This window comes from Helianthus annuus, chromosome 6 (assembly GCF_002127325.2).
Source record: "Helianthus annuus cultivar XRQ/B chromosome 6, HanXRQr2.0-SUNRISE, whole genome shotgun sequence".
Classification (NCBI taxonomy): domain Eukaryota; kingdom Viridiplantae; phylum Streptophyta; class Magnoliopsida; order Asterales; family Asteraceae; genus Helianthus; species Helianthus annuus.
The window spans coordinates 48,576,840-48,648,928 of record NC_035438.2 but is presented as its reverse complement, the minus strand read 5'-3'; the positions used below and the strand labels follow the sequence as shown (position 1 = coordinate 48,648,928).

Here is a 72,089-nt window from a genome sequence, read left to right as displayed (position 1 = left end):
TCTACGAGATAAAACAGCACAATGAAAATTCAGTTTGTATAGGTGCTACTGAAGAATAAAAACTTGTAAGCCCTTGGTCAATTTGATGTCTGGTGCGAACTCCTGATTGAAGCTCTCCTATGATCAACTCCTCTGGATGATATGAAAGAGTTCTGGGCATTACTTCACTCGGAACATCTACATTGCCTTCCAGATTAGTGACATTTTGATTTGCACCTTGTTCACTGATAGGATTTGTTTGATCTAAAATCTGGATCTGCTCCCCCTCAGAATCTGAATAACCATGATCAAATGTTGGACCGATATCAGATGTTGTATCATCATTTGTTGCCGTCTGGTTATCCTGAGTTTATGGAGAATCATCTTGTTCACCAGCATTACTAGGACCTGCTTCATTGTCATTTGAAGTTTGCTGTGATCGCCTAGAATACTTGGATGGAAATCTTTCTTCTGATGACTCATAATCTCTAAGAATATCCAACTCATCAAAGAAGTCTTCTTCATCTTCAGGTTCTTCCATCACATCAAACGAATCCCACAGAGTATCGTAGTGATAACGCCATGATTTTCCGGGGTTCTGTGGCGGCATCGTATGACCTTGACATTCAACATTTGCAGCTTCAATAATCCGCTTTTCACTTGGAACGAAGACACGTCGCAAAGGACTTGCATATCCAACGAATATACCCTCAATGCACTTCGGACCAAACTTTCCAAAAGGTTCTATCACCGTACAGGGTGACCCAAACGGTTCAAGATACTTCAAATTAGGCTTACGGTTATTGATCAATTCAAAGCACGTTCTGTTGAATTTCTTGACAGTGAGAACTCTGTTGAGCGTATAGCATGCGGCAGAAACAACTTCTGCCCAAAAATTTATTGGAAGTTTTGAATCTGCGAGCATTGTACTGGCTGTCTCGATTATTGTCCGGTTCTTGCGTTCAGCGACTCCATTCTACTGCGGAGTGTACGAAGCACTAAACTCATGCAATATACCTCGTTCTTCACAAAATTATTCCATCTTGTTGTTCTTGAATTCAGTACCATTATCACTTCTAATTCTTCGGATACGCCTCTGGTACAGATTCTCAATCTTTTTGAACAACGCCATCAAACTGTCAAAAGTTTCATCCTTTGACTTCAGGAAAGATACCCAAGAAAATATGGAATAATCATCAGTAACGACCAAACAGTAGTAATCTCCTGTAATGCTTTTGACATTCACAGGACCAAATAAATCCATGTGAAGTCTTTCCAAAGGTCTTGAAACTGAATTGACTTTCTTTTTGAGGTGTGACTTTTTCTTCTGTTTGCCTTTAACACAGCTAATGCACTCCCCTTCCAGATGAAAACCTTTGATGTGAACTCATGTAACCAAATCATTGTGCACCAAGTGATTCATTTTTCTTAGATGTATATGCCCCATCTTCCGGTGCCACAATCTTGACTCTTTCTCAGTTGCTCTCGACACAAAACAATGAGCTTCACCCCTGGTTGTCGTTGCTATACTCATATCTAACACATACAGATCGTTGACTCTTGGTGCCCTCATGATGACCCATTCCTCAGGGACAACAAATCCTGGTTTTAAAATCAAACATTCTTTGTCGGTGAGGTGAGTGGTATACATCCTGTCACAAATCTGAGAGATACTTAGTAGATTATTCTCCAGCTCAGCAATGTAGTTAACTCTTTCAAACGTCATAATCCCATTGGATAACGTTCCTTCACCAACGATCCTACCACCTTGATTACCCGCAAATCCAACATAATCTCCATTTTTATTCTTTACATCATACAAAATGCAGTCTTCCCTGTCAAATGTTTGGAAGCTCCACTATCCATGATCCATCTCGAAACAAGCTTTGGAAGATTCTGCACATAATCCAAATTGATTTAAGAATTTTAATAATGATGCTGATTCATGCTTCGCGATCAAGGAAGCTCCGGCAAATCATACACACTTAAACAGATTTTGATGCTACCCAAGCCTCTTTGGACTTAGGTAACTCAAGTTTGATGTGAGATTTTGCTGTGTAAAGTGGCGGAAAATTTTTATCATTTATTTTCAAGCTTTTTTTAGACTTAACCTCAACCTCTTTGTATATGAAAAATTCATCTTTTTGAGGTTTACCAGATGGTTGGTCTTTCTTCGCCACTCAGAAATTGATTTTTCTTTTTCAAGCTTTTCATAAAAATCCAAAGGAACACTCATCTTTACCGATGTGGTAGAAGATGATTGTTTTTCCATCTCAGAAACCTTTGGTTTTGAACCACTTGCTCTAATTTCAGCAACTTTCGGCTTCCATGTTTATTGAGTTGTTGCAACCCGTTTGTAAAATTTGTCATTTTTAGTTACCACTTTCTTTACGGGTTCAGTTTTGAATTTGATGTTGTCATTTTTCAAATTCTTTTTCTCAACAATCAATGGAGCTTTTCCCTTCACATCATCTTTCATCTTTTGAGCCTTCACGATTTCAGTCTTAGGCTTCAAGTTGGTACACTTTCATGCAATATGCCCAACTTGATTGCATCTAAAGCATGTTCGGGTGTCAGCTACCCGACTTGTGCCTTCAGACTGAGATTGTGAAGCTCTCTTCTCGAAAAATTCTTCATTTGATTTTGAAAAAAATCCTTTTCTCTTCATCAGACAATGAACTCGAACTGTTCACAAACATTTTCTTTTCAACAGACTTCTTGTTTTGAACATTCTTCTTCTGATAAGACTTACCCCCCTGATAACCACCCGGCCAATTGTTTCGTTTGTTATTAAAAAACCCAGTGGAACAACAGGTTTCTTGTAGTAAGCTTTATCTTTCTCAAAATTCTTTTGTCTCTTTGTATGACTCAGATTGTTCACTTCTGACCACTCGATTTCAACCAATTTGAAAACATTTGTCAATTTGTTCACATTTACATTCTCAATGGGAAACTCAGAATCCGAAAACAACTTACCTGAACCCAACATCTTGTACATGAGAAGATTTAGTTCTTCATTTAAGTTGTTGTTGGACTTTTGTTTCGGAATGTATTTATCCAAGAAACATCCATCATCTTCATTTGAATCAGACTCCAAAACACTTTCTGCCATGCTTTTAACAATATCAGTCTGAACACTATCATCAGATGATGATGACGAAAATGTGACATCAATCGACTCTGGAAGTTGTTAGGATCTGAGACTCTCATGATTGAGTTTGTTTGCATAAAAATGAAGCATTCAGAACATATGTAATGATGTAAGTGCAGCGAAAATGAGTAGCAAACTTTGTAAACACAATCAAAGGAGAATATAGTTTGATAAACAATTGCTTCACATTAAGTCAAATGATTAAAATACAAAGCAAATGATTACAGCATGTTTACAGAACTAAACTCCCCCTCAGCCAGATACTCCAGGGTTGGTTGCACAAGATGAAAGGATGAATTAAGGAGAAGAACTCACTCAAAACGATCAAATGTAACAGTACAGAGTACTGCTCCATTTATAGGCAAACCAAACTACTGAAGCATCTTAGCTGACGTCACCATGATAGTGACATCTAACGACCTAACAAACTATAAACACTGATCTATACAAAACTACTGATGTCTAACAACTGATTAATAATACAATACAAAACTCTAACACTGTTCACGTTCCACTGTTGTAGCCTAAGCACTAATTACTTGAACATCAGTGCTTTCTTCAAAAGGTGATCAGTCTTTGAATAAGCAGTGCTTGGATCCTCAGCAGTACTTGAGAGACAGCAGTAGATAGAGCTCAGTGTTTGTCTTCAGCAGTCTTTAAGAGTATCATCAGTGTTTAGTTCATCCGTTGTTGTAGTGAGCAGCACTTAAGATTTATCAGCTGTTAGAATACCACTGTCAAGGGGAAAGCAAAGTGTAAACTGCTGCTTATTGATAGTCCACTGATGAGATCTGGTTTTGGCTTTACATTATCTGTTCCTCTGTTAGGGTTCAATCCCAACAATCTCCCCCTGGAACAGATAATGCCAAAACCCTTCCTTATTCAGGACCTTTATTACCCATCAAGAGTACCTTAGCTTGATTCTTAAATTCAGCTTCAAATTCCTTGGCACTCTGGTCATCTTCATCCCTACACAATGAAAGTTCAAGGAGATCCTGCAGATCTTCAACACTGAGGCCAAGTGCTTCTTTCTTTGATATATACTTCATTTCACCATTGGATCTGACCAAAGTCAATACGTGGGTCTTTTGATCAGACATCCACTTTAGTATTTTAAATCCTAATGGGTTTCTTAGGAGAGATTTATTCTTTGATGGGTTGAGGGATGATGGCCTTGAGAACACATGCAGACTTTCAGACATTCTTTTGAAAGCTTCTTCAATGACTTTGTTTGCTGCTGTCACACCCCCAAAATCCATGTGCGGAGTATCACCGCTTGGGAGCGTGACTGACCAGGATCAAGCCACCAATCATATAGAACAATGTATATAGTTAAAGTAATAGCAATTAAACCAAACCAAATCCATATGAAAGGTGTTTCCAAAACATAAGTAAGTTATCATTGTTTAGCGGAAGCGTATAATCAAAACCCAACATAATTAAGTACGAAATGTCATAAGTGTTTAATAAGATAATCACGATCCAAGCCCACAACGACCCGCTCCTCCCTGTGCAAGCTCCATGTGTCTAACGACCTGCAAGGCATGTAACAGAGGATCAACAACTAGTTGAGCGAGTTCACAGAAAGTAAATGCGTAATAGTAAGTTCGTATGTAACATGTGGCTCTACTGGGCTGATAGTACGTTCTATTGGTGGGGGCTTCCCATGTTGTATAACCACTAGACTATTCGTAACCATAAGTATCCTTCACAACCGAGGATAGTAGTAAGTATAAATACACGTAGGTTTTACGTGAGTATCCTTCACAACCGAGGATAGTAGTAAGTATAAATACACGTAGGTTTTACGTGAGTATCCTTCACAACCGAGGATAGTAGTAAGTATAAGTACACGTAGGTTTTACGTGAGTATCCTTCACAACCGAGGATAGTAGTAAGTATAAATACACGTAGGTTTTACGTGAGTATCCTTCACAACCGAGGATAGTAGTAAGTATAAGTCTACGTAGATTGTAAGTATGTGTCCTGCACAACCGAGGACAGTGAATAGCATAAGTATGTGTCCTGCACAACCGAGGAAAGTGAGTAGCATAAGTATGTGTCCTGCACAACCGAGGACAATGGTATGGTAGTCTAGTATTTGTGTCATTACAAATATATTCAACCTTATTCCTTCAATCCCATTCCCAAGCCCTTGGGAATCCCATGCCTTAGTAAGGGTGTGAACTCACCTTGGTTTGCTCGGTATGCTATGCTCTAGGGTTTAACAATTGTCTAAGTCCGTTACACACGACCTAGGATACATTGCACATACTTGACGTAAGTATATAAATTCAATTAGGGTTTGAAACTCTTTGGTGATCAAACAATCACATACGATATCGTATCATACTGTAACAAGCAGTATCATTCAGTAACATGCAGTATCTTATAATCACATACTGGTAGGGTATAGTAGTGTGTTGTTTCTCATACAGATTTCTGAACTTACACCACAATCACAGTCTTTTCAAGTATAAACAGAAGTTAGAATATGTATCATTACAAACATTCTGGGTCATGTAATCAACTTACAACTTAGACAGTTCATCTACAACGTCAGATCATTCATTAAGTATAATGTTCAAGCTATGCATCAAGCATGAAACTCAGTTTAGGTTATCATGTAATAATTCGGACAAGATATAACACACATAAAGGTCGGACACCTTGTTTCATTCCAAAAGGTCGTACTTCAAGTATAACCATAAGAAGTCGGACCATGAGCTCCCACGCAAAACTCGGACCAGATCACATTCATAAAGGTCGGACGGAACATGGGGGGGGGGTTTAAACATCGGACATGGTGTTGGGGGGTCACAAGGTCGGACAAGGGAGGCCCTATCAAAACTCGGACCATGAGAGGGGTTACAAAAACTCGGACAGCAACTCTTTAACAAACTCGGACCCTTAATCATGGAAGAACTCGGACATACATTTGCTTATCAAAAATTCGGACAACTACCTACAATATTCAAAAAGTTCGGACAAGCATAGTCTTACATATTCGGACACATCATTATTCTTAGAAATTCGGACCCCATGGCTACTTACAACAAACTCGGACTCTTTGTTTTCATACAACGTTCGGACATATAAGTGATGAATACTCGGATCCTTTTATTTAAATGAAAGTCGGACAAGATCCTTTTATACATAAACATCGGACCATTTACTTCTTTTAAAACTCAGACAATGCACATTCACTAAAACTCTGTCTACAAGTAATACGATTATAGCAGTTACGTTTCACATCAACAGTTACGTTTCAAAGACCATTCTAAACCCTAGTTCATGATTTTTCACAGTGCAAGATCATATCAATCCACCAATACTTAACAATAACAATCATCATATGAACAATCTATCAAACGTACAACTAATCCTCATCACCAATAATTCAGGATCAAATCAAAATCACAGAAGTATCATATGAGAGCTAGGGTTTTCATGAACACACAATCAAGAATTGAAAATGATCAAACAATCAATTAGGTTTACAAGTATTACAATAATCGATAAACAATTACCTTGAATGATTCTAGAGAAAAAGAGGAATCGAAAGTGATGAATGCCTTGTGCCAATGATGGTGGTGATGATGATTTCTAGGGGATTAGGGAATTGCAAGTACGTGTTTTGTTTTGTGTGCAAATGATTAGTGAAAAGGGATTAGGGTTAAGTATCTCTAGGATTTCACTAATTACCCTCTACCTCCCTAAGTATCATATTTTACACATGCACACCATCTCATAACCATTTCATAGTTTCACCACCAAGTTCATATATTTACCAAGTCTTTCACAATTAACAAACAACCATGCACAATCACACAATACGATTCATTGCATCAAAACGTATATAATTCCATAGCAATTAATTGTGCAATTAATCAACTAAGCAATACAAGAACGTGCAATAAATGCGAAATGGAAATCTTGGAAATTCGAGTTGTCACATTATCCCCAACTTAAAAGAAATTTCGTCCCGAAATTTGGTACTCAGTCACTGAGGAAACTAGGTAAGCTGTATTGTTCACTGGTTTTCCTGGGGTGTCACATCATCCCCCCGTTGATTTGGAATTTCGTCCCGAAATTCCGCAGTAGCAGCTTCAGCCTCAGTAGTGGATGCATTGGTTCCGAATAACTGTGGGTACTTTTCTTTCATTTGGTCTTCGCGTTCCCAGGTGTACTCTGTGCCACGTCGGGAGTTCCAACGAACTCGAACAAGAGGGATTCTCTTGCTTTTGAGGACCTTAACATCCCGGTCCGTAATTTCAACTGGCTCCTCGACGAACTGCAACCGCTCGTCGATGGTGAATTCCTTAAAAGGAACTATGAGGGTCTCATCTGACAGGCACTTCTTCAGATTCGACACGTGAAATACGTTGTGAACTGCACCGAGTTCAGCTGGTAGGTTTAGCTTGTAGGCCACTTTGCCTATTCTTTCTATGATCTCGAACGGTCCAACATACCGCGGATTGAGCTTGCCTCGTTTACCAAATCGAACCACACCCTTCCAGGGTGAGACTTTTAATAAAACCCGGTCCCCGACCTGAAATTCCAAAGGCTTCGTACGCTTGTCCGCGTAGGCTTTCTGACGGTCGCGTGCTGCCGCCATGCGTTGTCGAATCTGTGCAATCTTTTCCGTGGCGTCCACAACAATCTCTGGACCTGTGATCTGACTATCTCCCACCTCTGCCCAACAGAGAGGTGACCGGCATTTACGCCCGTACAATGCCTCGAATGGAGCGGCTTGTATGCTCGTGTGATAACTGTTATTATACGAAAACTCCACCAAAGGGAGATGCTTCTCCCAACCGTTGCCGAAATCGATAACACGTGCCCGAAGCATGTCTTCAAGAGTCTGGATCGTTCGCTCAGACTGCCCATCCGTCTGAGGATGGTATGCTGTGCTCATGTCTAACCGTGAGCCGAAAGATTTGTGCATCGCTTGCCATAGTTCTGAGGTGAATCGTGCATCCCGATCCGAAATGATGGAGGTGGGCACCCCGTGCCTTGAAACAACTTCTTTGAAGTAGATGTCTGCGAGAGTGGAGAACTTATCCATTTCCTTTATAGCCAGGAAGTGTGCAGACTTGGTGAGTCGATCCACGATCACCCATATGGTATCATTCCCACGCTGAGATCTAGGTAGGCCTGTAACAAAATCCATGGAAATCTCTTCCCATTTCCACTGTGGTATCCTGGGTGGTTGAAGTAGGCCCGCTGGTTTCTGATACTCCACTTTGACCTTTGCACATGTCAAACACTTGCCGACGTAAGTAGCGATTTGGGCTTTCATGCTAGGCCACCAATATGTTGTTTTGAGATCGTGATACATCTTATCCGAACCTGGATGTATCGAGTAGCGAGACTTATGAGCTTCATCCATCACAAGCTCTCGCAAACCGCCATATAGTGGGACCCAAATGCGTCCCGTTACATAGTAGGCGCCGTCTTCCTTTTGTTCTAATCATTGCCTCGAACCACGTAAAGCTTCTGCCTTTACGTTTTCTGGTTTCAATGCTTCCACCTGAGCATCTCGTATCTGTGCAGGAAGATCAGACTGAATGGTGAGCTGCAAAGCTCGTACGCGTCTAGGTAGAGTGTCTTTCCGGCTAAGAGCGTCAGCCACAACATTGGCCTTGCCTGGATGGTACTTGATGGCGCATTCGTAATCATTAAGTAACTCGACCCATCGTCGTTGACGCATATTCAGTTCCTTCTGCTTGAAGATATGCTCGAGACTCCTGTGATCGGTGTAAATAGTGCACTTGGTACCGTACAGGTAGTGTCGCCATATCTTAAGCGCGAAAACAACAGCTCCCAGCTCTAAATCTTGCGTCGTGTAATTCCGTTCATGAACCTTGAGTTGACGAGAGGCGTAGGCAATAACTTTATCCTGCTGCATCAATACACAACCAAGCCCCTGTATCGATGCGTCACAATAAACCACGAAGTCATCCGTGCCCTCGGGCAGTGAGAGAATAGGTGCGCTGCATAGTCTATCCTTCAGGTACTGAAAGGCCGTTTCTTGTGTATTACCCCAACGAATAGGTAACACCTTTCTGTGTCAACATAGTAAGCGGCTGTGCGATCTTGGTGAAGTCTTTAATAAATCGTCTGTAATACCCCGCCAAACCCAAGAATTGGCGAATTTCCGTTGGTGTACGCGGTGCAGGCCAGTTCCTGATTGAATCTACCTTGGATGGATCGACATGAATCCCATCCCTGTTCACCACATGGCCTAGAAAGTGGACTTCACGAAGCCAGAAGTCGCATTTTGAAAACTTTGCGTACAGTTGCTCCTTTAAAAGAAGTTCCAAGATAAGACGTAGGTGCTGCTCGTGTTCCTCCTGACTCTTGGAGTAGATCAGAATGTCGTCGATGAAGACAATGACGAACTTGTCAAGATAAGGTTTGCACACCCTGTTCATAAGATCCATGAAAACTGCAGGCGCGTTGGTAAGCCCGAATGGCATGACAAGAAACTCGTAATGACCGTAGCGAGTTCTGAATGCTGTTTTGGAGACGTCCTCATCCCGGACTCTCAGCTGATGGTAACCAGATCTCAAGTCTATCTTGGAGTAGTAACTCGACCCTTGCAACTGGTCGAATAAGTCATCGATACGAGGAAGAGGATAGCGGTTCTTCACTGTGACCTTGTTCAGTTCGCGGTAATCGATGCACATCCTGAAAGTGCCATCCTTCTTTTTCACGAATAGTACTGGAGCTCCCCAAGGCGAAGAGCTTGGACGAATGAAGCCCTTATCCAAGAGCTCTTGTAGTTGCTTAGACAGTTCCTCTAGTTCAGTTGGAGCCAAACGGTACGGTGCGCGGGCTATAGGTGCTGCTCCTGGAGCTAGCTCGACTTGAAATTCGACCTGACGATGAGGCGGTAGACCAGGTAAATCTTCAGGAAACACTTGAGGAAATTCGCGTACAACTGGAATATCCTCTATTCTTTTCTCTTTCGTCGATGCATCAGTAACAAGTGCCAGGATGGCCGTATGCCCCTTTCTTAAACATTTCTGAGCCTTCAAGAAAGAGATGATGCCAACCACAGCACCACTCTTGTCGCCTTGAACTTCGAGAGGTTCCTTACCCGTACGAGGAATACGAATGATCTTCTCTTTACATAGAATCTCTGCCTGTTGCTTGGATAACCAATCCATGCCGATGACGATGTCGAAACTACCCAGAACTATAGGAATAAGGTCGATGGAGAAAGTCTGACCAGCTAAGACGATGCTACAACCCTTAACTATCTGTGTGGCCTCTACACTTTTACCGTTTGCTAGTTCTACGACATGTTTTGTGTTTAGGGGTGTTGGTGTACGTTTTAGCAATTTACTCATTTTCAAAGACATATAACTCGTATCCGCACCCGAATCAAACAAAACAGTAACATAAATATCGTCGAGAAGAAACTTACCCATAACGACGTTGGGATCATTTCTGGCATCACCCTGCCCCAACACAAACGCACGATCCCTTGCTTCATTGCCGTTGTTGTTCCCACCATTGTTGTTGTTGTTGCCATTACCCTGATTGTTGTTATGGTTGTTGTTGTTCTGGTTCCTGTTTAGCTGAGGGCAGTGCCTTTTGAAGTGACCCTCTGCATCGCAATGAAAACACCCTTTGTTGCCCTGCTGCTAATTCTGCTGTGCTGGTGGCTGCTGCTGGTTCTGATTCGCAGGTCGAGGGCTTCTACAATCTTTGGCCTCATGACCCATCTTGAGGCATCTTTGACAGCGACCCTTGTTACACTGGCCACTGTGGTGTCTGTTGCAGGTGTTACACTTTGGAAGGTTCCCTCGATATCCGCCCTGCCTGTGGCTACCTGAAGAGTGCTGACTGGGACTCTGGTAACTGTCTGTCTTTCGTTGCTGAACTTGTGACTGCACTGAAGCTGATCCCTTGCTAGAATCCCCATCCCATTTTCTCTTGTTTTCACTGGGAGTAGCAAGTGTAGTAGAAGCAGTAGCGGTAGCAGTAGGGCTGATACGTTTAGGCAGTCTGTTCTGATCCACTGCCTGATCTGTGATGCGATGAGCGAGGCGCTGAATAGCCTGAATGTTGTAAAGATTAGCCGATGTCACATGGCTCTGAATCTCTGGTGCTAATCCCTTGAGGTACAACTCGATGCGCTTGTATGGAGAGTCCACCATAGTTAGACATAGCACGGCCAACTCGTTCGACCTCTTGGTATAAGCCTCGTTTTCTGACCCAGTCATTTTCAAATGATAAAACTCATCCTCCAGCTTGTGGATGTCTTCCCGAGTGCAGTATTCACGTTTAATCAATTCCTTGAATTCATTCCAAGGGGTGGCGTTAGCAGCTGCCAACCCTAAGATCTGCACTTGCGCGTTCCACCAAGTGAGCGCAATCCCTTCAAGTGTACCAATGGCGTATTTCACCCTGCGAGCCTCAGGGAATTCACACATCTCGAACACAGACTCGAGCTTTTCAAACCAGTGGAGGAGTCCAACCGCTCCTTCAGTGCCACTAAATGTGCTAGGACGACAATCCATAAAGTTCTTGAAAGTGCAGACGGGCTGCTGAGCGTGTTGACCTATTGTGTACGAATAGGACACGGTTAAACACAAGAGTTAATGTAGGATCTAAAGATCCTAGTGTGAGTCTAAACTGTAGGGTATACTACCTGCTTGAGCAGCTGCAAGTGCCGCAGCAACTTGTTCATTAACGAAAGCCGTCAACTGGGCTTGTGTCATGTTGATACGTCCAGCCATTGATCTTCACATCAAAGGCAGCATAAGTGAGAAAGGTTCGTGAATAGTGCGATGACAGAAGAGTGTAAGCACACAAATGTTCTCAAGCAATAACAAGTAGTGAGCAATGTAATCTAAGCATACTACGAGAAAAGTTCTATGCAATTCTAGCATGTAGGCAATAAACATAAACCTTATTACCTAGGATGTTGAGTCTTGCACGTGGAGCGAAGCGTCGTTGTGGATCGTTGAGAGCACTGTTCTGGTTATAGTCTGGTTTTAATAAAAACGTTTTCCCATATTAAAACAAAGTTCTCTATAACCAATGGCTCTGATACCAATCTGTCACACCCCCAAAATCCACGTGCGGAGTATCACCGCTTGGGAGCGTGACTGACCAGGATCAAGCCACCAATCATATAGAACAATGTATATAGTTAAAGTAATAGCAATTAAACCAAACCAAATCCATATGAAAGGTGTTTCCAAAACATAAGTAAGTTATCATTGATTAGCGGAAGCGTATAATCAAAACCCTACATAATTAAGTACAAAATGTCATAAGTGTTTAATAAGATAATCACGATCCAAGCCCACAACGACCCGCTCCTCCCTGTGCAAGCTCCATGTGTCTAACGACCTGCAAGGCATGTAATAGAGGATCAACAACTAGTTGAGAGAGTTCACAGAAAGTAAATGCGTAATAGTAAGTTTGTATGTAACATGTGGCTCTACTGGGCCGATAGTACGTTCAATTGGTGGGGGCTTCCCATGTTGTATAACCACTAGACTATTCGTAACCATAAGTATCCTTCACAACCGAGGATAGTAGTAAGTATAAATACACGTAGGTTTTACGTGAGTATCCTTCACAACCGAGGATAGTAGTAAGTATAAATACACGTAGGTTTTACGTGAGTATCCTTCACAACCGAGGATAGTAGTAAGTATAAGTACACGTAGGTTTTACGTGAGTATCCTTCACAACCGAGGATAGTAGTAAGTATAAATACACGTAGGTTTTACGTGAGTATCCTTCACAACCGAGGATAGTAGTAAGTATAAGTCTACGTAGATTGTAAGTATGTGTCCTGCACACCCGAGGACAGTGGATAGCATAAGTATGTGTCCTGCACAACCGAGGACAGTGAGTAGCATAAGTATGTGTCCTGCACAACCGAGGACAATGGTATGGTAGTCTAGTATTTGTGTCATTACAAATCTATTCAACCTTATTCCTTCAATCCCATTCCCAAGCCCTTGGGAATCCCATGCCTTAGTAAGGGTGTGAACTCACCTTGGTTTGCTCGGTATGCTATGCTCTAGGGTTTAACAATTGTCTAAGTCCGTTACACACGACCTAGGATACATTGCACATACTTGACGTAAGTATATAAATTCAATTAGGGTTTGAAACTCTTTGGTGATCAAACAATCACATACGATATCGTATCATACTGTAACAAGCAGTATCATTCAGTAACATGCAGTATCTTATAATCACATACTGGTAGGGTATAGTAGTGTGTTGTTTCTCATACAGATTTCTGAACTTACACCACAATCACAGTCTTTTCAAGTATAAACAGAAGTTAGAATATGTATCATTACAAACATTCTGGGTCATGTAATCAACTTACAACTTAGACAGTTCATCTACAACGTCAGATCATTCATTAAGTATAATGTTCAAGCTATGCATCAAGCATGAAACTCAGTTTAGGTTATCATGTAATAATTCGGACAAGATATAACACACATAAAGGTCGGACACCTTGTTTCATTCCAAAAGGTCGTACTTCAAGTATAACCATAAGAAGTCGGACCATGAGCTCCCACGCAAAACTCGGACCAGATCACATTCATAAAGGTCGGACGGAACATGGGGGGGGGTTTAAACATCGGACATGGTGTTGGGGGGTCACAAGGTCGGACAAGGGAGGCCCTATCAAAACTCGGACCATGAGAGGGGTTACAAAAACTCGGACAGCAACTCTTTAACAAACTCGGACCCTTAATCATGGAAGAACTCGGACATACATTTGCTTATCAAAAATTCGGACAACTACCTACAATATTCAAAAAGTTCGGACAAGCATAGTCTTACATATTCGGACACATCATTATTCTTAGAAATTCGGACCCCATGGCTACTTACAACAAACTCGGACTCTTTGTTTTCATACAACGTTCGGACATATAAGTGATGAATACTCGGATCCTTTTATTTAAATGAAAGTCGGACAAGATCCTTTTATACATAAACATCAGACCATTTACTTCTTTTAAAACTCAGACAATGCACATTCACTAAAACTCTATCTACAAGTAATACGATTATAGCAGTTACGTTTCACATCAACAGTTACGTTTCAAAGACCATTCTAAACCCTAGTTCATGATTTTTCACAGTGCAAGATCATATCAATCCACCAATACTTAACAATAACAATCATCATATGAACAATCTATCAAACGTACAACTAATCCTCATCATCAATAATTCAGGATCAAATCAAAATCACAGAAGTATCATATGAGAGCTAGGGTTTTCATGAACACACAATCAAGAATTGAAAATGATCAAACAATCAATTAGGTTTACAAGTATTACAATAATCGATAAACAATTACCTTGAATGATTCTAGGGAAAAAGAGGAATCGATAGTGATGAATGCCTTGTGCCAATGATGGTGGTGATGATGATTGCTAGGGGATTAGGGAATTGCAAGTACGTGTTTTGTTTTGTGTGCAAATGATTAGTGAAAAGGGATTAGGGTTAAGTATCTCTAGGATTTCACTAATTACCCTCTACCTCCCTAAGTATCATATTTTACACATGCACACCATCTCATAACCATTTCATAGTTTCACCACCAAGTTCATATATTTACCAAGTCTTTCACAATTAACAAACAACCATGCACAATCACACAATACGATTCATTGCATCAAAACGTATATAATTCCATAGCAATTAATTGTGCAATTAATCAACTAAGCAATACAAGAACGTGCAATAAATGCGAAATGGAAATCTTGGAAATTCGAGTTGTCACAGCTGCAGCTATGTCTTCTGCAGTTTCTTGTCCAATAAGCTCTTGTCTTTCATTTTCTGTCATGTCTGTTGCAGTGTTTGGTGATGCAGGACTGTTTAATACCTTCTTAAAAAGGTTTTGAACTCTTGTTGAGCTATCTTCTTTTAGACCCATTTTCATGACGGTGTCCTTGAGATACTCTGCTTCCTTTTCTTTGACCTCTTTTTCAGACAGCTGTTTACTTTCTTCTTGGTTTGACACAAGAGTAAGATTGTCTGCTGATTTTAACAATGTTTTGAGGTTTTCAATTTGCTGTTCCAGCTTCATCATTTGTTCTTGTTTCTTTGAAGCATCTGAAGCAGTTATCTTTCTTTTCTTTAGCCTCTCATAGGCTTCATCAGTCTGCTGCCTAGACCATTTTGATATGGTTTCAGCAGTGTCCATCTTAGCATCCACCAGCTCCTTTTTCTTTCCTTTGTATTCAGCAGTGAGGTCAGCAATGAGCTTTTTGTATTTACTCCAGTTTGGAGCATTTTTCTTCTTTGAAGGATCATTCTTTATTTTTTGAATCCTTTCTGCCTCATGCTTTAAAGCAACTAATGACCATTCTTTAAACAGTTGTTCTTCGGCAGGATAGAATTTTTCTTTCATTATGTAGGCTAGATATTGTTCTTTTAACCTTTTCTTTTGATCAGCCTTTTCCTTGTCTAGCTCTTGGGCAAATTCTTCTATTTGCTTTACCTTTGTGAGGTAGAACTCCAGTCTTTTAGCAATGCCTTCTTCGCTTAGACTTTCATTTTCACTGTCAATCTTAGCTTTTACTTTAGCTTGCCTTGCCTTTATTTTGAGATAATCATTTATATCTTCTGGTGCCATGTAGCCTATGAGTGAGGAGAATTTTCTTTTTGAGGGATCTTCTTCTGTATAAAATTGCCTCATCTCATTTTTTATGGCTTCAGTTCCAGTGGATACTTTGCAGCATTTGGATCATGTATCCCTTCATTGGCAGTGATTGGCTTTCTTTTTCTGCTAAAGAGCTTAGGTTGTGATATAGGAAAGGATAGAGCAGTGGTGGATGGCTGACTAACAGCTGCTGAAACAACTGGTGTTTCAACTACTGTTGTCATTACAACTACTGATGTATCAGCAGATGTCTTCTGCTTTTGAGCAGGGGTTATTGTGGCAGTTGTCTGAGTGGTGATCAGTGATTGACTTACAGTAGTTGAAGCAACTGGTGATTCATCCACTGTTGTCATTACAACAGATGTTGTGACACGTGTTGTCTTCTACTTTTTGGCAGGGGGTGATGATGGTTTGGTAGTTTTTGGTTTTGATGGTGGTTTTTGTGCTGTAGACACAAATGGTGGTGGAACAGTAGTTGTGATGGTTTCTGGTAGAGTGGTGTGTGTTGAAGGTGTGTGTGTTGTTGTCATGGCAGCTGTTTGGCTACTGTCAGCAGTTTTTGTAACTACTGATGTATCAGCTATTTGAGTTGAAGTTTTTGAGGTTTTGGGTTCTTCTGGTTCAATATACAACCCATCTTCTATTCCTTTCTTTCTCAACTTGATTTTCTCCCCCTTTTTGGCATTATCTGCCAGGGGTGTATCCATGAAGAAGATGGTAGATGGAACTTTTTCACTATGGGCAGTCTTTTGTATGCTAGCCTTTATAGCCTTGATATCTGCTTGAGTGTCTTTGAACCTTGATTCCACCATGTTGGTCAGCATTTTTACTTGAATGGCATGTTTTTGATCAGCCCTTTGTTGCTGTTTTTCAAGCATGGGTTGAAAGATATTCCAAACCTCATTTGCAGCAAATGCTTGTGGAGCTGATTGGGCTTTCTGAGCTTTTAACAGCTGCTGCACCATATCTTTTATCTCGGCAACAGAAGATTCCAGGTTTTCAACTCTGGTCGTCAATTCATTATACTTTGAATCATCACCTGAATTAACAGGATCATCTGAATCCCCACCGGCAGTGGTTATACCAATGTGTGACTTAGGAACAGAGTCCCCAAAATCATCCATTGATGCCCCTTGTTCTTGGTACTGGGACTTCTTTCTTCAGCACTCGATACACCTTTGATGGAACCGGTGGTTAAAATTACTGGTGGTTACCGATGTTGCCATGGAAGAAATTGCCTTCAAGGGAGTCTTATTAATGTAACAACTGTCCAACTGAAGATCTGTTGATCCATCAGTTGTAGTTGCTGCTCCACTTGAACTACCACCAAGAGTTACTTCTAACTCAGGGGGTGTAACCTCCTCAGATGTTGCTGGGATAGCAGAGGTATGAGCATCAGACCCAGTCACTTGTGGAGGTATACTCTCAGTAATGGGTGATAGAGAGGAACTGGTTTGTGTCTGTGCCATAACAACTGCATGCAACAGGGGTATTATTGATTGTGGCAATATGATTGGTGAGGGTATGGGTGTTGAAAGAGACATGTCCTTGGGATCAGGACTGTGGAAGATGGATCTGACTGGGTCCAGAGCTTCATATTGTGGGGTCCCTATGCTTACAACCTGATCCTTTTGTGAGGATGCAGGAGGAGTTTTAGGCTGGGGTTGAGATCTTTCTTCCAACTGCTGTGAGGAAGTAGCAGCAGTGAATGATTTCTTGTGACTTTTGTGTTGTCACTAGCATTGACTCTGGGATCTCATCTTCCAGAGTTGCCTTTGGTGTGGGTTTGGTGGGTTTTCTGGATATTTTCTTTTTGATCTTTTTAGTGGTGGCAGGTGTGGGTTTCAAAACAGTGGGTGTGCTGCTTTGACCACCTGGAGCAGTGGGCTCAGCAGAGGTTGCCTTTGGATCAGTGGCAGTTTCTAAAACCTGCCCAGGCACCTTTGCTTTTAATTTTATTGGTGCCATCATTCTTGAAAATGTTTCAATTGTTAAACAGTTTATTTTGAAAGAGACACCTTGTTTGGGCAAATCTGCATCTTTCTCTACAAATTTTTGTTCAAAATAGTGGCTTAGAAATCTTGGAAAGAGCAGAAATGCCTTATTATCAACGTTTCTTACCAAATCATCAAATATTTCCTGGGAGTAGTTAAAGTTTTCATTGTTTAAGATTGCATACCCCAGGCATTGAATTTTAGTTGGTATTTCATTAAAAGACGTTGTTTTATTAGAAACACACATTAGTAGTGTGTGAAATAAAAATCTGGGTGCAGAAGGGAAATAACCCTTTTGTAGGGTATCCCTATTCGGTTGTTCTGCATAGCCCCTGTTCATGAAATCCTTTTTCAACTCGTCTTTAGAAAATGAGGTTTTTCCTTTCAAATCATCGAGTTTAAAGATTTCAGAAATGGATTTTGGAGAGATTTGAACCTTCTTACCCTGTATCGAGGAGTTGATGGCGGTGATGATGTCTCCTTGTTTTTCAAGGGTGGCATTTTTCCAGAACTCTCTCTGGGTATCAAGGTAAATGGGAGCGTCTGCTGTTATCAAGTTTTGTACTTTGTCGCAGATAAGGTGTCAATGATGGAGTCGAAGGTGTGATTATCGGTAGGTTTTGTGAGTATACCCACATAGTTGTGTGGAGCTTTGTAGCGAATCTCTGTTGTCACACCCCGACCACGTGTAACAACAAAACGTGGCGGAAACGTCGGGGAGTGTTGTAACAGAATCATTGTTTCATAACACATGGAAATTTAAATATTGTTTTATTGATTAAATGAAATCGTTGTTCTATTACAATCACATAAGTACAACTATGATCTTCCAAGTTTTAAAGTTGCTAAGGCACGAGTCCATCCTAAATGTAGCATGTATCAACAATCATCTCAAGACAGCACCTAAAACATGTGTAAAAATAGGCACGTCAGCATAAAAATGCTTGTGAGATACATAGGTTTTGTGAAAATGGGATTCATGACTTGCGTTTGAAGAAACGTTTAATAACAGTCAGTCATGAACCTTGTAAATCTGCTTTGTCTTGTAAATCATTTGAAAAACGATAAGATCAGATGATATGTATAAATAAGAGAATAATGTATGGTTAAATGAATAACCATGTAAAATGAGTTTGTATAAGTTAAGTTGTTTGAAAAACAATGTTTTGATAAAAAGTTTATGGTATATATAAAATATACTTTGGTTTTAAGAAAGTTGAATAAGTAATATATTAAAATATATTTCAGTTCCAATATTGTTAACCCAAGTGTACTAAATAACGCCACGGTATGTAATGCAATGAAAACACTTATATATAAGAAGTACCAGCGGCGTATCTACCATGTTTTCATCATATTACACTCGTTCCGTTATCTAAACACTAACCAAAACCAAATCGTTTGATAGATAGTATATTAAATATACTTTAGTTGTTCAAAATAATAGTTTTCAGTAGTATATTACAAGTATACCTTGGATTTATAAATAACACATTAAACTATGTTTTAGTTTTATAAGTAACATATCAGAATATGCTTTGGATGTGATAAATAACATATTAAACTATGTTTTAGTTTTGTAAGTAACATATCAGAATATGCTTTGGATGTGATAAATAACATATTAAACTATGTTTTAGTTTTGTAAGTAACATATCAGAATATGCTTTGGATGTGATAAGTAACATATTAAACTATGTTTTAGTTTTGTAAGTAACATATCAGAATATGCTTTGGATGTGATAAATAACATATTAAACTATGTTTTAGTTTTGTAAGTAACATATCAGAATATGCTTTGGATGTGATAAATAACATATTAAACTATGTTTTAGTTTTGTAAGTAACATATCAGAATATGCATTGGATGTGATAAATAACATATTAAACTATGTTTTAGTTTTGTAAGTAACATATCAGAATATGCTTTGGATGTGATAAATAACATATTAAACTATGTTTTAGTTTTGTAAGTAACATATCAGAATATGCTTTGGATGTGATAAATAACATATTAAACTATGTCTTGGTTTGTAAATAACATATCAAAATATGCTTTGGATGATTACAAAATATATATTGGTTCTGTACAATACCACACATGAGAGTATATCAAACTATACTTTTTGGGAGTATATCAAAATATACTTTAAAGGTGCGATTTAAGAATTCATTCAGACCTGGTGCATCAAACTACACCTTTGAGACTATAGGGATACCACAAAGGAAATCCCTATTTGGATGGAGAAACAAAATGGTTTCAGACATTCAATGACAACAGGAATGGGGTGTCTAGTCCTATAGCGCTATATCATACTACCAATCGGTCTGGTGAACAAAATAAGTACTATTCCAACAATTACTTTTGTAATCTTTGAGAAATCAGTGTTTAAACCATAGATAGTCATTTAGTTTGTCAAAAGATAAATACTAAAATGTATAATCAATTATACTTTGAAATCATGAAAATAACAGATAGGTACACATGCTTCACCCCAAAACAGTTTGGAAAACAGTAAAAGAGGGGTTCAATGTACTCACCTGAGGTTGCTTTGGAGTTCTTGTATAATAACCAGATAATGCTAAAGATCACGGGATATCAAATGGCACCTAATAGGTAGCTATGTTAATACACCGGACCAAATCGGAAGGATCGGATAGTACACGGGTTCGTAAACCAAACGAGTATGGAGACTCGTGTAATATGGTTTAACAAAGCCTGCATACTAAAATGAAACTTAACCTTAGTGCTTACGGTCCATCACGACCCGTTTAGGAAGCTTATGCTACCCTAACGCGTCGTCCGCGTCGAACGCGTTCGGAACGCCTAACATCGCGACCACAAGGTATAACCTCGGAAGGTTATAGCTATGGTCACCTAATGTGTTTGGTCGGATCCTAATGATCGACCAAATGGGTTGGGTTCGAAAGTATAAGCGATGGTTTAGATCGCTTACCTTACGACCCTATATAAGCACTAAACTAAAAGTGACGAGCTAAGCATGTTAGAACATGCTTAACTAAGTTTAGAAAAACAGGTTTGGCATCAAAACAAACGGTTTTGATGCTCACGAGTAGTTTGGTTACAAAATACGCAAGATTGCGCATTTTGGCCGAAACTACGACTCGTCACTGAGCCTAGATAACGTGGAAATCAGTAGGTATAGTCACTACGGACTATAACCATCGTGATCACGCTCACGTTATGAAGTTCCATGAACTTCGCATCGACCATAAGCTGGTCAATGCAGAAAGTAACCAAAACGTTGACTTTCGGACTCGAAAAGCGATAAAACAACGAAAGAATACTTACGGAGGGTCCCCGAATGCTAATCTAGATCAGAGAAACTCAGGTATGAAGCAATACTTCAACTTAGAGCTTTTAGATCTGATTCTTGTGATTTTTACACAAAAAGGGGGGGTATTTATAGGAAAAGTGGAACCGTTAGGATCGTTTATCGAATATCGTGTCGCGATCTCGTGCGTACACTTGTAAAAAATGTGGTGGTTACTGAAAATGGCCTTTGGCCTTTGATTGGGTGAAAGGGCATTGCCCCTTGATCGAACGAAAGGCCAACTGCATTGATTAGAAACATTGAATCTGGTCTGATAGTCTGACGCGGCCCGCGTGAAAGTGCAGGCAGATCTTACGCGGGCCGCCTGGCCTGTCACACCCCCAAAATCCTCCTGCGGAGTATCACCGCTTGGGAGCGTGACTGACCAGGATCAAGCCACCAATCATATCGAACATGTAATTAATATCAAGTATAATAAATGTTAACCAATCATTCAATACGATAGGTGTTCAAAACATAATCATAGTTTCAAAATATAGCGGAAGCATAAGTATGAAAGCCCAAGGTGTAACATAAGTTCAAATGTTTAAATGTCTTAACATGGCATCCACGATCCATGCTCCACAACGACCTGCTCCTCCATGTGCAAGCTCCATGTATCTAACGACCTGCAAGGCATGTAACAGAGGATCAACAACTAGTTGAGCGAGTTCACAGTTAACAGTTCAGTAATAGTGTAGTGTGAGTAGTAGTATGTTCGTTCGTTATGTCATGTATCGTATTAGTTTCCATCGCGGCCTCCCAGGCAGGTATGCGAAGATATTAGGGGATGTTCATACCGAGTATTCTAGACTAGGTTTATCTGTATCGCGGCCTACCAGGCAGGTGTGCGAATATTAGTAAATTCCAGTTCGCGGCCTTCCAAAGGCAGGTGTGCGAAGTCAGTCATAATATCGCGGCCAACCCTTGGCAGGTGTGCGAAGAACAGTTCAATAAGTGTTACTAGTCTAGTCGTAGTTCTATCAGCGAAGTATATACAATAGTTCATCAAATCCCATTCCCACCCGGGAACCCCATGCCTTGGCTGTGTGAACTCACCTTGGTTTGCTCGGTATGCTTAACTATGTGCTTGCAATTAATCAATCGAGTCCTATAGTATGCATGTATATTAAATTAGTTCATGTTCGTAACGATGTGCAGGTAATCTATGTCGCAAGGCGTTTGACAGTTGTCATCAAGTATCACATAAACAGCTAATCACATTTATGCAGCTTAAGCTTTACAATCAGGGTTGTTCTCAGTCGTTTTACTCAGTTATTCATCAACAGTCTTAGTAATTTTAATCGTGTTATATCGTTGCTCAGAATTACAAAACTAGCAAGCATAAGAGAGTTTACATAAGTAACAGTGTTATCACATCGCCAGTATTAACATACAAACAGATAACGAAACTCGGCTTAGGTTAACAAGCATGTGACTTATCATATCAGACATCACTTAATCTACCAAGGTCGGATCATGCACATTATGTATAAAAGTCGGACCAATGTATTGGGGGTTTAAAGGTCGGACTATGTGGCAAGGTTAACAAAACTCGGACTAGGGGTGTGGGGATCAAAACTCGGATCATGCAAGGGTGTCATGAAACTCGGACATAATAGCTTCAAGAAACTCGGACCTCATGTGCTTGAAAGGTCGGACATCCCCTTGTGGTAAAGAACTCGGACCCCCTTTTAGCTTTGTTTGAAACTCGGACATTATGTCCTTCAACAAACTCGGACCATGCTTTATGAATGAAACTCGGGCAGCACTTTATCAATCAAACTCGGATATATATCATCTATTAACAAGAATTCGGACTCTATGTGTTTATTAAAGAGTTTGGACCAGCCATATGTAAAGGAAACTCGGACATAGTGTTGTATGCATATAAGTCGGACATGCTTGGTTCATTAAAAGCTCGGATTATATGTTTTATGTATAAAGCTCGGACTAGATGTCTATCTTTAAAACTCAGACAATTACAAGTTCATTCACAAAACTCAGACGACTAAACAACATACGAATGTTCAAGTTCGACAGAATTGTATCAGTTACACTTTACACATTCATCGGTTACGTACTCTAGTTCATACGATCTAAACCCTAATCCATACTTTCACAACATCGAATCAAGTCAATCATGAATATTTTTGACAATACAATCATATAAATCATCAAACAGTGATTACACAATAATCAACATCTATTGGAAACACAGAACTATCATATGATGAACTAGGGTTTACACATACTACAAGAATCAAAAATAGATGACAATCAAACAATCAATAAACAATGATTAAGCAATTACCTTGATTCGATTCTAGATGGATTGGCAATCAAACTTGATGCAAAAGACTTGTGAAACCAAGAAGGATGAGGAAATGGTTGTAGAGAGGATTAGAGGAGGTGAAAGTACGTGTTTTGATTCTTTGTGAATGATTAGTGAATGATTAGGGAAGGGGATTAGGGTTATGAGTTGTTAAAGTTTCACTATCATCCCTAAGCACCCTTAAGTATTATTTATTACAGTTTCAACACCACATTCCATTATTTGTCAAATCTTTCACAAGTAACACATAACCATGCACAACCACAAAACACTATATTATATCAAAACGTATACAGTTTCATAGCAAACCAATTGTGCAAGCAAACAATTAAACAATCAATAAACGTGCAATAAATGCGTAATAGAAATCTTGGAAATTCGAGTTGTCACATTATCCCCAACTTAAAAGAAATTTCGTCCCGAAATTTGGTACGCACTCACTGAGGAAGCTAGGTAAGCTGTATCGTTCACTGGTTTTCCTGGGGTGTCACATTATCCCCCCGTTGATTTGGAATTTCGTCCCGAAATTCAGCAGTAGTAGCTTCAGCCTTAGTAGTGGTTGCATTGGTTCCGAATAACTGGGGGTACTTTTCTTTCATTTGGTCTTCGCGTTCCCAGGTGTACTCTGGGCCACGTCGGGAGTTCCAACGAACTCGAACAAGAGGGATTCTCTTGTGTTTGAGGACCTTAACATCCCGGTCCGTGATTTCAACTGGTTCCTCGACGAACTGCAACCGCTCATCGATAGTGAGTTCCTTAAAAGGAACTATGAGGGTCTCATCTGACAGGCACTTCTTCAGATTCGACACATGAAATACATTGTGAACTGCACCGAGTTCAGCTGGTAGGTTCAGTCTGTAGGCTACTGGGCCTATTCTTTCAGTGATTTCGAACGGTCCAACATACCGTGGATTGAGTTTGCCTCGTTTACCAAATCGGACCACACCCTTCCAGGGTGAGACTTTAAGTAAAACCCGGTCCCCGACCTGAAATTCCAATGGCCTCTTACGCTTATCCGCGTAGGCTTTCTGACGGTCGCGTGTTGCCGCCATGCGTTGTTGTATCTGAGCAATCTTTTCTGTGGCGTCCACAACAATCTCTGGACCCGTAATCTGACTATCCCCCACCTCTGCCCAACAGAGAGGTGACCGGCATTTACGCCCGTACAATGCCTCGAATGGAGCGGCTTGTATGCTGGTATGATAACTGTTATTGTAAGAGAACTCCACCAAAGGGAGATGCTTTTCCCAGCCGTTGCCGAAATCGATAACACATGCCCGAAGCATGTCTTCAAGAGTTTGAATCGTTCGCTCGGACTGCCCATCCGTCTGAGGGTGACACGCTGTGCTCATGTCTAACCGTGAGCCGAAAGATTTATGCATCGCTTGCCATAGCTCTGACGTGAATCGTGCATCCCGATCCGAAATGATGGAGGTGGGCACCCCGTGCCTCGAAACAACTTCCTTAAGATAGATGTCTGCAAGAGTGGAGAACTTATCCGTTTCCTTTATAGCCAGAAAGTGTGCAGACTTGGTGAGTTGGTCCACGATCACCCATATGGTATCATTCCCACGCTGGGATCTGGGTAGGCCTGTAACAAAATCCATGGAAATCTCTTCCCATTTCCACTGCGGTATCCTAGGTTGCTGAAGTAGGCCCGCTGGTTTCTGATACTCCACTTTGACTTTTGCACATGTCAAACACTTGCCAACGTAAGTAGCGATGTGGGCCTTCATACTAGGCCACCAATATGTCGTTTTGAGGTCGTGGTACATTTTATCCGACCCTGGATGTACCGAGTAGCGTGACTTGTGAGCTTCGTCCATTACAAGCTCTCGTAAGCCGCCATAAAGTGGGACCCAAATACGCCCCGTTACATAGTATGCACCGTCTTCCTTTTGTTCCATTCGTTGCCTTGAGCCGCGTAAGGCTTCAGCCTTGACGTTTTCGGGTTTCAATGCTTCTAACTGAGCAGTTCGTATCTGTGCAGGAAGACTGGACTAGATAGTGAGTTGCAAAGCTCGTACGCGCCTAGGTAGAGTGTCTTTCCGACTGAGGGCGTCAGCCACAACATTGGCCTTGCCTGGATGATACTTGATGGCGCATTCGTAGTCGTTCAGTAGTTCAACCCATCTCCGTTGACGCATGTTCAGATCCTTTTGCTTAAGAATATGCTCGAGACTCCTGTGATCGGTGTAAATCGTGCACCTGGTACCGTACAGGTAGTGCCGCCATATCTTAAGCGCGAAAACAACAGCTCCCAGCTCTAAATCGTGCGTCGTGTAGTTCCGTTCATGAATCTTGAGTTGCCGCGAAGCGTAAGCAATAACCTTATCCCGTTGCATCAATACGCAACCAAGACCCTGTATCGATGCGTCACAATAAACCACGAAGTCATCGGTGCCCTCCGACAATGAGAGAATAGGTGCACTGCAAAGCCTATCCTTTAGGTACTGAAAAGCGGTCTCTTGTGAATCTCCCCAACGGTAGGTGACACCTATCTGTGTCAGCATAGTAAGCGGCTGCGCAATCTTCGAAAAGTCTTTAATGAATCGTCTGTAGTAACCCGCCAAACCCAAGAATTGGCGTATTTCTGTCGGTGTACGCGGTGCAGGCCAGTTCCTGATCGAATCTACCTTGGATGGATCGACATGGATCCCATCCCTGTTCACCACATGGCCTAGAAAGTGGACTTCACGAAGCCAGAAGTCGCATTTAGAAAACTTTGCGTACAGTTGTTCCTTTCGTAGCGATTCCAAGATAAGACGTAAGTGCTGCTCGTGCTCCTCCTGACTCTTGGAGTAGATCAGAATGTCGTCGATGAAGACAATGACGAACTTGTCAAGGTAGGGTTTGCACGCCCTGTTCATAAGATCCATGAAGACTGCAGGCGCGTTCGTAAGCCCGAAAGGCATGACTAGAAACTCGTAATGGCCGTAGCGAGTTCTGAATGCTGTCTTGGAGACGTCCTCATCCCGGACTCTCAATTGATGATAACCAGACCTTAGATCAATCTTGGAGTAGTAGCTCGACCCTTGCAACTGATCGAATAAGTCGTCAATACGAGGAAGAGGATAGCGGTTCTTCACTGTGACCTTGTTCAGTTCACGGTAGTCGATGCACATTCTGAACGTACCGTCTTTCTTCTTCACAAATAACACTGGAGCTCCCCAAGGCGAAGAGCTTGGACGAATAAAGCCCTTTTCCAAGAGCTCCTGTAGCTGCTTAGACAGTTCTTCCAGTTCGGTTGTGTCACACCCCGACCACGTAGAACATACAAAACGTGGCGGAAACGTCGGGGAGTGTTGTAACAGAATCAATTGTTTCAAATCCATGGCGAATGAAGTTTCGTTTTATAAATCAAACATGAAGGTTTACATTGTCTAAACAAGAATCAAAGTGTACATAACATAAATTAACTAGTTCTTGTCTCGTTTTAAGTCACTAAGGCACAGGTCCGCCTAAGTATGTCTTGATAAGTCCTATGCATCATCTCCTGAAAACACATGTGAAAATAGGTACGTCAGCATAAAAATGCCTGTGAGATACATTGGTTTTGTGAAAACGGAATTCATGACTTGAGTTTGAGAAAATGTTTAGTCATGAACCTCGTATTTTGCTCTGTTTTGTAAATCATTTGAAAAACGGTAAGATCAAATGATATGTATAAATAAGAGAACAATGCATGGTTAACTGAATAACCATGTAAAAAGAGTTTGTATAAGATTTGTTGTTTGTAAATCAATGTCTTGTGAAAAGCGTGTTATTTGTATAAAATGTTCTATGTTTCAAATTGAAATGATTCAAATAACGCTACGATATGTACTACCATACAAACACTTATATATAGGAAGTACCAGCGGCGTATCCACCATGCTTGTATCATATTACACATGCCTCATTACTTAAATCACTTACTCAAACCAAACCATCAAGATGAAATGTTTAACAACGGTAGAAATGTTCATGTATAGTCAAATGTCTATTGTCAAATGTAATCCATGTCAACGGATACAACTGGTTTACACGGTTCAATGGTTACAGACGGTTCATGAAATTGAAGGGTTAAGACGGTTCACATAGTCAAATGGTTACAACGGTTCAAAATGTAGTGTAATGTGTTCATATGCTGGATGAGCATATGCAACAGTAATGCAATGTGAAACAATGTACTACGTATGCACACAATGGGCGTACGTAGCATGAAATGTATTGTAGAGTACAACGGTTCAAAATGTAGTGTGATGTGTTCATATACTGGATGAGCATATGCAACAGTAATGCAATGTGAAACAATGTACTACGTATGCACACAATGGGCGTACGTAGCATGAAATGTATTGTAGAGTACAACGGTTCAAAATGTAGTGTAATGTGTTCATATGCTGGATGAGCATATGCAACAGAAATGCAATGTGAAACAATGTACTACGTATGCACACAATGGGCGTACGTAGCATGAAATGTATTGTAGAGTACAACGGTTCAAAATGTAGTATACTGTGTTCATATGCTGGATGAGCATATGCAACAGATATGCAATGTGAAACAATGTAGTACGTATGCACACAATGGGCGTACGTAGCATGAAATGTATTGTAAAGCAATGTACTAAGTACGCACACAATGGGCATACATAGCATAAACACAATGAAATCATGTACTATATATGTACTATCGAACATAGTAGTATATGATGTGAAAACCGGAAAGCATGAAAGTAGCAAGTAGGCACATGTGTTTCACCCCAAAACAGTTTGGAAAACAGTAAAAGAGGGGTTCAATGTACTCACCTGAGATTGCTTTGGAGTTCTTGTATAATAACCAGATAATGCTAAAGATCACGGGATATCAAACGGCACCTAATAGGTAGCTATGTTAATATACCGGACCAAATCGGAAGGATCGGACAGTACGCAGGTTCGAAAACGAAACGAGTATGGAGACTCGTGTAATATGGTTTAACAAAGCCTACATACTAAAATGAAACTTAACCTAAGTGCTTACGGTCCATCACGACCCGTTTAGGTAGCTTATGCTACCTTACGCGTCGTTCGCGTAGAACGCGTCTGGAACGCCTAACATCGTGACCACAAGGTATAACCTCGGAAGGTTATAGCTATGGTCACCTAATGTGTTTGGTCAGGTCCTAATGACCGACCAAATGGGTCGGGTTCGAAAGTATAAGCGATGGTTTAGATCGCTTACCTTACGACCCTATATAAGCACTAAACTAAAAGTGACGAGCTAAGCATGTTAGAACATGCTTAACTAAGTTTGAAAACAGGTTTGACATCAAAACAAACGGCTTTGATGCTCACGAGTAGTTTGGTTACAAAATATGCAAGAATGCACATTCTGGCCGAAACTACGACTCGTCACTGAGCCTAGATAACGGGGAAATCAGTAGGTATGGTCACTACGGACCATAACCATCGTGATCACGCTCACGTTATGAAGTTCCATGAACTTCGCATCGACCGTAAGCTGGTCAATGCAGAAAGTCAACAAAACGTTGACTTTCGGACTCGAAAAGCGAATAAAAGAGCGAAAGAAGACTTACGGAGGGTCCCCGAGTGCAAATCAAGATCAAACAGCTCAGGTATGAAACAACGGTTTCAACTTAGAGCTTTAGGATCTGATTTTGTGATTTTTACACTAAAGGGGGGGGGGGTATTTATAGGAAAAGTGGAACCGTTAGGATCGTTTTATCGAATATCGTGCCTTGATCTCGTGCGTACATGTGTCCAGGTGTTAAATACACTGAACTTGGCCCTTGGCCCTTCATTTGGGTGAAAAGGCATCGCCCTTTGATCGAACGAAAGGCAAGATTCTGCATTAAATGCAAAATCTTTCTGTCAGACATCCCCACGCGGCCCGCCTCACATTTGGGCAAAACTCACGCGGGCCGCCTGGCCCTCTCTGATCTGCACCACTTGCAGAATTTACACATTTGGTCCCTGTTGCGTGTTTAAGCTATTTCCAGCCCTTCTAAGACCTGTAAAGCCATCTTTAAGGCCCTAAAATGATGCCTAAACATTGGGGACATGAAACATGCCCAAAAATATGTCGGATGTCGGTTCATTTGGCCGTACGATCGCGATGTTCGCTTAATTACGACGAAATGCGCATAAGCGTGAAAGACGATCCAAATGACGCGACGAATGGATTTTTCTCATGCCAAACACTAAGGCATAATATAAGGATGCTTACATAAATTTTTGGATGTCCGGATGTATTCAGAACGTAAGTTATGCGCGAAAGTGCAAACTTGTGCACTTTTTGACACTTTTAGTCCCTGAATGACCCAGAAGTTTATTTTAGCATACCAAACCCCTCAAAGCCTATTTCTAAGCCATGTAAAGGATATTTATGGTATGTTTAACTTATGGACATGTTCCGGAATGTTCGTTATAGTTCAGATTGGCATACTTTCGCAGTTTGTCAAGTTTAGTCCCTGTAAGCGAATTAACTTGTTTTTGCTATACCAAAGCCTTCAAAACTTATTTCTAAGTTATGTAAAGGTTATTCAAGGTACGTTGAGTGTATGTTGATGTTCCGGAGTATTTGTCGCAATAAACTGAGTACGTTTACGCACCAGTTTGCGTATAATGCTCCAGAAAGCGATGTAGAGTTTGAATTTGAACAATAATTGATATGTGCAAAACATACACATATTTATACAAGATCCCAAGTATGAAATACAATATTTCATCGGCTTGGTATTTGTTTGATGGTCGCGGTGACACAGGTGTCACAGGTTGGAGCTAAACGATACGGTGCGCGGGCTATAGGTGCTGCTCCAGGAGCTAACTCAATCTGGAATTCGACTTGGCGGTGAGGCGGTAAACAGGGTAAATCTTCAGGAAACACCTGAGGGAAGTCACGTACAACTGAAATATCCTCCAGCGTCTTTTCCTTTGCTGATGCGTCAGTGACAAGTGCCAGAATTGCAGTGTGCCCCTTTCGTAAACATTTCTGAGCCTTTAAGAAAGAGATGATGCCAACCACAGCACCACTCTTGTCGCCTTGAACTTCGAGCGGTTCCTGAGTAGAGCGAGGAATACGAATGATCTTTTCCTTGCACAAAATCTCTGCGTGATGTTGGGATAACCAATCCATACCGATGACGACGTCGAAACTACCCAAAACTATGGGTATAAGATTAATCGAGAAGGTCTGACCAGCTAATACAATGCTACAACCCTTGATTACGTGCGCGGCTTCTACACTCTTACCATTTGCTAGTTCTACGACATGTTTGGTGTTTAGGGGTGTTGGTGTTCGTTTTAACAATTTACTCATTTTTAAGGACATATAACTTGTATCAGCACCCGAATCAAATAAGACAGTAACATAGATATCGTCGAGAAGGAACTTACCCATAACCACGTTGGGATCATTCATGGCGTCACCCCGACCCAGCACAAAAACACGACCCCGAGCTTCGTTGCCATTGTTGTTGTTTCCCCCGTTGTTGTTGTTGTTGTTCCCGTTGCCCTGGTTGTTGTTGTTGCGATTCTTATTCTGGTTCAGTTGAGGGCAATCACGTTTGTAGTGGCCTTCAGCCCCACACTTGAAACATCCCCGGTTTCCACGCTGTCGCTGCTGGTGCTGGTTCTGTGGAGCTGGCGGTGGGAGTTGCTGGTTCTGATTTGCTGGCCGAGAGCTTCTACAATCCTTAGCCTCATGACCCATCTTGAGGCATCTTTGACAACGTTCCCTGTGACATCTTCCGCTGTGGTGTCTGTTGCACTTATTACACAGTGGGTGAATTCCCCGATATCCACCCTGCCCCTGACTACCAGATGATTGCTGACTCGAATTCTGGTAGTCATTTGTCTTGCGCTGCTGAGACTGAACAGAAACTGATCCCTTGCTGGAACCCCCCTCCCATTTTCTCTTGTTGTCACTGGGAGTAGCAGAAGTAGTGACAGCAGCAGTGGTAGCCTTGACACGTTTTGGCAGCCTGTTCTGATCCACTGCCTTATCTGTAATACGATGAGCAAGGCGCTGAATAGCCTGGATATTATAAAGATTAGCCGATGTCACATGGCTCTGGATCTCTGGCGCCAAACCCTTGAGATATAACTCAATACGTTTCACTGGAGGGTCCACCATAGTTGGGCATAGCACGGCCAGTTCATTCGACCGTTTGGTATAGGCTTCGATCTCTGACCCAACCATTTTCAAGTGATACAGTTCATCTTCCAACTTGTGAATGTCTTCACGAGTGCAGTATTCCCTTTTGATCAATTCCTTGAAATCATTCCAAGGGGTGGCGTTAGCAGCTGCCAACCCTAGGATCTGTACTTGCGCGTTCCACCAAGTCAACGCGATTCCTTCCAAAGTGCCAGTGGCGTACTTAACCCTGCGAGCCTCAGGGCATTCACACATTTCGAACACAGATTCTAGCTTCTCGAACCAATGGAGGAGTCCCACTGCCCCCTCGGTGCCACTGAAAGTACTTGGACGACAGTCCATGAAGTTCTTGAAAGTGCAGACGGGCTGCTGCGCGTGTTGACCTATTGTGTACGAATAGGACAAGGTTAAATACGAGAGTTAATGTAGGATCTAAAGATCCTAGTGTGAGTCTAAACTGCAGGGTATACTACCTGCTTGAGCAGCTGCAAGTGCCGCAGCAACTTGAGCTTGAACGAGAGCCTCTAGCTGGGCTTGAGTCATGTTAATTCGTCCGGCCATTGATCTTCACATCAAAAGCAACATAGGTGAGAGAGGTTCGTGAATAGTGCGATAACAGAAGAGTGTAAGCACATAGGTGTTCTTAAGCAATAACAAGTAGTGAGCAAAGTAATGTAAGCATACTACGAGCAAAGTTCTATACAATTCTAGCATGTAGGCAATAAACATAAACCTTATTACCTAGGATGTTGAGTCTTACACGTGGAGCGAAGCGTCGTTGTGGATCGTTGAGAGCACTGTTCTGGTTATAGTCTGGTTTTAATAAAAACGTTTTCCCATATTAAAACCAAGTTCTCTATAACCAATGGCTCTGATACCAATCTGTCACACCCCCAAAATCCACCTGCGGAGTATCACCGCTTGGGAGCGTGACTGACCAGGATCAAGCCACCAATCATATCGAACATGTAATTAATATCAAGTATAATAAATGTAAACCAATCATTCAATACGATAGGTGTTCAAAACATAATCATAGTTTCAAAATATAGCGGAAGCATAAGTATGAAAGCCCAAGGTGTAACATAAGTTCAAATGTTTAAATGTCTTAACATGGCATCCACGATCCATGCTCCACAACGACCTGCTCCTCCATGTGCAAGCTCCATGTATCTAACGACCTGCAAGGCATGTAACAGAGGATCAACAACTAGTTGAGCGAGTTCACAGTTAACAGTTCAGTAATAGTGTAGTGTGAGTAGTAGTATGTTCGTTCGTTATGTCATGTATCGTATTAGTTTCCATCGCGGCCTCCCAGGCAGGTATGCGAAGATATTAGGGGATGTTCATCCCGAGTATTCTAGACTAGGTTTATCTGTATCGCGGCCTACCAGGCAGGTGTGCGAAGATTAGTAAATTCCAGTTCGCGGCCTTCCAAAGGCAGGTGTGCGAAGTCAGTCATAATATCGCGGCCAACCCTTGGCAGGTGTGCGAAGATCAGTTCAATAAGTGTTACTAGTCTAGTCGTAGTTCTATCAGCGAAGTATATACAATAGTTCATCAAATCCCATTCCCACCCGGGAACCCCATGCCTTGGCTGTGTGAACTCACCTTGGTTTGCTCGGTATGCTTAACTATGTGCTTGCAATTAATCAATCGAGTCCTATAGTATGCATGTATATTAAATCAGATCATGTTCGTAACGATGTGCAGGTAATCTATGTCGCAAGGCGTTTGACAGTTGTCATCAAGTATCACATAAACAGCTAATCACATTTATGCAGCTTAAGCTTTACAATCAGGGTTGTTCTCAGTCGTTTTACTCAGTTATTCATCAACAGTCTTAGTAATTTTAATCGTGTTATATCGTTGCTCAGAATTACAAAACTAGCAAGCATAAGAGAGTTTACATAAGTAACAGTGTTATCACATCGCTAGTATTAACATACAAACAGATAACGAAACTCGGCTTAGGTTAACAAGCATGTGACTTATCATATCAGACATCACTTAATCTACCAAGGTCGGATCATGCACATTATGTATAAAAGTCGGACCAATGTATTGGGGGTTTAAAGGTCGGACTATGTGGCAAGGTTAACAAAACTCGGACTAGGGGTGTGGGGATCAAAACTCGGATCATGCAAGGGTGTCATGAAACTCGGACATAATAGCTTCAAGAAACTCGGACCTCATGTGCTTGAAAGGTCGGACATCCCCTTGTGGTAAAGAACTCGGACCCCCTTTTAGCTTTGTTTGAAACTCGGACATTATGTCCTTCAACAAACTCGGACCATGCTTTATGAATGAAACTCGGGCAGCACTTTATCAATCAAACTCGGATATATATCATCTATTAACAAGAATTCGGACTCTATGTGTTTATTAAAGAGTTCGGACCAGCCATATGTAAAGGAAACTCGGACATAGTGTTGTATGCATATAAGTCGGACATGCTTGGTTCATTAAAAGCTCGGACTAGATGTCTATCTTTAAAACTCAGACAATTACAAGTTCATTCACAAAACTCAGACGACTAAACAACATACGAATGTTCAAGTTCGACAGAATTGTATCAGTTACACTTTACACATTCATCGGTTACGTACTCTAGTTCATACGATCTAAACCCTAATCCATACTTTCACAACATCGAATCAAGTCAATCATGAATATTTTTGACAATACAATCATATAAATCATCAAACAGTGATTACACAATAATCAACATCTATTGGAAACACAGAACTATCATATGATGAACTAGGGTTTACACATACTACAAGAATCAAAAATAGATGACAATCAAACAATCAATAAACAATGATTAAGCAATTACCTTGATTCGATTCTAGATGGATTGGCAATCAAACTTGATGCAAAAGACTTGTGAAACCAAGAAGTATGAGGAGATGGTTGTAGAGAGGATTAGAGGAGGTGAAAGTACGTGTTTTGATTCTTTGTGAATGATTAGTGAATGATTAGGGAAGGGGATTAGGGTTATGAGTTGTTAAAGTTTCACTATCATCCCTAAGCACCCTTAAGTATTATTTATTACAGTTTCAACACCACATTCCATTATTTGTCAAATCTTTCACAAGTAACACATAACCATGCACAACCACAAAACACTATATTATATCAAAACGTATACAGTTTCATAGCAAACCAATTGTGCAAGCAAACAATTAAACAATCAATAAACGTGCAATAAATGCGTAATAGAAATCTTGGAAATTCGAGTTGTCACATGGCCCCTTCTGATCTGCACCAACTTTCAGCAATTACAGTTTTGGTCCCTGTTGCGTGTTTAAGCCATTTCCGGCACTTCTAAGGCCCGTAAAGCCAACTTTAAGGCCCTAAAATGATGCCTAAACATTGTGGACATGAAACATGCTCAAAAATGTTCCGGATGTTGGCTCGTTTGGCCGTACGATCGCGACGTTCGCTTAATTACGACGGAATGCGCATAAGCGCGAAAGACGATCCAAATGACGCGACGAATGGATTTTTCTTATGCCAAACACTAAGGCATAATATTAGGATGCTTACATAAATTTTTGGATGTCCGGATGTATTCAGAACGTAAGTTATGCGCAAAAGTGCAAACTTGTGAACTTTTTGACACTTTTAGTCCCTGAATGATCCAAAAGTTTGTTTTAGCATACTAAAACCCTCTACGCCTATTTCTAAGCTATTTAAAGGATATTTATGGTATGTTTTACTTATGGACATGTTCCGGAATGTTCGTTACAGTTCAAATTGGCATACTTTTGCAGTTTGTCAAGTTTAGTCCCTGTAAGCGAATTAACTTGTTTTTGCCATACCAAAGCCTTCAAAACTTATTTCTAAGTTATGTAAAGGTTATTTAAGGTATGTTAAGTGTATGATGGTCTTCAGGAGTATTTGTCGCACTAAACTGAGTACGTTTATGCACTAGTTTGCGTATAATTTCCCAGAAAGGGTTGTAGAGTTTGAAATTGAACAAGAATTGATATGTGCAAAACATACACATATTTATTCAAATCCCAAGTATGAAATAAAATATTTCATTCGTTTGGCATTTGTTTGATGGTTGAAGTGACACAGGTGTCACATTTGTGGTTTCAGCGGCCATTTGAGTGGCATCTGCTGTTGTGGAGGAAGATGATGGTTTTGATTTTGTTTTCGATTTTGGTTTCGTCATTTTTTATGAAGAAGATCGAAGAAGATTTTTGGAGTTATGAGAGGAAACTGCTTTGTGAAGAGAATGTTTGGAATTCAATTCGACAGTGTAAGCCTCTGTTTGGGTTTAATCAGGGTTTTATTTTAGGAAAAAAGGTGAATGCGGATGTGGGAGCGGTTATAATGATCTGACGGCTAAAAACTAACCACGTGCCAACCCCTGATGAAATGGTAATAATGGAGGACAGTTGTTTTGACAACCACTGATGGAACAACCATCAGTAGTTACAATGGTGATGAAATGAAGCAGTGGGTGATTTTTACCATCAGTACATGCTTTTATTACATCAGTAGATGGCATACCAATAGATAAAACAACGATTTTGAACATCAGTGTTTTGGTAAGAACAGAGGTTGACTGACTTTAGAGAACAGAAGTTGATGTACAACAGCATTTAAGGAACATCAGTGGTTGGAAACAATACTGAGGATCATATTTTTAACAACTGTTTGTGCAGCAATGTTTTGACTTTTGACAAGAATTTTAGCATCTGTTTGTTCAGATGTAGGAATTGATTTTATCTTGTGAAAGCACAATATCTTGTCTATCATCTGTTGAGTACCAGAAATGCTATTCTTAACAAAATACATTTTAGATGTATAATATCAAGATAAAATTGTCAGCAATTATCTTCAGAAATTTTGTTCAAGGTTTTGCCATCTGTCTATTATTTCAGACAGTGGTTTAGCATCCCAGATGATGAGGACTTTTTCTACTAAAACAACTCATTTTGTGTCTAATTACTTGAACTAGAACATGAGTGTCTTAGTAGTTCAAAAGCAATTTGCAATCAATTTTTGATCTGTGACAACCAAACTTGAGCTTAACATGACCTTGATATGTGTGTCATTTCCTTTTGATCAGATTTAAGGATAGTAATTTCACACAAAAAATAAAGAAATTACATCCTGACCAGAGATGAACTTTTACAATCAAAAATAAGTAAAAGAACAAAATATATTCTATAAAAAGTAAAACACATCTGGTTTTATTTAGAGGAAAACACCTTAAAAAAACAAAGGATGTTTTGAAGATAATCAAAGGATCTGACAGCTTTTCATGAAGTTCATGATCTTATAATTCTCAAGTTATTTTGACCACTGTTTGGGGTCATTTTCTTGACAATTGATCGTAAATTCCTTTTTAAGCACAATCACTTGAGATGCCATTTGTAGGAACGTTTTCCGACCTGACGAGTCGTTCAGAAGAGCACTTAGACTAATTCAGAGGCGGAATTCATTGAACTAGTCTTCGTAAAGCTTGATTTCACTACTTAATGTCTCCTCTATTGATTAACTGTCAAATTACAAGTTCTTGGAGACAAACGGGCAGAGCTTCGCCGTAACACCTTGAAAAACACACCCCTAGATCGCTCATATGATCTCCTATATATAGGCATTTGGGATCGCTTATATGACATGGTCCAATAAGCGACCCAAACACATGCCACTCGAGCGATCCATCACAAAGTCACTCGAGCGGTCTAGATGATATGCCATTCGAGCGATCCTACTATCTAACTGGGCCATAAGAGCGATCTAAAGCCCAATAAGCGATCCTATCTAATACAAGATTTCTCGTTTACTATTCACAATACAATCAGCCCTACCCTAAGACTCGAACGAAGATGTAGTCGACAGACAACTGCACCAACAGACTCCCCCTTGAATGTTGACGGAATCTTTAGTGAGAGTCTTCAATCATTCACAGCTCTTCAATCTTGTTCGGTCTTCTTCAGGAACTCTGTCTGGAATCAAATCTTCTTCAGAAATTCCTTCCTGAAAACATATGCCTGGATCTTTCTCTGGTTTTAACTTTCGTCAGACTCCCCCTATCATCATGCTGGGATCTCTGTCTGGAAATCGTTATCACCATTGAAATCAACTCCTGGCTTTCTTCGTTTAAGCTCTTCTCTGGTTCTGATGTGTCTCCTGGCCATCTGTAGCAACAGGATCAGAAACCTGCAAGACTCAGACATACTATCACAATACAAAAACAATTATGATTCAACTTAATGAATCAACTAATCATCTGATACTTTTTACAATTAAACACTGATTACAAATTTGAAACATTCCAATTTCTGATTCAACCTAATGAATCATTTTAAACATTTCAAACTAATTAACCAACTTGTCTGTTCATCAAGTTTAGCCTTTGAGATTTTGAAAATCAGTTCTTCAACATCAGTTGTCAAAACTCTTTTTGGATTTTTCAAAATATGAAACGTAAATGTACAAACAAGAATTTAAACGCAGAACAAACATATTTGTTTTTTTGTGAGTTTGTGCAAGAGGATCATATCAGTTTTTGAGACACATCAACCGCACCGTTAAGCTTTTAGACATTTTATGTTCTAAACGATTCACGTTGATTGACGATATAGTTGTCCTCTTAAATTTTCATACAACTTTCAATCTATTCAGGATACTATTTAGGTGTTTTATGAACTTAGTTCAATTCATGTGTCCCACCTCTTGGATATACTCCCGTATCCAGAATCCCAATATTCAGTCTTACAGGTATGAATACTACAATGATGTCTGTACATAATTTAGGGGTTAAATGCGAGAACTGAGGGATCTCAGGTCAGAACTTCCGTTCAGCAGAGAGATATCAGCTTCGACTTAGCAGTGTGTCCCCTTTAGAGGATCTTTTCAGCTACAACAGATGATTATCAATTTTATTGTCTAATCAGCTGAGGGCTTTATGCTATGTTTCAAGCATTTTGCGGAAAGTATTAGCCAAGGACTAGGTCAGAACTACCGTTCAGTAGAAGTCCCGGAATAATACCCCAGACATCATAGAGTATAAACACCTAGTATATCAGAATACGAGACCTTTCAAACGAGATTTCAGGGGTTACCTATATATCCAAGTAGTGTTCCCCACAAATTTCACAAGTTTGAAATTTTAGGTTTATATCCCGAATAAATCTACTAAATGTACGAAAACCTATCGTCACATCATCAGTGAGACCGTTTATCACATTTGACATTACATATCTTTAGCGTGCTGTGATAGTCCACTGATTTACTATCATTTCCTCTTTTACGCAACAAAACTCATTTTTAAATTTTATCATGTTTTTGGCTTTTTCAAATTTTCTGATTTTTTTGGATTTTCTAAAAATTCTTACTCCCCCTAAAATTCAAATACATCTAAAGAAAATTGAAAACAAATTGTACAGAACATGACAACTGATATCGAAACACTTCAATTCTCCATCCGTTTGGCTTAAACAATCAGAACTCCCCCTCACAACAAACTATTTTCCCATAATGATTTCAAAACACTTAAGTTTGTTTTAATCAGAATGGTTTTTCCGGAAAATAAGTTTCGTTGTTTTTACCTTTTGTAAAATTGGGGCAAAATCATCACATTGTTTACCAAATTCATGAATGATAATTAACTCAAGCTCAATTTAATGACCTTGATTTAATTACTTGTAAGATCAACACCATTCCACAACTATAAACTTTCAAACCTGTTTTTCAACCAATTACCATCATTTGGTTGAATTCTCAAAGTGCCGATTCCTACTCCTCGCTTACAAACCTGGGAGTTCCGGCAAATCCTGCAACTTCTCAAACACAGATTTAGAAAGATGCCGATTCATGATCCACAACACCATCTTGGGATCTCCGGCAAGTCAGGTTTTTCATTTAAAAAGATCCACCCAAGCCCGACCAGCCTTGGGTGTTTTCGACAATTTTACCTCAACCAATGGCTCCTCTGGCTTTGACGAACCAGAATCATTGCCTGAATGTGGCTTGTCTGACTTTAATGAGTCAGATTCATCGCCGACATGTGGCTCCTTTGTTTCCGAAGAAACAGATTCATCGCCACAGAATGTTACCTTCTTCTTTTCCTTTTTCGTCCTCAGATTTGTATCTGATGAATTCAGTTTACTTGACTTTGTTGTCGAGTGAATCGATTTATCAGCACTCTTATTCGATCTGTCGGGTGAACCTGAGGACAATATCTTCTCGAGATATTCTCTTGCCTTCTTTCTCTTTTTCCTCAGTCTGTCTTTTTGCCCCTGTGAAAGCTTTACTTTCTTTTCTTGAGTTGATTGTGCTTGAACTTTAGGTTTCAGAACCTTCTGTTCCTGGGGCTTGACTTTGACTGGAATCTTTGTCGCTTTCTGAGAATTAACTCTCAATCTTTCACTAGATTTCCTTGGGCAATCTTTGGCAATGTGACCTTTGATGTTGCAATTAAAGCATCTCCTGGTCTCATAACTCCAATACTGGCAGTTAACAGCAATGTGTCCTTGATATCCGCAGCTGTAACACACTCTGTTATCGTACCAATCACCATTTTGAGTCCAAACGTTCAGATCAAAGCATTGTTTGGCTTGGTGATATTCTTTCCTCAAGTTTGCTGGATTTTGCTTTGAAGCACTGTGATCCGACCTGCACCACTTATTACCAACAATTTTTTAATTATCATTTTTTACCTTTTGTAATTTTTTCTTTTGATTGGATGATCGATCTGATGAGCTTTTATTATCTTTTTGAACAATTTTCTCATTTTTAATTTTTTGTTTCTGTTCTGCTTTCTTCTTCAAAGGTTTTTGCTTCGAGCATTCACCCTTTTCAGTTGATTGCAGAACAGTTTTCTGAAATTTTTCCTTTTTATCATCAGATTTTTCATCACAATCTTCAACTTTGACATAGTCAAAGTTTGTGACATTGTCACTCATTGGAACATAATTGATTGGTTTTGGACAAGGAAACTTCAAATTGTCTGATGAAGTCACAAAACCTATCATTTTTTTCTCAAGTTCATCAATCTTGCTTCTGGAATTCTCAGCTTCTTTTTCAAACTGAGATATTCTTTCAAGATGAGACTTGATTGAATTTTCATTTTCATTTTTCAAATTTTCAAGAACAGATTTTTCATTTTCCAAAATTTTTATCTGTTCTTGGAATTTGGATTCATTTGCTTTCAGATTCTTGTTTTCAAGCTTAATCCAGAAATCCTCTTCTTCTGATGATTTCTTTTTGCTTTCAAACTCTTTTTCTAACTCCTTGATTTTCTTTCGAGCACTTTCACATTCCTTCTCCAAATTTATAATTTTCTGAAGATGTGAATTGATCAATTTTTGCTTCTCAATGTTGTTTTGGCTAAAAACATTTCTCCCATCTTCAATAATTTTCAGTTGATTTTGAAATTCTTTTTCACTTTTTGTTTTTTCAATTTCAAAATCCTTAATTTTCTCTTCAAAAACTTTTTCTTTGTCCTTCAACTTTTTGTTTTCAAATGTCAAACTGTTCAAATTACTTAACAGTTTGTCATTTTCAGCTTTCAACTTCTCATAATTTTCCTTCAAAAAAAGAATCTGATTATCATCAGCTTGCTTCACATCTTCTAACTTCTTGACTTCCGATGTCAAACTTTCCGCATCCTTTAAGAGTTTGTCATTTTCAGTCTTGAAGCGGTCACATTTTGAGCATGCTGATGCAGAACCTGAAGATCCAAACTCTACAGATTCTTCAATCTTTGGAGTATCCTTTGTTTCCATCTTGTCGATTCCTGCACGAAAGAGTTTAACAAAATCAAAAGGATTCATATTATCATCAATATAACATTTCCTTTTGATATGATATTTCAGAGTACTCTTTGTCGCAAGAAATACACAAACTCTTCTATCAACTTCAATGAGTATATCCAGCTCCAGTCTATGTAAATTCTTTTCCATCTTGGCTAAAAACTCTTTCCTTTTCCTTTCTTCCTTATAAAATTCTCCTCTAACTTCATTAAAGAACTGATATGGAAAAAGCTCTAGAAAAAAATCTTTCTGTTTCAGTTCAACCATAAACTCATCCCATTTAGCAGGTAATGCAGTTGTTAATTTTGATAGATATTCATCATTTGACATCTTAATATCCATTCTTCTCATATTGTCTGTTAAAACTTTAAATCGTGCTTCCATCTCATTCAAAGTTTCATCCTTTTGACATATGAAAAATTCAAAACTTTTAACCCAAGTGTCCGTACTCACATTTATATAATCGGTATCCATATTTCTCATATACCAATTATTAAAATCCTCTAGCATATTGTTTTCTTGTTCATCAAATACCATCGTCATTTTTCACAAATTCACTAACAATTTCCCAACTTTGACAAATTGTTCAAATAAGCGGACTGCTCTATAAGCGATCCAATCAATCTGATCAATATGCGAACCAGTTAGACACACCGTTCGAGCGAACTGTCCAATCAGCGGTCCAATAGAATTGCCTAATAAGCGAACCAAGCAATGTCCGAAAGAACGGTCCAAATGCTATTCGTATGAGCGATCCAGACAATTACAATTCGAGCGATTCAGATAAATTGTGCTAATGAGCGGTCCAGAATTTGTCAAATGAGCGGTCCAAAGAGAATCCTTTGAGCGGATCAGAGTATGTTCGAACAAGCGGACCAAATTCAATTCCAATTTTGACCCACTTAAACTTCGAATTTAGATCTGAAACTTTCTAGGGTTTGTCTCTGTGTAGTTGCGCACAATCCCTGATATTTTGAGACGATTCCGACCGTCAAATCTTTCCGAATGAATAAAAGAAGGTGCAGAAATCAGAATTTTGAGCGAAAATCGAGCTAAACGGTAAGAACTCTTCCTCCTGAGCTCTGATACCACTTGTAGGAACGTTTTCCGACCTGACGAGTCGTTCAGAAGAGCACTTAGACTAATTCAGAGGCGGAATTCATTGAACTAGTCTTCGTAAAGCTTGATTTCACAACTTAATGTCTCCTCTATTGATTAACTGTCAAATTACAAGTTCTTGGAGACAAACGGGCAGAGCTTCGCCGTTACACCTTGAAAAACACACCCCTGGATCGCTCATATGATCTCCTATATATAGGCATTTGGGATCGCTTATATGACATGGTCCAATAAGCGACCCAAACACATGCCACTCGAGCGATCCATCACAAAGTCACTCGAGCGGTCCAGATGATATGCCATTCGAGCGATCCTACTATCTAATTGGGCCATAAGAGCGATCTAAAGCCCAATAAGCGATCCTATCTAATACAAGATTTCTCATTTACTGTTCACAATACAATCAGCCCTACCCTAAGACTCGAACGAAGATGTAGTCGACAGACAACTACACCAACACTATTGTTACCAGAACAATTCCTGTATTGATGAATGCACACAGTTGCATGATGACCACTGATGAGCTAACTTTGACCTCATAAGTGTTTTATGCTTATACTCTTTTCTTTTGATTTCAAAAGTTTTCAGATAATCACACTTTGAGATTTGTTCATTCTCTTTTTCCCTTTTTACTCTTTTTATTCACATGTTCAGAAATACTCACTAGGAGATTATATTTTGAACATACTTTGTCCAGAATCACTTTGAAGTAATGTTTTGAGAGATCTGACCACATTTGTGCATCTTTTATTACAGATCTCACATTACATTTGATTAGGACTGTTTTTACACCTTATTTTCTTAATGTATTTGACAAAGTTGATTTGGTCCTTTTGAGGATTTTCAATCTGCCTTTGAGCACATAAGAAGTTTTGACTAAAGCTTTATTTCCCTCTTTCTATGTCAGCAGAACACTATTGTTTAAATGAACATAGGTTTTGCTGATCTGAGGTTCATACTTTAGCATTTTAGTGAAAACATCACAAATGTCAAACCAATAATTGAAATCAATTTTGGAAATGTTGAACGATCCCATAATTTATCAGATATTTTACAGATCTGAAAACTATGAGTATTTTGTGCATGAAATCACTTGTTGCTTAAAATTTGTGTGTCATATGACATCTTGGTTGATTTACAGAGTTTTTGAAAAACCATTTTGATCATGATTCACCCGTTACTCTGTTTTTCAACTGAATACAACCGCCCTTAGTATCAATGAATTGTGAGCTGAACTGTTATGTCAAATTGATTGTTAGATCGAATTTGACTGTCCAAGCTCTGATACCAATTGTTAGGATCTGAGGCTCTCATGATTGAGTTTGTTTGCATAAAAATGAAGCATTCAGAACATATGTAATGATGTAAGTGCAGTGGAAATGAGTAGCAAACTTTGTAAACACAATCAAAGGAGAATATAGTTTGATAAACAATTGCTTCACATTAAGTCAAATGATTAAAATACAAAGCAAATGATTACAGCATGTTTACAGAACTAAACTCCCCCTAAGCCAGACACTCCAGGGTTGGTTGCACAAGATGAAAGGATGAATTGAGGAGAAGAACTCACTCAAGACGATCAAATGTAACAGTACAGAGTACTGCTCCATTTATAGGCAAACCAAACTACTAAAGCATCTTAGCTGACGTCACCATGATAGTGACATCTAACGACCTAACAAACTATAAACACTGATCTATACAAAACTACTGATGTCTAACAACTGATTAATAATACAATACAAAACAAGTCTAACACTGTTCACGTTCCACTGTTGTAGCCTAAGCACTGATTACTTGAACATCAGTGCTTTCTTCAAAAGGTGATCAGTCTTTGAATGAGCAGTGCTTGGATCTTCAGCAGTACTTGAGAGACAGCAGTAGATAGAGCTCAGTGTTTGTCTTCAGCAGTCTTTAAGAGTATCATCAATGTTTAGTTCATCAGTTGTTGTAGTGAGCAGCACTTATGATTTATCAGCTGTTAGAATACCACTGTCAAGGGGAATGCAAAGTGTAAATTGCTGCTTATTGATAGTCCACTGATGAGATCCGGTTTTGGCTTTACATTTTCTGTTCCTCTGTTAGGGTTCAATCCCAACAGAAGTTTTATTTCTTTTAAATCTTCTTCATCATTAACCAGCCCGAACTTTTTCTTTGAGAATTTGTTTAAAACTGGTGGTGGAACTTGATGATATCCCACCCCTGTTCCATCCGAAAATACATCTTCGCCAGCTTTGTTTTTCCCGATGGGTTTGGGAACAATGTGCTGCAAAACAAAGCTCGCGGAGTTGTAGCTGGTTAATTTTAATTAGATGTGTTCATTTTCAATTTTCACCTCTTGAAATTGAAGCTTCAGTTTAGCAATTTCATCCAATTGTTTATTGATCAACTCTTCTTTCACCCTAAGCACACCTGACAGTTGAAGATTCTCTTTTGTTGTTTTACCATTTCGTTCATCAGAATCTTTAACCGTTCACTTAAGCTTTTCAAAATTTTCAGTGATGTGACGATTTTCATGAATGAGTTTTTCATTTTCTTTCTTAGTTCTTTCTATGTCACTTTTATCACTTTCAATTTTTTCAGTTAACTCTAAAGCACGATCGTTTGAAGCTTTCAGCATTTTATCCCGGTTTAAGATCTGATTTTCTACTTCTATTACTCTTTTTGTCAGATCTTCAACTTTTTTGTTGTTAAGATAAGCGATAGTACTACAATCTTTGCAGTTTTTCATGCAATTCTTGTAGTCACTTTCACGTTTAACTTTCTTACCTGACACTTGATTTGTATCAATCTGAGTGACCTGGCTTTTTGACTCAGTTCCAGAACTAGAATCTACGTCCAGTTCCTTTGCAGCAAGAACTTTGTCCGCCATCTTCATCAGATGTTCAGCTGTGAGCTCCTGTGATGTATCTATCAATCCGTCATCAATCTTCTTTTCTGCCATCTTCACTTTTTCTTCTATCTCTTCCACTTTCTTTTCACCGCCACCCCACCATTCTTTCTGTCTGGCTTCTTCTTCTTTAGCGTACTGCTGAATGACTGCATCAACACTGATGGAATTGGGATCAACTGCGATATTTCCTTGTGGATCAAGGTAGCATTCTCTGTTTTCATCCCATCGTTTTGCCCTTTTTGCTTCTTTGAAAATGTTGTAGATTCTGCTATTTTTTATTGGGCTTTCATTCTTCTGTTCACAAACTTTTCTTCTTCCGTTCTGTTGTCTTTAAACGGAACAATCTTTGTTGCTGCGAACGCATAACCAACTGTGTCTTCCTCAGGCAATATCTCACTCCAGTCATATCCTTCATCGTCATGAATGACCGCAAGAGCTCTAGACTTCTCTTTCTCTTCAATCTGTTTCAGCCTGGGTGTGACATCTATGTCACTTAAACCATCAATCAAATACCAAACCAATGAAATATTGTATTTCATACTTGGGATTTACAAAAACATGTGCATCATTTGCACATATCAACTCTTGTTCGATTTCGGGCTTTAGATCGCTTTCTAGAGGGTTATACGCGCACTGAAGCGTAAATATAACCAGTTTAATGCAACAAACACTCCGGAATAGTGACATAGGCTTAACATACCTTAAATAACCTTCACATAACTTAGAAATAGGTTTTGGATGGTTTGGTATGCCAAAATCAAGTTTATTCGCTTACAGGGACTAAATTCGACAAACTGCGAAAGTATATCAATTTGTACTGTAACAGACCCTCCGAAACATGACCATAAGTGAAACATACCCTAAATATCCTTTACATAGCTTAGAAATAGGCTTTGAGGTGTTCTGTGTGCTAAAATAAACTTTCTGGTCATTCAGGGACTAAAAGCGTCAAAAAGTGCGGAAGTTTGCATTATCGCGCATAACTTACGTTCTGAATACATCCAGACATCCAAAAATTTATGTAATCATTAAAATATTTTATTTTAGTGTTTGGCATGATAAAATTCCATTCGTCGCTTAATTTGGATCGTTTTTGCGTTCGTTACGACTTCCGTCGTAATTAACCGAACAACGCAACCGTACGGCCAAACGAACTGACATCCGAGATATTTTTGAGCATTTTTTTGAGTTCCCTATACTTTAACTTCATTTTGGAGCCTTGAAATGAGGTTAACGGGGCTTAAACATGTCAAAAATGAGCCGAAATGCATTTTTATCAAGTTAAGGGACCATTTCTGTCAATTCTGGAAACTATGCCCAGGCGGGCCGCGTGAGAGTTTGTGTGTGCCTTACGCGAGCCGCATGAGAGTCCCAGAACAGCAAAAAAATCTGTTCCAGCTGTTACTAGCTGTTCCACACCCTTGAACCTGCTTCTAGAAATCCTATAAATACCCCCACCCCTTGACTTGCAAAAACCGCACTTGATTTTCTGAGATTTCTCTAAGTTGAAGTGCTAGCCACTTCATACCTGAGAATACTTGGGAAATCAAAGCTTGCGGGGACCTTTTATAAGTATTCTTTCGTTCTTTTCATTCGTTTTCATCGTTAAAGTCAAACTACGTTTGACTTTCTGCATAGACCAGTTTTTGGTCAAAGCGAAGTTCGTTTGAACTTCATAACGTGAGCGTAATCACGATGGTTATAGTTCCCTAGTGACTATACCCACTGATTACCACGTTATCTAGGCTCAGTAACGAGTCGTAGTTTCGGCCAAAATGCGTTTTCTCGCGTATTTTGTAACCAAACTACTCTTGGGTATAAAAACCGTTTGTTTTAATACCAAACCTATTTTCTAACTTTACTAAACATGTTCTAGCATGTTTAGCTCGTCGCTTTTAGTTTTGTGCTTGTTTAGGGTCATAGAGGTCAGCAATCTATTCAATCGCTTATACTTTCGAACCCGACCCATTTGGTCAATCATTAGGATTCGACCAAATAATTTAGGTGACCATAAGTAGTGTTACAACCCGTGATCTCAAGGTAAAAGCCGCTTGCTTCGCGTTTAGAAATCAAACCATATACTTATTTTGTTTGATAAATTTAATTTATGTCTATCAAATTAATATATATATCTATACTATATTAATAAGCATATCCAAAGGACTTCTTGAAGTCATTGAAATTTCCTTAAAACACCTTTAAAGCATGATGTACAAGTCTTTTAAGCATTAGAAAACATCACTTTCCATTTATACCCTTTGCTAAAAAACACGGGATACCATTAGGGTTTCAACTTCATTCATTTCAAAACATTTCAAAATCGCCCTTCCCTGTACACCTTTCTCTCTCTCTCTCTGGCGATTCAGAACGATTTCACTAGATCTGCTCCTCTCTTTGGCGATTCAGGAACGATTTCACCAGATCTATGAAGTTTCAACAAATCGATGAAGATTCTGACCTCCTGGTTCCGTTTTCCGGCTTTTATTGGCGTTCCCTGCACCTCTCTCTCTCTCTCTGGCGATTCAGAACGATTTCACTAGATCTGCTCCTCTCTCTGGCGATTCAGGAACGATCTCACCAGATCTATGAAGTTTCAACAAATCGATGAAGATTCTGACCTCCTGGTTCCGTTTTCCGGCTTTTATTGGCGTTTTTCAACATTCATCAAGGGTAAGTGACACCGTCCTTTTGTTTCTGAACACTATTTCTTCATGTATTCACTGGATTTTACTTGCTTTTGTTTGTGTTTTGGATTTTCGTTTTTTGTAGGTCATGGTTTAAAGACTAGATCTGGTGAAGAATAATAAGAATATTTGGAAGGAGACAACAAAATCATGGAGAAGAATCAGATCTCGGTGGTTGGAGTTCCAGATGCGATTCCCGTCAAGTATGTGGAGGTGACCGAGGTTTTAATTTCAGTATAGTGGATAAATTCCCGTCTTTGTGTGTTCATGTGAAGTTTCGTACTTATCAATTGAATTTACAATCTGTCAATCTATATATGCGCATACTAAGTAAGGATAAAGATTATAAGGGTTTGTCATGGTTATATATTCTTATCGTAGATCATAGAAGAGAGATATTGGGGTCAAGTCAACAAGTTAACTCAGAATATTATCTCTTGCAGAACTGAAGGCTGCAGCAACATGGAAAGTTGATGGAGCAGGATCATCAAACATTACCGAAGGTCATTTAAGTAACAGACACACTTTCATTGATATGAAGTTTCTTTCTATAATTATATGAGATATAATACGCATGAAAAAACTGTTGTATTGGTTTAAGTTATGATCATACACTAATTTTGGGTAATCCTCAACAATTCTGATAAACTAAATAAGACAGTAATTAATTAGTTTGTCAAATTTCTGGTATGGGATATCAATCACTGCAAAGTCATGAAAACACCTTTTTTCCCATAAAAATGACTTTTTTTTTCTTATACGATTAGCTTGTCAAATTTCATTAAAAAACTATATCATCTCATTGAAAGTCTTATTTTTATGAAGAAGTTTTATGCATCAAAAGTACATTTTGGGCAATTTTCAACATATTGATCTGGTTTCAAAATATGCTCAGAGAGTAAGTTCACATTAACGACCGAAACTGGAGGAATTAAAACTTTACGTTATATTTTTGGGTCTTGATTGAAGATCTGGTTTCAAAAATATGCTCCGAGACTAAGTTCACATTAACGACCGAAACTGGATGAATTAAACTTTACATTATGTTTTTGGGTCTTGATTGAATTTAATAATGGTGTTTTAAATTTGCAGTGGACACTTTATTTAAAGCATTGATTGGTGCTTTGATCGTTCAAGAGATACAAACCAAAAAATTATGGCAACTAAGACGTTTAAAGCATTGATTGGTGCTTTGTGGACACTTTATCACAATTTATTATCTAATTGTTTTTATTTAACCTCACATAATCAATATAAAACACACATCTAAACACCCTCTAATATGCATGTCTTAAAGAACAAGTTTGGCAACTAAGACGTTTAATAGTTTACAATCTCACAGACGGTTAATGCAATTTCTAGGTACCAGCTGCAGGGAACAATATAGTAGAAGTTACTATGCTCCGGAGTTGCCTCATTTATCTCATCTTGGTTTCAGGGGCCCGATAACACATCCATATTTCAAATTTTGTATTACAGAGATGGACAAATTTCTTGAAAAGTTTGCCACTATTAGAATTCCAGTGTCGATGGTGGCTCTGTGATGGTGAATCCTGGCGGCATCATCTGCAAATATGTGTGGTCGACAGTGGCGATCAATGGGACCATAAGAGGGCTGAAGCCGGTCTAACAACAACAGCAATTGGCGGCTACACGGGTGTCAAGAGGCAGCTGATCTGGTGGTAATAGGCGGTTGATCTGGCGGTTATGTGAGAGAGTGTAAAAGGCTGCATTTAGTGACCAAACGACAGCGAAGAACATCGGTATTGAGCTACTAAAATAGTGCAGCGAACAGGACAGCAACGTCGTGAATTCAGGTGCGCTTTTGGGATCAAAACATTTAGTGTTTGGGTTCATTACCGGTTTTCGGGTTCGGGTTGTGTTGTGTTGGGGTTTGTGTCAGATTTTCAGGTTCGCGCCATGTTGGGCCAGTATGGTACATTTGTTTTAAAAGCTGGTTGAATAGAAGTCTCATATGGGTTTGGCTTAATAAGGTAACTGTTGATACAGGGAATGTAAAGTTTTTAACCCATTTTTTATTTTTTAGTTTTGTTAGTACTTGCTTAATAAGGTAACTGAAATTATTTTTTTTGAATTTCATATGCATGCATGGTTGTTGTCTACTAAAGAAGTTTGACTACGGACAAGGAGTATGTTAATTCCACTGGAAAACCCATAAAGTTCGGATCGCAGAGGTAATCTTTGTTTACAGGTTATTTTTGTAAGTAAAATTGATGCTAGGGGTGCTTACAGTCTTGCTCAACCAGATATAACAAAAAAAAGGTTGAGACGAATCGCAAACTATGGTTTTTTGAAACAACCAACCAAACTGGTCGGGTTGGGTGGGCCAACCGTGCAAACGCGGCAGATGAGACCGAAAGAGATGAGATTTGTTGCTGATGATTGCATAACAAGCAAGGTTTTTAGTTTTAACTCATCACAGATATGTTCATGTTTTTTTTCTTTCGTTTTTATTACTTTTGGTGGTTTTTCAGTTTTTGATGTGTTCTAAATGGTTTGGTTCAGCCGTTCAGGATTATGGTATGCTAGGAGAAGCTTATAAAACCCAAGAAGCTATTTAGTCAACATTTTCATTTAAATGGTTCGGTTTTTATGTTTATCTTTAAAGTATAATTTTTGCAAAAATGTAAACAAATGTGAGATTTTTTTACATGCCATATTTTTACATGAGGTGTGGAAGTGACAATCACTTTATGTACATGTCATATTTTTGTTTAGCAGATTGTGGCTGCAGAGACCATCTTCGGACAGCGGTGAGCAGTGGCGGTGGATGGTGATGTTACTCGGAGGTTGCTGGGTTGATTATGGGGAACGTTGCAAGTTCCGGTGACCTTTGATTCATATATCTGGTTGTTAGTGAAGTTATGGACATATCTGATGATGGATAGTGTAAACTAGGTGTTTTTTGATTCCAAAAAGTTGACCAACGATCATTCGTGAAGAGTGTCGCAAGTTCAGTCAGCAGCATTACTATATCAAGCGAAGGTGTAACCGTTGGATATCATACAGATCCGGTGGCGGCTATGGTAGATGTGGTATGATTGTGGAGCTATTCTAAGCATATGAAAACAAGAGTGTTTGATCTGAAAGTTGTATGAATTGGTTATTTGGGGTTAGTTTTAAGTTTCTTTTTTAGTTTTTAATGTTGTAGTATCTAACTATTAAGGTTGTTTTTGTATGTAATATGTGCATGGCATATTGGTTTGTTGGGAGATTTAAGGTTAATGTAACTCTTCTCTTTATGTTTTTCTTTCTATGAAAGTATATGAAAGTATGGAAACATGTAAATGGCATGGTGGAACAACTCATATGATAAAATGGTATACATGGTGTTTTTCAATTTATTTAATTTGTTATTTATAGCAATTCATATTTATTTTACTTTTCCGAGAATTAATAGGCTTCCTCTGTCTCAAGCTGTTTAAACTTAGAGAATTAAAAAAAATGGTGATTTGGTAATAGTTTAATAGTGTCATGTTGGCTTTTGGTTTGCTTTGCATTGTTATATTTTTTAGGCTCCTAATTAGTTGAGGGTAGAGCTTGATATTGTTACCAAAAACAATTTGTTTGAAAAAAACGCCCCGGGTGGGAAAAGGGTGTTGTGTGGCGTTTTTTAGGGGAAAAACACCCAAAAAAAAAACCCCACTACGGGTTGTCTTACCAAACTCTTCGCAACAAAGTTTTTATATTGTATACGGTTTCATGGGTATTTATTTATTATATTGTTTTTCTTATACTTGTTGCTCTTCTTTGAGAATCTGATTTTCTCAGGCTCTGGCTATGGGGATTATTTTACCTCTATTACTTATCTTGCAAATTTAACATGTGATAAAAGTTGTGTTAATAAAGTTAAAATTCATTTATTACTTGATCTCATTAATCTATACTATGTTATAAAGCATATTGCAAGGACAACTTAAGGTAATTTGCCACTTTATTTAAAACATCTTTAAAGCATGATGTACAACTCTCTAAAGCACAATACCCTTTATACCTTTCAAACAACACCCTTTATACCCTTAATCTCTTGGGTGGGATTTTTCGCTTTTAAACAATACCCTCAATTCTTGGGTGGGATTTTAAATTTCAAAGGCCCTGAACATTTTTAGAAAACGTCAAGCTTCCCCACTGCCGAAGGCCTCATTGTAACTGATGATACGATTTATCATTCAAAACCGTTGATGTACCCACATCTTTAAAACCCCTCATAACATAACTAGAATCACACAATTTTCTTTGTTTTCTCCTGAAGCCGGTAACCGGCCGCCGCCAACACCAAACGCCATCAAGAAACCACCAATAGCCACACACCGTTGATTTTTCGCCGCTAAAGAAGGCCGCAACCGACCCTCACGTTCTGCTACACTGCCACCATCGTCGTTGCACGCCACATCGGAAACTACATCCCCGTACATAGCCCTAAACTCACCAACCTAAGTGGTATGTTTCCCGCCGCATCGCGCGGGTAAACAACTAGTATATATATAAGCGTGTATTCAAACCTAATCCTTACCGTCTTGTACCGACCCAAACCGTTTGAACCAAAGTACATGTCTCGCTTGTCGATCTAACCCACTCGTGTAACTCAAACCTTATGAGGACCGAACCATAGTACGAATCTTATACAGTTATATCATTGAACATTAATTATTCATTATTGTTAGTTGAGTGTAAGTGTAAAAATATATACCTAAACTAAAGTTGCAACAGTAAATTGTTGGCCATCTTTATTTAATTTACTTACATCACACACCTAGCTCGAACTCCACCCTCATATCTTTTGGCCCATGTCTGCCAACAAATGCAAACCACCTTATCAATCCTTTTCAATATTTACATAGGAATGCATAGCTTGTGTTATAATTAAAAAAAAAGGGGTATTTTACTATAATAAATATTAGATTAGATGTATGTGTACTCTATTTAAAGTGGATCAATGTGCAGCTTATAATTGAAGTCCTAACCACCCCACTCTTGTGCGTAAATATGGGCAGCGGCCAATATATTGCTGCTTGTTTTCCCATATGCGTCCCACACCCAAAAGAAAATAAAAGATCCTCATGTGCATCTTGGCAGCAACATCATGGGCAGCTAACAACCCAAACGGCCAAACCCCAGCCCAACCCTTAACCGCCACTCTAACCCTTTTATGTAAAACCTATAGGATATATTTGATATATCTTCAAGGAGTATTGCTCACAAACTCTAACTTCCTCATCCTAAGTTTGCGTAGCCATCATTACCATCCTCTTTTTCCAGCCGAACGCAATCTCCGATCGCCGGTAAGGCCCACTCCCTCATCCGTAACTCTTTAAATTAACACCCTCGTCTCGGTCGTCTTGGTTTCGGTTTGAGTTGTAAATTCTTGTTTATCTACTACCATATTTTACTGTATATGCTTTGTAAACTTGAACTAGTGTGTGTAAACATGTATGCATGTATGTATATATATTCGTAGTTATGTGAAGTATGAAAGCATGTATGTGATGATATGTAGGAATATGTGATTATGATTTTGTGTGAAGGTCTGATTTGTTAGCTGCCATGATAGGGCTATGTATGGGTTATCTCTAGCAATAAATTTGAATGTGTAGAATGTTATTATGCTATCGAAGGATGCATGAAAAACAATTTAAAACAAGTAAGGTTTCGTTCAGCAATTTTCTGTAGAAAATACGCCAAATTCCGGAGTCTTTCTCGGGACGTAAACTTGTCAAAACTCTATGTTTTCTGAGGCTAAAACCAAGTATCCAGAAATAGCTTTCAAACAGAAGTGGTTTCGTATTTTTTGGACAGGTCTAGGTATTTTTAGCAGAATTATTTGTAAAACTGCTACGAGCTGCCATTTTCTGCAGAAAATGCAGCGAACGTTTTGCGTTATAACTTAGTGTGTGATTACTTTCTGAATGTCAAAATGCTACTGTAGATTCTAGGGATCGGACATGCAATTTTGGTTTTGGTTTCACACCAATCGGATACACAGATATTTTTAAATAATTTTTCGGCAAACCTGACCAGATTACGTCAAATCTGATCATGGTTTGGCGCAAGATTTTTCACGAAAAATCCGTAAGGAATTTGGTCACCAAAATTTAATAAAATGGTCTCTGGTTCGATTGAAACGTTTTGTAATTCTTCGGGAACTATCCGGTGCCCGAACGGTCCCGATTAATGCACCGCAAATTGACAAGATTTACTTGTGATTTGTGACGAATACGTGGTCGCTAATTCGAATAGCGACACATTGCATGCATGTGTACATATATACATTATAATATTTTATGTGCAACATGTTAGAATACGTGTATGAACTTTGTGCTCTATTTGAAACCACTAATTGACTAAATGTTAATCATACTAGGACGTGATTGACCAACTCTGACCGTTAGCTATTTTAAGAGTTCAACCGAGCACCCTAAGGTGAGTTCACACTTTCCACAAGGCATGGGATTCCCAAGGGTTGGGAATGGGTAAAGGATTTATACTGAAACTGCGTGATCTCCTGGTTTGGGACACGTACACACCCTTTTTATTGAAGGGTGACAACACGTGATAAGAATATAATCGGAACCTGCGTAATCTCCTGGTTTGGCGATTACATACACACCCACTTTACTGAAGGGTGACAACACGGATACTAAACCAAAACTCTCTATCATGAAGTCCCTCCTTTTATATCGACTTAATTGTCGGGCCAATGGCGAGCGGGTCATTAGTCAGATAGCGCTATTTAGGTTTGACAAGCCTCACACCGTGCCGCAGAGGACGGGCGTGAACTAATGGATCTAGGCACTAGTCAATGATGATAGACATTGACGTCAGGGCACCAACTTACTTTAGTCAGTGGTCGATATGGTAAACAGGTCTAGTGGTTAACATGGGGAAGCCCCCACCAACTATGGACATGTTTGGGAAATAGGGTAAACGGATTAGCTTACAACTTACAAATGAACTCCTGGTTTTGAAACAACTTAATAATGAACACCAACTGTGAACTCGCTCAACTTTGTTGTTGACTCGTTGGTACATGCCTTGAAGGTCGTTAGGTGCATAGATGAAGCTTGCACGAGGAGGAGAGGTCGTTGTGGGACATGGACTATTGAGTTCCATGTTAAACTTATGAACTTTTAACTTATGTTTTGGGTTTTGAACTTTATGCTTCCGCTGATAACTTTAACTTGGTTGAATTGTTTTGACACCAATTATATTGTTTGGATTGGACTTTTATTTACTTAATTTATATTGTTCAATATGATTCGTGGCTGGATCCTGGTCAGTCACGCCTCCATGCGGTGATACTCCGCTTGTGGATTTTGGGGGTGTGACAGATTGGTATCAGAGCCATTGGTTATAGTGAACTTGGTTTTAATACGGGAAAAAGTTTTTATTAAAATCAGACTATAACCTGTACGGTGCTCAACGATCCACAACGACGCTTCGCTCCACGTGCAAGGCTCAACACACTAGGTGGTATGAACTAAGTTTATATTACCTACTTGCTAGATTACTTTTGCATGGTGTGATGTTATGGTATGCTTAATTAGGAAAGCAGCATGCTGTCTATTAGCCCTATTGTGTTCTTTATGACACACAATTGTTTACTTGAAATTTGACAAGTGGTGGTCAAATTCTTTCCTGATTCCTTGTCACCCCGCTACAACGACTGTTTATGCATTCTATCTCCTCGTACGTTTACTTCGACATGACGTTGCCATCTGACCCTCCGTACAGTCGGTTTGTACGTCAACATTCTAGAAGACCAGACCTGGCTTACACGAACTCGGGCTTAGGAGAACTAAACCCATGCATCCCTGTTGACGAACTTTATCACCTACACCTGTCATCGTCGCCAGAAGAGAAAACGCTCAACGAAACTAGCTTCCTCAGTGACTGCGTGCTAAATTTCGGGACGAAATTTCTTTCAACTTGGGGATGATGTGACAACCCGTGATCTCAAGGTAAAAGCCGCTTGCTTCGCGTTTAGAAATCAAACCATATACTTATTTTGTTTGATGAATTTAATTTATGTCTATCAAATTAATATATATATATAAGCGTGTATTCAAACCTAATCCTTACCGTGTTGTACCGACCCAAACCGTTTGAACCAAAGTACATGTCTCGCTTGTCGATCTAACCCACTCGTGTAACTCAAACCTTATGAGGACCGAACCATAGTACGAATCTTATACAGTTATATCGTTGAACATTAATTATTCATTATTGTTAGTTGAGTATAAGTGTAAAAATATATACCTAAACTAAAGTCGCAACAGTAAATTGTTGGACATCTTTATTTAATTTACTTACATCACACACCTAGCTCGAACTCCACCCTCATATCTTTTGGCCCATGTCTGCCAACAAATGCAAACCACCCTATCAATCCTTTTCAATATTTACATAGGAATGCATAGCTTGTGTTATAATTAAAAAGAAAGGGGTATTTTACTATAATAAATATTAGATTAGATGTATGTGTACTCTATTTAAAGTGGATCAATGTGCAGCTTATAATTGAAGCCCTAACCACCCCACTCTTGTGCGTAAATATGGACAGCGGCCAATATATTGCTGCTTGTTTTCCCATGTGCGGCCCACACCCAAAAGAAAATAAAAGATCCTCATGTGCATCTTGGCAGCAACATCATGGGCAGTTAACAGCCCAAACGGGCAAACCGCAGCCCAACCCTTAACCGCCACTCTAACCCTTTTATGTAAAACCTATAGGATATATTTGATATATTTTCAAGGAGTATTGCTCACAGACTCTAACTTCCTCATCCTAAGTTTGCGCAGCCATCATTACCATCCTCTTTTTCCAGCCGAACGCAATCTCCGATCGCCGGTAAGGCCCACTCCCTCATCTGTAACTCTTTAAATTAACACCTTCGTCTCGGTCGTCTTGGTTTGGGTTTGAGTTGTAAATTCTTGTTTATCTACTACCATACTTGACTGTATATGCTTTGTAAACTTGAACTAGTGTGTGTAAACATGTATGCATGTATGTATATATATTCGTAGTTATGTGAAGTGTGAAAGCATGTATGTGATGATATGTAGGAATATGTGATTATGATTTTTTGTGAAGGTCTGATTTGTTAGCTGCCATGATAGGGCTATGTATGGGTTATCTCTAGCAATAAATTTGAATGTGTAGAATGTTATTATGCTATTGAGTAATGATTTTGTGATAACGACACATAGAACCATCTAAGGATACATGAAAAACAATTTAAAACAAGTAAGGTTTCATTCAGCAATTTTCTACAAAAAATACGCCAATTTCCGGAGTCTTTCTCGGGACTTAAACTTGCAAAACTCAATGTTTTCTGAGCCTAAAACCAAGTATCCGGAAATAGCTTTCAAACAAAAGTGGTTTCGTATTTTTCGGACAGGTCTAGTTATTTTTAGCCGAATTATTTGTAAAACTGCTATGAGCTGCCATTTTCTGCAGAAAATGAAGCGAACGTTTTGCGCTATAACTTGGTGTGTGATTACTTTCTGAATGTGAAAATGCTATTGTATATTCTAGGGATCGAACATGCGATTTTGGTTTTGGTTTCGCGCCAATCGGATACACGGATATTTTTAAATAATTTTTCGGCAAACCTGACCAGATTACGTCAAATCTGATCATGGTTTGGCACAAGATTTTTCACGAAAAATCCGTAAGGAATTTGGTCACCAAAATTTAATACAATGGTCTCTGGTTTGATTGAAACGTTCTGTAATTCTTCGGGAACTATCCGGTGCCCGAACGGTCCCGATTAATGCACCGCAAATTGTCCGAAAATGCACTTAAAAGCTGAAATTTTGTGACAAGATTTACTTGTGATTTGTGACGAATACGTGGTCGCTAATTCGAATAGCGACACATTGCATGCATGTGTACATATATACATTATAATATTTTATGTGCAACATGTTAGAATACGTGTAGGAACTTTGTACTCTATTTGAAACCACTAATTGACGAAATGTTAATCATACTAGGACATGATTGACCAACTCTGACCATTAGCTATTTTAAGAGTTCAACCGAGCACCCTAAGGTGAGTTCACACTTTCCACAAGGCATGGGATTCCCAAGGGTTGGGAATGGGTAAAGGATTTATACTAAACCTGCATGATCTCCTGGTTTGGGACACGTACACACCCTCTTTATTGAAGGGTGACAACACGTGATAAGAATATAATCGGAACCTGCGTAATCTCCTGGTTTGGCGATTACATACACACCCACTTTACTAGACCAAAACTCTCTATCATGAAGTCCCTCCTTTTATATCGACTTAATCGCCGGGCCAATGGCGAGCGGGTCATTAGTCAGATAGACATTGACGTCAGGGCACCAACTTACTTTAGTCAGTGGTCGATATGGTAAACAGGTCTAGTGGTTAACATGGGGAAGCCCCCACCAACTATGGATATGTTTGGGAAATAGGGTAAACGGATTAGCTTACAACTTACAAATGAACTCCTGGTATTGAAACAACTTAATAATGAACGCCAACTGTGAACTCGCTGAACTTTGTTGTTGACTCGTTGTTAAATGCCTTGCAGGTCGTTAGGTGCGTAGATGGAGCTTGCACGAGGAGGAGAGGTCGTTGTGGGACATGGACTGTTGAGTTCCATGTTAAACTTATGAACTTTTAACTTATGTTTTGGGTTTTGAACTTTATGCTTCCGCTGATAACTTTAACTTGGTTGAATTGTTTTTACACCAATTATATTGTTTGGATTGGACTTTTATTTACTTAATTTATATTGTTCAATATGATTGGTGGCTTAATCCTGGTCAGTCACACCTCCATGCGGTGATACTCCGCTTGTGGATTTTGGGGGTGTGACAGATTGGTATAAGAGCCATTGGTTATAGTGAACTTGGTTTTAATAAGGGGAAAAAGGTTTTATTAAAATCAGACTATAACATGTACAGTGCTCAACGATCCACAACGACGCTTCGCTCCACGTGCAAGGCTCAACACACTAGGTGTGAACTAAGTTTATATTACCTATTTGCTAGATTACTTTTGCATGGTGTGATGTTATGGTATGCTTAATTAGGAAAGCAGCATGCTGTCTATTAGCCCTACTGTGTTCTTTATGACACACAATTGTTTACTTGAAATTTGACAAGCGGTGGTCAAATTCTTTCCTGATTCCTTGCCACCCCGCTACAACGACTGTTTACGCATTCTATCTACTCGTACGTTTACCTCGACATGACGTTGCCATCTGACCCTCCTTACAGTCGGTTTGTACGTCAACATTCTAGAAGACCAGACCTGGCTTACACGAACTCGGGCTTAGGAGAACTAAACCCATGCATCCCTGTTGGCGAACTTTATCACCTTCACCTGTCATCGTCGCCAGAAGCGAAAACGCTCAACGAAACTAGCTTCCTCAGTGACTGCGTGCTAATATTCGGGACAAAATTTCTTTCAACTTGGGGATGATGTGACAACCCGTGATCTCAAGGTAAAAGCCGCTTGCTTCGTGTTTCGAAATCAAACCATATACTTATTTTGTTTGATAAATTTAACTTATGTCTATCAAATTAATATATATATATAAGCGTGTATTCAAACCTAATCCTTACCGTGTTGTACCGACCCAAACCGTTTGAACCAAAGTACATGTATCGCTTGTCGATCTAACCCACTCGCGTAACTCAAACCTTATGAGGACCGAACCATAGTACGAATCTTATACAGTTATATCGTTGAACATTAATTATTCATTATTGTTAGTTGAGTATAAGTGTAAAAATAAATACCTAAACTAAAGTTGCAACAGTAAATTGTTGGCCATCTTTATTTAATTTACTTACATCACACACCTAGCTCGAACTCCACCCTCATATCTTTTGGCCCATGCCTGCCAACAAATGCAAACCACCCTATCAATCCTTTTCAATATTTACGTAGGAATGCATAGCTTGTGTTATAATTAAAAAAAGGGGTATTTTACTATAATAAATATTAGATTAGATGTATGTGTACTCTATTTAAAGTAGATCAATGTGCAGCTAATAATTGAAGCCCTAATCACCCCACTCTTGTGCGTAAATATGGGCAGCGGCCAATATATTGCTGCTTGTTTTCCCATGTGCGGCCCACACCCAAAAGAAAATAAAAGATCCTCAGGTGCATCTTGGCAGCAACATCATGGGCAGCTAACAGCCCAAACGGCCAAACCCCAGCCCAACCCTTAACCGCCACTCTAACCCTTTTATGTAAAACCTATAGGATATATTTGATATATCTGTCACACCCCGAAATTTTCAGAGCATTGGCGTGACTGGACTGGTATCTTCATTGCACAGCGGAAGCAAATAAGCTAAGTCTTTCTAGAAACTGAACGCCCACTAAGTACTCGACTCTTCATGGTCCTCCTATTCCAACCGTGCCTTGTCTTAGAAATGCAACCTGAGAAAGAACATGCGAAAAAGTCAACATAAAGTTGAGCGAGTTCATAGTTTGTTTGTAAAAGATCTGAAATAAATCTTTTGAGTTGTGAAAGGTTTGAAATAAATCTTTGGTAACCGGTTTTTGAAATAGTATTGAGAAAATGCATTTAAAAATCATTTTCTTGCCAAATTATATGGAAACGTTGTGTTTGTAACACGTTATGTTCATAAAACCATGTATTTGTAAAGCCTTGTCTTGTAATGTTCGCATAACCGTCAATGCCCACCCTGACTTTGACTCCATACCCCCATAATTCTTTGTATTTGTATAAAACATGGTAGTTAATTTGTATGAACAAGAAGTTTCCGTAAGTATAAAATCCCTGGTATGTAGCAGTGTAAGAGGACTTGTGATCACCAATGGTTTGCAAGGCCACTGACATATGTGAAGTGCAAATAGGGAGACTCAAACCTAGCAGATTTCGCCACGGCAAAGTATGTGGACAAAGTCACCCCACAGTCCGTTTCTAGTTTGGCCGGGGGCTGGGCTCGCTACACCCAGATAGATCTACCGCTCCTGTCCCTCGGTCCCTCCATGAGGACTAATGGCCCCATGTTGTTCCTATCCACTCACATGATCGTATAACACCTCCTTACGTTAACCATACCATGTAAAAATTTTTCGTAATTTCTGTAACATATATTCCACCTCAGCCACCCTGGCTGAGCCTCCCCAGCCACCCTGACTGAGCTTTCCCAGCCACCCTGACTGAACTTTCCCAGCCACCCTGACTGAACCTTCCTAGCCACCCTGACTGACTCCTTAGTTATGAAAAATCATTCATATTTCGAAAAAAAGCATTTGTTTTGTAAAAACCGGTATGTTTAGTATAAACCTTTCGTAAATCGTTTGAGTTCCTCGAAATCCATTCGTGATATGATTTAGAAATACGAGTTTTGCGTTTGTTCAAAACTTTGTATGTTTCTGAAAATTGTGCATGTCTTTCCACCCCGAAAACATTTACAAAAAGAATGTAAAACAGTAGTAAAAAGTGGGGGTTATGAACTCGCCTGAATATTCCTGTGCAAAGCTAGCTAATTACGACTTCGATGATGTCGTTTCCAAGACGTGGCTTGCTAGCGTGCATCCTACAATATTCCTAACATGGAATATCTAATAAGTTTCTAAGCAAAAACGGTAACTACGTGTTACCGAGCTCTACCGAATCGTTAATCGAACGATTCAACGGTATGTTGTTAAGTTATACGTGTTAAGTCTCATTTAATGTTAGCAGCAATTTAATAAGTCTTGAAAAGACTTAGTTTCCGAGAGACTTAAAATAAATAAATAAATAAATATATATATAAAAATATATAAATATATCGTTATCATCGCGCTAGACGTCTCGAGTAGTCGTACGTGTATAACAAGAATATTTCTATGAAAATATCATATAACAAACTCGTATCGCGTTTCGTATGAAAATAATATATAATAACTTGTATTATATATATCGCGTCTCGTGTATATTTGCCAAAAATATACGTATATGCCGTCTAGGCGTATAAAATAAATATAATGGTTATATTTATTTTGTAAAAGAATCGTCGACTTGTATTGGAAAATAAATATATAACTATATTTATTTATAAAAGGATTTGAGTTCGTTTGAAATAAATATAATAATAACTATATTTATTCTTGTTGTCGAAATAAATTCCATAGCGTTGTTCTCGTAAGTTGTAAGTCGTTGTCGAAGGAAACTTTATATTTGTAAAAGTCGCTTTATAACAATAGTTGTCGTTTTACAAGAAAAACACGTTTTTATAATAAAACTCGTTTTATTTTACGGGTTTTCTCGAAAAACGGGCAGAGTTTCCTCTGTTTTTGGATGCCCCGGACAACCAAGTTGCCGTTATTTTTACCAAAATTCAATCAATATTCAAACATAATATATTTACTTTGTCAATATATCAAGAGATGTAAACTATATTCACGTTGGTTCGAGCTCGTTCACGTAACGTTAACACTAAAAATAACAAAATAATCGTAACGTTAATTTTTACCAAAACTCTCGCGTCGAACCACGGACTGAGTTAACCGGGTCTGAGTTGACCGAGTCAGCTCTCGTTGACTGAGTTGGGCCGAGTCGACTCGCTGAGTTGACCGAGTCAACTCAAACCGCTTCTGCCACAACAAATCTGACCGCATTGGACCCGTTTCGAGCTGAACCCGAACCACACCAGGTCTGACCCATTGACCCGAGTTGACTGAGTTGACTCGGTTTGACCGAGTCAAATCGAGTTGAACTGGGTTGAGTCGAATAGCACCGAGTTGAACTGAGTCGCGCTAAATTTCACCGAGTCGAACTGAGTCGAGCACAGATCTGATCCTTTAAATCCCGAACCTGAAAACCGAGTCAAACATGAACCGAACCAAACTTTGAATCACTTAAACTGAACCGAAACAGGTCAAAAGAAAATGATGGTTGAAGCCTGTTTACCGGACAGAACCCGTTGGTTCTGCAGCTCCGATTGCCGCCACACCACGCCGTCACGTGCCGCCACGCGCCACCATCTCTCTCTCTCTACATTTCTCTCTCTCCGTCTCGTTTCTCTCTCATCTCTTCAGCTCTCTCTCTCTCCGTCTCGTCTCTGTGTTTGCACCACCACCAGAAGCCATCGCTCACCACCACCCGATGATGGTGGTGGTGGCCTGTTCTTGTCATCGAGGAAGAGGAGAGGGGGGGTGTCGCCGCCGGAGTGGGGAACCGAGGAGGGGTGTGTTTTGTCGGCCGGTCGGACTAAACTCCGGTCACCGGAGTTCATACGGAGAGGGAGAGGAGATCGAGAGGTGGGGGTTTGGCTGTATTGGGGTTTTTTTTGTTTGTGAGGAAGGTGATTCCTCTGTGTTGTTTATGAAATAGAGAGAGAATGGTATTTTATGTAAGTGTTGTTTGTGAATGTATAAGTAGTGGATGTATTTATAGACCACAATGACTTTTATGTCTATTGTGTATTCACATTTCATTCAGGTCCACGTTTTATCATAATAGTTAAAGATCTTTTGTAGAGATCTTGTGTTCCACCCTTTTGAGACACTAATGCCCTTTGAATCCTTTGATGAGATTTTAGGCAAGATTTTGTTAGGATCTTACTCATATCTTGAAGAGATTTTTGGAAAGATTCACAAGCAAATAAAAATCTTGTAATATATTATGTGTAGGTTTAGGCTTGGGCCCAGGGCCCACAAGCCCGTCTCGTGTGTAGGTGGTCCGCAATTCCTATGAGACACCGCATCGCGACCTAAACTCCATAAGCTTAAAAATTTTCGTGTAGCATCCATATTTGTCGGTGTTGTCAGTATTCTGTACAGTTTCGATCCGTCGTCGCTTATCACCCAGCAGATTTTTCCGTAAACCTTCGTCCGCGCATTGTAAAGTCGTATAGACGTTCCTGGCACTCCAAAGGCCTAATTAAGTTAATTTGCGTCGTAAACACTAATTATTATTGCGTTAATCCTCTGTTAATCACGTAATTAAGATCCGTAAATTACCGGTTGTCACATTCTCCCCCTGTTACAGAAATTTCGTCCTCGAAATTTAGACTACGCTATCTCCCCAGAATTGTGTTGTTTACAGGTAAGTCCGAATAATAACAAAGTGAATGACCGCGTAATCGAAACAAGACTTAATGATACAGTCACCAGTGCGACTAAGTTAACAAGGATCCATCAATGAATAGGAACTTCGACCAATCGAATTTCATATGAACATTTATAACATGTACATGAGTTCTAGAAGCAATAACATCCACTGGATGAACTTAGAATCAACAATCTCAAATGTAATAATTTGCATGAAACGTTTGATCATGATCAGCGCAAGCTGCAAGTCATACCGACGCCACAAGGTGTCGCAATGAAACGATTCAATAATAGGGGTGATCGAACAAGTATCACCTATGTTTTGCATGAAACGCTCAATCATGATTAGCCCAAGCTACAAGTTTGTACTGACACCGCAAGGTGTCGTAGTGATTCAAATAATTCAATAATAGCGGTGATCAAACAAATCCACCGTATTTCAAGTCAAATGAAAGCGTAATAAGGTGAATCCGAAAGTTTGTTTCAAATGACATCATAGAATTTTCAATTGAAATTTGAACATCAAAGAAATAATGTTTTCGATCGAAGGTGAAGAAGCAATCGCAAAATTTTTGATCGATAATGAAGGAACCGTTAGTAGGTACACCGGAATGTAAAAATGAATTTGTGTACCATTGTCTTAACACACTATTGTATTAAGACCGCTTTGATATAATAAATCGAAGTGAATTTGGAAAACAATCAATAAATTTTTAGATCCGTGTATGAGATGCGTAAACAAGTTTAGCGCAAGCTTCAAACTAATGAAAATCACCATCACATGGTGTCGAAATCAACAGACAATTTAATGGAGTCGAATGTCAAACAAGTTTACTTCGACTCGGAACAAATAAAACATTTGTTAAAACGAATTTTGAATATGATGCCCTAAATACATCATATGATGCTCTGAAGTGAATATGTGTAATGGACAAGTTCAAACAATTGAACTTGGTTTTAGCGCAATCCGACAATAAACATATGTATCAACAAGAAAACTTTCGGCATGGTCACAACAAAAAAAAGACCATGTATGTAACTTGTAAAGAAATGATCGTGATACAATGACCCTTAAGAGGAGTAGAGAGACGAAAATCTACTCAGTAAATGTAAAAGTCGAAACTTCAATAAAAGAAATTTTGAGGACTTTACCCGGGGTTGCGTGTGATATCCGGTTGTTAAGTGATATTACCATGGAATGTCGAACATAGCGTACTCGTCATTAATTAGGTAGGGGGGAAGGAATGCGGAGACAATCGTCTTCTCCCTGGCGTGATTCGTGTCGTTGCAGGATCGCGTGACAAGTTATCGTTTCCTGACCGTTAGTTCTTCTGCTGACAGGAATCTAGCGTTGTCGTTGAATTGCGCCGTCGCGTCTTTTCAAAGGCCTCGCCTCGATAGTCGTATGTGACGTACTTCAACCTCCGTTGATGTAAGCTTAAATTTTACGTATACTTGCGCACTAGCGTCGTGTGCCACGGTGATGTACCCCGACATCCGTTGACGCAAAAATCGAGTTCCATGTGTTCTCGTGCGCTAGCGTTTTGTTATGCGTAGGCTGCCTGCTCGGGAAGTTAAAATATCATAGACAATATGGATAAGAGTGTGTACCCGAGTTAATATTCGCGATTCCTACGTGATGTCCATGCACAAATAATCGATCATATACGCATGTTAGTCATCAATAAGCAATCAAGTAATTCCCCTAGTCCCACTAGTCTATCCTCCCAGCCTCTCAGACTGAATCCCCTAGTCCCACTAGACTATCCTTCCAGCCTCTCAGACTGAATCTCCTAGTCCCACTAGACTATCCTCCCAGCCTCTCAGACTGAATCTCCTAGTCCCACTAGACCATCCTCCCAGCCTCTCAGACTGAATCTCCTAGTCCCACTAGACTATCCTTTCAGCCTCTCAGACTGAATCTCCTAGTCCCACTAGACTATCCTTTCAGCCTCTCAGACTGAATCCTCTAGTCCCACTAGACTATCCTTCCAGCCTCTCAGACTGAATCTCCTAGTCCCACTAGACTATCCTTTCAGCCTCTCAGACTGAATCTCCTAGTCCCACTAGACTATCCTTTCAGCCTCTCAGACTGAATCTTCTAGTCCCACTAGACTATCCTTCCAGCCTCTCAGACTGAATCTTCTAGTCCCACTAGACTATCCTTCCAGCCTCTCAGACTGAATCTCCTAGTCCCACTAGACTATCCTTTCAGCCTCTCAGACTGAATCTCCTAGTCCCACTAGACTATCCTCTCAGCCTCTCAAACTGAATCTCCTAGTCCCACTAGACTATCCTCCCAGCCTCTCAGACTGTTGTGTACTGTATGTAATTATTTTATGCACCGTGTATGAAACACCGTAACAGCGTATGTTTGAAAACAATATTTTGACTGCTTGTTTTTCGGCAACGGTTGGAGACCATATTCGAGTACTAGGCGTTCTGTATGTATTCAACGTCTCAATGATCTAAGTCCCCAGGGGGAAAGGTGAGGTTAGAGCCTAGGTATCACAACAGAAACCTAATTCGCTGTAACCTATAGCTCTGATACCAATCTGTCACACCCCGAAATTTTCAGAGCATTGGCGTGACTGGACTGGTATCTTCATTGCACAGCGGAAGCAAATAAGCTAAGTCTTTCTAGAAACTGAACGCCCACTAAGTACTCGACTCTTCATGGTCCTCCTATTCCAACCGTGCCTTGTCTTAGAAATGCAACCTGAGAAAGAACATGCGAAAAAGTCAACATAAAGTTGAGCGAGTTCATAGTTTGTTTGTAAAAGATCTGAAATAAATCTTTTGAGTTGTGAAAGGTTTGAAATAAATCTTTGGTAACCGGTTTTTGAAATAGTATTGAGAAAATGCATTTAAAAATCATTTTCTTGCCAAATTATATGGAAACGTTGTGTTTGTAACACGTTATGTTCATAAAACCATGTATTTGTAAAGCCTTGTCTTGTAATGTTCGCATAACCGTCAATGCCCACCCTGACTTTGACTCCATACCCCCATAATTCTTTGTATTTGTATAAAACATGGTAGTTAATTTGTATGAACAAGAAGTTTCCGTAAGTATAAAATCCCTGGTATGTAGCAGTGTAAGAGGACTTGTGATCACCAATGGTTTGCAAGGCCACTGACATATGTGAAGTGCAAATAGGGAGACTCAAACCTAGCAGATTTCGCCACGGCAAAGTATGTGGACAAAGTCACCCCACGGTCCGTTTCTAGTTTGGCCGGGGGCTGGGCTCGCTACACCCAGATAGATCTACCGCTCCTGTCCCTCGGTCCCTCCATGAGGACTAATGGCCCCATGTTGTTCCTATCCACTCACATGATCGTATAACACCTCCTTACGTTAACCATACCATGTAAAAATTTTTCGTAATTTCTGTAACATATATTCCACCTCAGCCACCCTGGCTGAGCCTCCCCAGCCACCCTGACTGAGCTTTCCCAGCCACCCTGACTGAACCTTCCCAGCCACCCTGACTGACTCCTTAGTTATGAAAAATCATTCATATTTCGAAAATAAGCATTTGTTTTGTAAAAACCGGTATGTTTAGTATAAACCTTTCGTAAATCGTTTGAGTTCCTCGAAATCCATTCGTGATATGATTTAGAAATACGAGTTTTGCGTTTGTTCAAAACTTTGTATGTTTCTGAAAATTGTGCATGTATTTCAACCCCGAAAACATTTACAAAAAGAATGTAAAACAGTAGTAAAAAGTGGGGGTTATGAACTCGCCTGAATATTCCTGTGCAAAGCTAGCTAATTACGACTTCGATGATGTCGTTTCCAAGACGTGGCTTGCTAGCGTGCATCCTACAATATTCCTAACATGGAATATCTAATAAGTTTCTAAGCAAAAACGGTAACTACGTGTTACCGAGCTCTACCGAATCGTTAATCGAACGATTCAACGGTATGTTGTTAAGTTATACGTGTTAAGTCTCATTTAATGTTAGCAGCAATTTAATAAGTCTTGAAAAGACTTAGTTTCCGAGAGACTTAAAATAAATAAATAAATATTTATATAAAAATATATAAATATATCGTTATCATCGCGCTAGACGTCTCGAGTAGTCGTACGTGTATAACAAGAATATTTCTATGAAAATATCATATAACAAACTCGTATCGCGTTTCGTATGAAAATAATATATAATAACTTGTATTATATATATCGCGTCTCGTGTATATTTGCCAAAAATATACGTATATGCCGTCTAGGCGTATAAAATAAATATAATGGTTATATTTATTTTGTAAAAGAATCGTCGACTTGTATTGGAAAATAAATATATAACTATATTTATTTATAAAAGGATTTGAGTTCGTTTGAAATAAATATAATAATAACTATATTTATTCTTGTTGTCGAAATAAATTCCATAGCGTTGTTCTCGTAAGTTGTAAGTCGTTGTCGAAGGAAACTTTATATTTGTAAAAGTCGCTTTATAACAATAGTTGTCGTTTTACAAGAAAAGCACGTTTTTATAATAAAACTCGTTTTATTTTACGGGTTTTCTCGAAAAACGGGCAGAGTTTCCTCTGTTTTTGGATGCCCCGGACAACCAAGTTGCGGTTATTTTTACCAAAATTCAATCAATATTCAAACATAATATATTTACTTTGTCAATATATCAAGAGATGTAAACTATATTCACGTTGGTTCGAGCTCGTTCACGTAACGTTAACACTAAAAATAACAAAATAATCGTAACGTTAATTTTTACCAAAACTCTCGCGTCGAACCACGGACTGAGTTAACCGGGTCTGAGTTGACCGAGTCAGCTCTCGTTGACTGAGTTGGGCCGAGTCGACTCGCTGAGTTGACCGAGTCAACTCAAACCGCTTCTGCCACAACAAATCTGACCGCATTGGACCCGTTTCGAGCTGAACCCGAACCACACCAGGTCTGACCCATTGACCCGAGTTGACTGAGTTGACTCGGTTTGACCGAGTCAAATCTAGTTGAACTGGGTTGAGTCGAATAGCACCGAGTTGAACTGAGTCGCGCTAAATTTCACCGAGTCGAACTGAGTCGAGCACAGATCTGATCCTTTAAATCCCGAACCTGAAAACCGAGTCAAACATGAACCGAACCAAACTTTGAATCACTTAAACTGAACCGAAACAGGTCAAAAGAAAATGATGGTTGAAGCCTGTTTACCGGACAGAACCCGTTGGTTCTACAGCTCCGATTGCCGCCACACCACGCCGTCACGTGCCGCCACGCGCCACCATCTCTCTCTCTCTACATTTCTCTCTCTCCGTCTCGTTTCTCTCTCATCTCTTCAGCTCTCTCTCTCTCCGTCTCGTCTCTGTGTTTGCACCACCACCAGACGCCATCGCTCACCACCACCCGATGATGGTGGTGGTGGCCTGTTCTTGTCATCGAGGAAGAGGAGAGGGGGGGTGTCGCCGCCGGAGTGGGGAACCGAGGAGGGGTGTGTTTTGTCGGCCGGTCGGACTAAACTCCGGTCACCGGAGTTCATACGGAGAGGGAGAGGAGATCGAGAGGTGGGGGTTTGGCTGTATTGGGGTTTTTTTTTTGTTTGTGAGGAAGGTGATTCCTCTGTGTTGTTTATGAAATAGAGAGAGAATGGTATTTTATGTGAGTGTTGTTTGTGAATGTATAAGTAGTGGATGTATTTATAGACCACCATGACTTTTATGTCTATTGTGTATTCACATTTCATTCAGGTCCACGTTTTATCATAATAGTTAAAGATCTTTTGTAGAGATCTTGTGTTCCACCCTTTTGAGACACTAATGCCCTTTGAATCCTTTGATGAGATTTTAGGCAAGATTTTGTTAGGATCTTACTCATATCTTGAAGAGATTTTTGGAAAGATTCACAAGCAAATAAAAATCTTGTAGTAAAGATTAATATATTATGTGTAGGTTTAGGCTTGGGCCCAGGGCCCACAAGCCCGTCTCGTGTGTAGGTGGCCCGCAATTCCTATGAGACACCGCATCGCGACCTAAACTCCATAAGCTTAAAAATTTTCGTGTAGCATCCATATTTGTCGGTGTTGTCAGTATTCTGTACGGTTTCGATCCGTCGTCGCTTATCACCCAGCAGATTTTTCCGTAAACCATCGTCCGCGCATTGTAAAGTCGTATAGACGTTCCTGGCACTCCAAAGGCCTAATTAAGTTAATTTGCGTCGTAAACACTAATTATTATTGCGTTAATCCTCTGTTAATCACGTAATTAAGATCCGTAAATTACCGGTTGTCACAATATCTTCAAGGAGTATTGCTCACAAACTCTAACTACCTCATCCTAAGTTTGCGTAGCCATCATTACCATCCTCTTTTTCCAGCCGAACGCAATCTCCGATCGCCGGTAAGGCCCACTCCCTCATCCGAAACTCTTTAAATTAACACCCTCGTCTCGGTCGTCTTGGTTTCGGTTTGAGTTGTAAATTCTTGTTTATCTACTACCATACTTGACTGTATATGCTTTGTAAACTTGAACTAGTGTGTGTAAACATGTATGCATGTATGTATATATAATAGTTATGTGAAGTATGAATGCATGTATGTGATGATATGTAGGAATATGTGATTATGATTTTGTGTGAAGGTCTGATTTGTTAGCTACCATGATAGGGCTATGTATGGGTAATCTCTAGCAATAAATTTGAATGTGTAGAATGTTATTATGCTATTAAGTAATGATTTTCTGATAACGACACATAGAACCATCGAAGGATACATTAAAAACAATTTAAAACAAGTAAGGTTTCGTTCAGCAATTTTCTGAAGAAAATACGCCAACTTCCGGAGTCTTTCTCGGGAATTAAACTTGTCAAAACTCTATGTTTTCTGAGCCTAAAACCAAGTATTCGGAAATAGCTTTCAAACAGAAGTGGTTTCGTATTTTTCGGACAGGTCTAGGTATTTTTAGCGGAATTATTTGTAAAACTGCTATGAGCTGCCATTTTCTGCAGAAAATGCAGCGAACGTTTTGCGTTATAACTTGGTGTGTGATTACTTTCTGAATGTGAAAATGCTATGGTAGATTCTAGGGATCGGACATGCGATTTTGGTTTTAGTTTCGTGCCAATCTTATACACAGATATTTTTAAATAATTTTTCGGCAAACCTGACCAGATTACGTCAAATCTGATCATGGTTTGGCGCAAGATTTTTCACGAAAAATCCGTAAGGAATTTGGTCACCAAAATTTAATACAATGGTCTCTGGTTCGATTGAAACGTTCTGTAATTCTTCCGGAACTATCCGGTGCCCAAACGGTCCCGATTAATGCACCACAAATTGTCCGAAAATGCACTTAAAAGCTGAAATTTTGTGACAAGATTTACTTGTGATTTGTGACGAATACGTGGTCACTAATTCGAATAGCGACACATTGCATGCATGTGTACATATATACATTATAATATTTTATGTGCAACATGTTAGAATACGTGTAGGAACTTTGTGCTCTATTTGAAACCACTAATTGACTAAATGTTAATCATACTAAGACGTGATTGACCAACTCTGACCGTTAGCTATTTTAAGAGTTCAACCGAGCACCCTAAGGTGAGTTCACACTTTCCACAAGGCATGGGAGTCCCAAGGGTTGGGAATGGGTAAAGGATTTATACTGAAACTGCGTGATCTCCTGGTTTGGGACACGTACACACCCTCTTTATTGAAGTGTGACAACACGTGATAAGAATATAATCGGAACCTGAGTAATCTCCTGGTTTGGCGATTACGTACACACCCTGTTTACTGAAGGGTGACAACACGGATACTAGACCAAAACTCTCTATCATGAAGTCCGTCCTTTTATATCGACTTAATCGTCGGGCCAATGGCGAGCGGGTCATTAGTCAGATAATGCTATTTAGGTTTGACAAGCCTCAAACCGTGCCGCAGAGGACGGGCATGAA

The 72,089-nt window shown here is 39.5% G+C and overlaps 1 long non-coding RNA gene across 16 annotated transcripts; it reads left to right on the top strand.

Annotated features, from left to right (window-relative positions):
- Nucleotides 1-47,676: 47,676 nt before the first annotated feature.
- On the top strand, nucleotides 47,677-51,391 carry LOC110865464. 16 transcript variants are annotated; one of them, XR_004860828.1, is made up of 8 exons: nucleotides 47,677-48,074; nucleotides 48,174-48,291; nucleotides 48,532-48,591; nucleotides 49,451-50,082; nucleotides 50,218-50,283; nucleotides 50,356-50,507; nucleotides 50,615-50,690; nucleotides 50,831-51,391. It is a non-coding gene; the product is annotated as an uncharacterized LOC110865464 (long non-coding RNA). The 16 variants fall into 16 exon arrangements; XR_002550690.2 differs by having other exon boundaries at nucleotides 48,174-48,301; XR_002550695.2 differs by having other exon boundaries at nucleotides 49,527-50,283.
- Nucleotides 51,392-72,089: the final 20,698 nt, after the last annotated feature.